The sequence below is a fragment of the Rhinolophus sinicus genome, linkage group LG05 (assembly GCF_036562045.2).
Source record: "Rhinolophus sinicus isolate RSC01 linkage group LG05, ASM3656204v1, whole genome shotgun sequence".
Lineage (NCBI taxonomy): Eukaryota > Metazoa > Chordata > Mammalia > Chiroptera > Rhinolophidae > Rhinolophus > Rhinolophus sinicus.
The window spans coordinates 147072204-147144292 of record NC_133755.1 but is presented as its reverse complement, the minus strand read 5'-3'; the positions used below and the strand labels follow the sequence as shown (position 1 = coordinate 147144292).

Below are 72089 nucleotides of genomic sequence, written 5' to 3'. Positions count from 1 at the left end.
GGATAAAAGATCTAAACATAAGACAATAAACTTCACAGAAGAAAACATAGGTACTGAACTTATGGACCTTGAGTTCAAAAAGGATTTTATGAATTTGACCTCAAAGGCAAGGGAAGTAAAAACCAAAGTAAATGAATGGGACTATATCGAACTAAAAAGCTTCTACACAGCAAAAGAAACCATCAACAAAATAAAGAGGCAACCAACTGTATGGGAGAAGATTTTTGCAAACAGTGTCTCTGATAAGGAGCTAATATCCAAAACATATAAGGATCTCATACAACTTAACAACAAAAAATAAGCAATCCAATTAAAAAATGGGCACAGGACCTGAATAGGTGTTTCCTCAAAGAGGACATACAGATGGCCAATAGACATATGAGAAGATGCTCAACATCACTAATCATCAAAGATATTCAAATAAAACAATAATGAGATACCACCTCACACCAGTTAGATTGTCTATCATCAACTTTTTTTTTTATTCTTGTATTTTTGGATCTAGGGATTCATCTTTAAAACAGGGAATTAGCATCCTTAAGTTTGAACTATAGTATGGAAAGGAAGAAATGTGGGTTTCTTCCATTATTCAATATGTCCTTGCTGATACAATGTTAAATAATAACACAAATATTAAGAAACTCTAAAAACTTCAATTAGATAGATATTGTCCTTATGTTTTAGTGTTTCATAGATAGTCTAATTAGTGAGCCTACTTGACTAGAAAATGATTTATATTTGTGCCAATTATTTTATCACAATAAAAGTTTCCATTCTATAACCAAGGTCACCATAAGCCTGTTTGGTGCTGAGAGAGGCTGATAAGTGCACAAGGGGCTTTGCTCAGGCATTTCCCATAGTTGTGAAAACATTTTTTGAGTCAATCTAGCTATCTACCTGTATCTAAAATATCTTTATTTTCTCCAAAGTAGAAAATTATGATTACAGATAAAGAAAAATGTACATTTTTTAAAGGTTTTTTGTTTTGTTTTGTTTTGTTTTGTTTTCCCCAAGGCCAAAGAATGCAGAATTTAGTGGGGTTGGGGAAAATTGATAATGCTTGTTATCAAGGGCAGAGGTAAAATAATGCAAAATCAAGGACAATGAAATAGGTAAGAGTAACAGCAGATAGTTTAAAGAAGCAAAAGTAAAGACAGCAAAAAGTTAGAAGTTAAAGAGTTCAAATCAGTTCCCACATGCCTGTTCCTATTCAGTCTTCATCTTTTTTGCTACTAATGGACTCGACTCACAATACACTTAGTGGAAAACAGCTTCTGAGACTTAAATAACATTTTTTCACTTCTAATATATTAAATAAATATAAATTAAATAAAAAAATGAAAACGTATTAATAAATTGCAAATATATTTAGTTGCTCAAAGACTTTGAGGACAGCAAATTTTTAAAAAAAATTTTTCTATTCTCAGTCTTGTCAAGGTGTTAAGTATGTGACAGAATTCTCTAGATATATCCCTGATTCTAAACACACACACACACACACACACACACACACACACACACACACACAAACTATATCCTCATAATGCCTACATACACACACAAATATCCTCATAGTTTTAACAATTAATGCATATCTAATTAAGAAGAATTGAAATAACAAAATTAACACCCGTCAAATGAGATTGTGCAATATTTGTAATTACTTTACACATTATCCTAAAAGATGTTATAATATTTTCTGAATGGGTTTTAGCACTAACATGTCTCTAATATTTTCCAGAAAATAAATCTGTAATTTCTTTAGACTTCACCGAACATAGGTTTTACAGGTTATCAAGGAATACTCAATTTCAGCAGAGTATTTCCCACTAAGTGGCAGCGTGTAATGTCACTAATCTAACAGTCTCCAGTTTGAAAGTTATACCATTTTCACTTCAGTATGAACCTTTGCATACCTGTTTTAGCAATGAAAACCTTTGACTTAGTTAGAATGTATCTGGTCTTGTATTGTCACACCTGTAATATAAATGATAAACTAATCAGATAATGTTGAAATTCAGAAATACTGCATGATAAAGCACAATATTTTTAATGTATTTACAGCATTTGAAGTAGATAATCTACTAATGGAAAGAGGATAAATATAAATATATACTATGAAGATCATAAATACGCATTTATATAATAAATATGAATATTTCTTTGTAAAGTAAAACGGAGATATAGCTCTAAAATTCAGTTCTTTGAGAGTGTTTTTCTAATTCTTAATGCTGAGAAAGGTTAACTGCAACATTACATTTTATCTAAAATTTTCATGGTGCTCATCAGAAATCTTTGATAGCACACCTGTTATTTGAGCCCATCAGTGGATTTTGCTTCTTTTTCTGTGTTTGTGCCTCAAACTGTAAACATTAGGGCTGGCCATCTGAAAGCATGTTTTCTTCTCCGAACACAGTGGTCTCACATCGATGACCACAGCAGCTGCCCACTGATATGATCACCACTGAGCTATTTTCTCCAGTTCACTGTGTCCAATTAACTGCACAGCAAGCATGTCAATTTTCCTACTGGGGTAACCTCAAACACCACTCTTTTTTTTTTTTTTTTTAATTATATAAAATTTGGAACCCAGTTTCCTTAAAGTATTTTGCATTATCTTTGACAAAATAACTAAGTGCTTTCCTGGGTATATGTACATCCACATGTCACCTTGTTTTTTAAAAAAAATAAAATAATCTATACCCAGAAAAAATATTAACTTCTAACTTCTAACTTTAGAAATAATGGAATTATCATCAAAACCACATCTGTTAATGTTTAGGTTCTGCTCACTACCTAGTAATATTTCACCTCCTTAAGATACGTATTTGTGATGTGTTTTTTGACCTACATTATTAATTTATTCTACGGTTGCCATTTTGTTGCAAGATATAGATAAGCTAAGAAAACATTTTTACCATTTGCAATGGCATTTGATTGAGTCATTCAAAAAATATGTATTGGTTTGTGTCTATTCCCTTTGAAAGACTACTTTTGTTTGTATGGTAGGCCTCATTCTGCTTATCACCAGGTTGATGGATCTGCTTGAGAAGGGTCATGCTCATTTGCCATTCTCTGCTTTGACCTTAAAGAGGTAATATTTGAGACTTAAAGAAATACGTGAATCTTCAGATTTAGGAAAACAATTCTTTGCAATAGGGTTATAAATAATTAAATAGATCTATCTCTACTGTAGTTTGTGGTCCCATCATAAGTAAACATCTTATAATCAAATATCAAGAAAATACAAGTTCGTTACAATAGGAAAAAATTAGACTGAAGGCTAAATTCAAAGTAATAATAAATATAACAGTAATTATAGTAATATAATCATAACAACAACAGCAATAAGAATAAGAATAATTGATAACAGCAAGAATATTAGAGTCCAGAAGACAACCGGGTTAATATATTAAAAGTACTGTGGAAAAAAAACTATTAGTCTAGAATTATATAAGTCACCAAATTATTATTCAAAAATGGGGATGAAGTTAAGGTATTTAAACAAGTAAAAGAGTGGACAAATTAATAATCACAACCTACTAATAAGAGAACGAATAGAGAATGTGATTTAAGGGAGGAGGAAGCACTCAGGAAGAAAAGTGGGGTATAAAAGGGAATGTTCATGGTTACTTTTAATTGTGTGATAGACAATGCATGCAGAAGATTGTGGGAAGAAGTAACTTGGAGCTCAGGATGACGTCTTCCTTTAGAGAGGATTTACACTTGATTCTTCCAAAAGGCTGAGGTGCACCATCAAACCAAGGTTAATGCAGTCCAACTTCTGAGAATAAAGTCTTTTATATCCAGGAGCATCTGGTACCTCCTCTGTTGTGACCATGGCATCCCTCAGAGTGAGCTACGAAGTACTAGAGTAAGGCCTCTGTGCTTACTGCCTGCTTTTACCTCACATTCAACTCCTGCCTGCTTTGGTTCAATCACTAGAGTCCTTTTGTGGTTGTTTTGCTTTAATTTTTATCCAGAATTTATAGTTTTGTTTTCGTTATTGTTTTTTTTTAGGGTAATATTCAGGGGATGCCCACTTGGGTTAGATCCAGTGCAAACCTATATCCTCCACCCTTTCCAGAGGATCAATCAGTTTGACACCTGTTAGCTGTTTAGAAAATTTCCTTATATTTCAGTGATGTCTCAGGGAAGGAATTACATCATTCACAGTTGGCTTTCCACTATCTTGCCAGTAGTCCTACTGCCCTCCAAATCACTTAATCCTGTTAAGCACATCCTTACCCCACACACATCATGAAAGTATACACTAGAGCCTCAGGCTCATGGCTCTTTTCAAGGAGAGAAGCTCCGCGGGCCAAATTTGTTCTAAAGTTTCAGCTCTCACAGGCCACTATATTATCCTGACCCCCTTGGAAATGAGAAAATTAAATATTCTCCATCTGGATACAGATAATTCTCTAGGAATTAGAGATGTGAAACTTATTTAAGCAATTTACTTCCTGGATTCAATTTGGAAAATCTATCAATCCTCATGGGTATAACAAATTCTGGCCCCCTACCTTCCTCGGTGTCTCAGTTTTTCAGAGACCTGTCTTGGACATAACTGCCTCTGCTCGTATTTTCCCCTCTTCACAGTATCCTCCTATACAGAGAAGCATCGTTTGCTTCTGTGGTATAATCTGATTTCTTATTTTAATCAGTCAGTGATATCTACAGTTGACTTAAATATCCCATACTTCTCAGGGAAAATATTACTATATTAAACACTTTCCTTCCCTTTAAAATGTGAGATGTACCCAATGCTATTTCCCTGACAATGATTAATAACAACTTTGTAGCATTTAGTTTGAAATATCCAGCCTGGGGGAGATTATTCTGAAATATTTAACTATCCAGTGCATAAATTTTATTTTCCAGCTCCTGTTCATGAAGTTTGTTTCTTTTTTTTTCCCATGTCACAACTCGCAACTCTTTTTCAGCTTGTTTATCTCTTTCCCTGTTCTTCTCTATACCATCTGCTTTTACTGTAGATCAGCTCAATTTTGTTTCTCCTCAACTTCTAATGAATCAAAATCTTTTCTGGGAGGAGGAAAGTGGGGATATAGCTTCATTTGTAATTAACATGAATAAGATAATTCCTACCTAGAGGCATGAAAATTTATAACAAGTGGGATTTTTTTTTTTAATAGAGAAAACAACTAAAGGCCCCTGTATTCACTTGGTATGTGATTGTTTATTTAAGTTAGGAATAGCTCATGACATTTTATTACTAACATACTGTGCTCATGTCTTAAACTCTGTTGTCAAAATAAATGCTAGTATCAGTAACAGAGGCCTTTTCATCAGTATACTGAAGTTTGCTCTCACTGATACCTGGATTTTTGCAGTCTGTGCTTTTGTAAAATCATTTTTAAAGATATTGGGATCACATTATGATAATCACTTCAGCATTGCACTTTTCAATTGAATATGGAATGCCTGCTTGTTCTCCCATAATGGTTAGTCTTAACAGCAAAACAATACAGTTTAATGAATTTTAGTCCCAATTCACTGAAACACCAAATTATAATCAACTAGAATAATATAGAATTTTGAAAATAAAAAAGTTTTTAAACAACTGAGGAAATGTTCAGATATGATTACTGAATGAATGCTATGACAAGAAAGTCGGCATTTATCTCAGACTACAGATCTCCCAATTATTTATTTATTTTTAACATTAGTGGCTGCCTTCTTTGGATTATCAAACAGAATACTCAAGCATAATTAGAACACAATAAAAAAGACTTAAAGGTATCTAATTGAATAAAGGTTGAAAATGAGCAGATGATATTAATAATACCTACCAGGAAAACTTTCTATCATCATTATCACTTATCTGAGTTGTCTGCTCATTCCCGACTAAATAATATTAGCTGAGTGTCCAATAAGAAAATGAGAAATATAATCACATAATGTTTAAATCACATGAACCAAATAGAGCTTTGGCTTCTGAGTTATGAGTCCTACTATCATTGATCATTTCTCATACACCATTATGAGCTCTTAGAACTATGCCGTTAGGTGATTCCAGTTATGGAGTTCTCCAGTTAGAGAATATTTAAGCTATAATAAACTATGCTTTGTACTATTTTTATATAAATAGACAAAAAAGTAAATTATAAAGTGATACTAGTGTCTCATGACTCTTAACTCCTCTATGAAGTCATGAGATCTTCCTTAAATACTAATATTGTCTGTGATATGTTATTGCCCCTCTTTTCCCTCTTTTGTAATAATCTTTTTACCAAATTTCATCCAGAAAAAAAGGTTTCAGTGACTGCCAGTGTATCTATCTTGCATGAACCCTCTCCTGAGTTCACTTCTGATCACCCTAGGCTTTTTCAACTCCATGGCCTGTGGCTGTTTCAAAATTACGAAGTCAACTTGACCTCATTTTACCCTCCTCCTTATACAACTTAAACCAGCTCTTGTTCCTTCCAGTCATCCTATTTTAGTGAACGTCAACAACATTCACTCAGTCACTCAATAATCAATCTGAAAGTTATCGTGATTCCTTTTCTCTCATATCCAATTAGTAAATAATTCTGTCACTTTTATCTCTGAAATATCTTTAAATTGTCTGTCCTTTTTCCTATATCCACGACCGTTGCCTTTGTCCAGTGTTTTGTCCTCTTACTATCTGCATTACTACAATCAAAAGGAAACTGTAATGGTGCCAGTTCATTCATTTACATACCAAATATTCTTTGAGCACCCATGTTATTTCAGATTCTGAACAAAGTCTGGGAATAAGATAAGGAAATCAACCCTGTACTCACTGGCAGTACTAGAGTTTTCTATCTGAAAAAAATAACTAGGATTTACTGTCCATGCATTATAAGTCAGACGCATTAAACTTAGTACCACTAATCATCACAATGGTTTTATAACATAGGCATGATTATCAATCCCTTTTTAAGGGGAGATTTAAAAACGTTCTCTGTTTCAGAGATAACATTCAAACATTTATCTGTCTTCAATGATTTTTGCTTTTCCACTACATCACTCAAGCTCAAATTGCAATGCTTTCCTATGCCATTGTACAGTTGAATAAACCGTTCAGGCAGCCTGGGATACTTTCGTCACATTGGCCACCTGGTGAACTCTGATTTGTCCTTCAAAGGTCAGCCTATGTGTTATATGCTCTAATTAGCCTTTCCTGATTATACCAGGAAAATTTGCACACATTCTTCTAAGTGTGACCTGACAACTCGAGTTTATAGGTAGAAAAAAAAAAAAAAAAGGATATCATAATGCATTATAATTATGTTCTTTTTTTTTCTCATTCTCAATGTGAACTCTGGGAGGGCAGAGGTATTTTCTCACTGCCTAATATAGAGTAGATCGTAATAAATTATTTTAACAGAGTATGAGCCAAGAAAGCTGTTTTAAAATGTGCATGATCTGCTTCTGGCGACTCAGTTGTGTCTTTCTGATCTAATTTTCTACCTCTTTTCCCTTAGCTCATTCAACCTAGCCACACTGGCTTCCTCGCTCTTTTTCAAACATACCAGATTCACTCCCACCTCATTCTTGGCCACCACACTTGGTTTTCTCACTGCCTACAATATCATTTCCTCTTTGGTTTGCCTCATTTTCTTTATCACTCATTCAAATATGTTCACAGGTCACTTTATCAGAAAAAAAAAAACTTCCCTGAAGACCCAATACATATATTAAAGCACACTCATACTGTCCCTACCATCCTTATCTGGCTGTACTTTTATTCCTACAATTCCTTGTCATATGATATGGGGCATATTTATTTTTTTACTTATTCTCTACCTTTCTAAGTAGAATGTAAACCCCATGAGGTGGGGCATTGCCTCTTTGGTGCACTGCTTATTTGCAAAGACTAGAATAGAGTCTAGCATGTAGTAGGTGCTCAGTACTATTTGTTCAATAAATATTGCTTAAGCATGTGTAATATTCAGTGAATATACATCATATCACACAAGGTTTCTATGGGGGACTCCACTGCCTTCATCTGCTGACACTATAGTGCCCCCTTATGTTTATCTAGTTTTCATAGGTATCCCAGTATTTGCTCTCCCTGATTCATCCAGCTATAAATAACAAGACTCCTCCTGAGGTATGCACTCAGCTGTGAGGTCCAGGAAAACTGTACTACAGGACCAAATGTTTTCATGGGCTATCAGAGCCAAGTTTTACTCAAAAGACTGACTCAGTGTGAATTTCAGAGGAGGTGAAACATTAATAAAGGTCATTAAGGAAACAGCTAAAGGAGAATAACTCACACATCTCTCTCATATTAACCAGACGTCACACCAGTTATAGCACTAACTTTTGAGAAAGGAGATGTAGGGGGAGACTTTTGGGTCTCTGGCCCTTGCTGATCTTCCCATAAAATATTGGCCTCAGGTTATGATTCCAGAGCTCTTTAAAAAGTGCAAACATTCTGGGATCCAAAGCAGTGCTTTTTAAAATATATGTGTATTACTTGGGTTTTTGTTGCCTTTAAAAAAAAATCTTTATAACCCTAAATCTTATAGCATTTATAATTTACAATCCACAGCTAGTATACTCATATATACCTATTGTGCTTTTTGTTACATTTTGGCATGTGTCATATTTAGTTCACTAGAGTATAAACTCCAGGTGGGAAAAACACCTGTGCTTTAAACTTCCTTGCCAGGTGCCCTGCACTCCGGTAAATGCAGGGACACTGTATCTCATACGCCTGCTCCCAGTGAGTTCCTAATTCTACTTTTGGAATAAGGAGTGGGCGAAAGAGTTTATGAATACAACCTTGGGTTTCCAATATATTTTAGTTCAGGAAAAGCCCATACATTACTGTTTTTAAAGGAAATATTTATAGCAAAATATTTGTTAATTCGGTGACCATACTTGACAATTATATGTAATTCTCACTTAACTATATATCCTTCAATCTTTTCTCAGTTAGTTGTAAGCAAGTTTTGATGTTCCATTGTTTGTTTAAAATTATTTTTTGAGTTATATAATTATTCAGAGTGGACATAACTGGAAGTCACTTTGTCACTGTCACAGAATAGTTAGCCTCTTCACTGAAATTCCAGGGGAAAAACCTTATTCTGGACTAGTCCCAAATAAATACCCTGTGGCACAAAATTACCTCTTTTTTGAACTGTGTCTCAGCTCCGCTCTTTTTTCAGGTGCAGACCTCTGATAATTGAAGGGAATGATCATTAACACATCACTTCGCCTCTTGGACGACATTCTTCATTGATTACTGCAACACAAACTGGTCATTAAAAATAGATTCTCATAGTCCTCTTTCAATTGGATTTGTTGGAACAACTAAAGAGATGGATTGTCATGTGGCAATACCATTTCATTCGTCCTTGTATTGTAAGCACTAGGTAGATGAGATCCTTTCTTTAGTTCTACAACCTTGGGTGAGATAAAGAGAGGATGACGGAGCTTCCTTGTAATAAAAAATGTGACACACACATCGTGTATAATGGATACAGCACTGAAAGCAAAGATGAATAGCCCACATCTATAGCTCTATCTCAAATGTATCTCATGGTACAATGCAGTACCCTGATGGACAGACTTCACTTTAGGAGAGAGAAGTGGCAGAGAAGGCAGGGAAAGCACAGGCTTATTGTCTGTGATAACTTCCCCTGGAGTGAAGTAGCAATCATGTGAGGTGGCTTTCCTCTAAAACACAGCCCCTTCTCTTTGCAGCCAAAGCTGGAGAGCTCTAATCATGCTGGGTTGAAAACATTCACACTGGCTGCTTTTTGCATGTTTTTGAAAGTGCTATTCAGTTTACTCCACACCACTGAATTGCCTCAACTTGTTTTATAAAGAAAATGTGGTGGTTAGAGGCTAAAAATGAATGAGTACAAAAAAAAAAATTTGAGTAATACTAACTTGTCCTTTCTGATTTTAAAAGATCTTTTTACTTGGTATTAAAAAAATTGCCTAGGAAATCTATTTTGTTTGTTGAGGGTGGGCGCAGTTTTTAAATGTTTCAAACAACTGTTTTCATCTTCTTTGTTTAAAAAAAGAAAAAAAGCTAAATCATGGAGTCCTGACAGCACAGAAGCAAACCAGGTGGAAGTTATCATCACCCCTTGCCTCTTTCCTCTTGTACCTGCACACTTGGGTACACTAGGGGAATGTTAAAGACTTGAAATAAAGGACTAAATTGCAAATAACATATGCACACGGACCTCTCTAATTTCTTTTTCACAACTACTCAGTTCCCTATGACGGATCTGGAAATTGACATTACATGAAACTAGTTTTTGCGACATTTAGGCAGAAGTAAGGAGATGGAACTATGCCCTGTATTTTGCGGGCTTGCTGACCATTATTTGTAGAACATATTCTGTACCATAATTGCCATTTTCTATCCACAATGAATATAGTATTTTAAATATATGGAAAAATAGTATAACAAAAGATAAACCAATAACAACAAAATGTCCTGTAAACAGTAGTGATGTATCAAGAATGAGGCCATGATGCTGTCCACCACAAGTGCAAACAGTAAAGAAATTGATTGTAAAGAATTTAAAAACAATAATGACTCAACTCAGTATTTTTTATTAACATTCACCAACAGTTCTAAACAATATCAATGATAAAACCCTCATCCTTCCAAAGTTTTCTGTCTTTGATGGTGGTCTAAGTTCCAAACACTTGCCCACACCCAGAACGACTGTTTACACTGTCCCACCCTTCTTCTGAGAGAACCCTTGTAAACCACTAAATAAAGGGCTGAATTGTTAAGGTTACCCCTGCTTTTTAACTTTCAAACTCTGAGTTATCAAGGTAAGAGCTCTTCAGATTTTAATGTGTGTACAAATCATTTGTTGTTAATATGCAATTTCTGCTTTAGTTGGATTGGGATAAGAACGAGATCCTACATTTTTAACAAGCTTCCAGATGATGTCACTGGTCCATCGGCCACAGTTTGAGTAGCTGGAGTCTAGAAAACATTCACTAGGAGCATCAGTGGAGCAGCCATTTAAAACTTTCAAAAGCAATGATAGAAAACATAGGTACCAATATTCTAACAGTTCTTTAACTTTTTAAGTGAAAATGTATGTCATTTTATTCCTAGTTCTTCCAAACCAGCATGCTAATCTAATATTTAATATTTTGCATTGGGTTGTATTGATATATGATACTTTTTTCCATCTTTATTGAGATATATTTGACAAATGATATCAATGTTTAACGTTAAGGTGTACAACATGATGATTTGATATACATTTATTGTGAAATGATTACCACGTTAAAGTTAGTTAATACATCCACCATCTAACATAGTTACCTTTTTTTTTTTTTTTTGATAAGAACATTTAGGATCTACTCTCTTAGCAAATCCCAAGTATACAATACAGGTTTGTTAACTATAGTTGCCAAGCTGTACATTACATTTCAGAACTCATTCATCTTATTAATGAGAGTACGTATCCTTTGACAAATGTCTCCCCATTTTCCCTACTTCCCCAACCCATGTTAACCACTGATCTATGCTTCAATTTCTATGAGTTCGACTTTTTTTGATTTCACACATAGGTTCTTAAGTTGTTTCCAGGCCATGGCTAGAACATGGGAATGCAGATATTTCTTTGAGACCCTGGTTTCTTTTCTTTCAGATATATAACTACAAGTGGATTGCTGGATCATGTAGCAATTCTGTTTATAGTTTTGAGGCACCTCCATACTTTTTTTCATAGTGGCTGCATCAGTCTACCTTCCCACCAGCAGCACTCAACGGTTCCCTTTCTCCATGGTCACCAACACTTGTTTTCTCTTGGTAATAACCATTCTAGAGGATGTGAGGTCATAGCTTGTTGTGGTTTTGATTTTCATTTCCCTGATGGTTAGTGACTTTTACCACCTTTTTATGTACTTGCTGGCCATTTGTTCACCTTTTTTGGAAAAATGTCTACTCAGTTCTTCCACCCACTTTTTAATAGGATTATTATTATTATTGTTATTATTATTATTGTTATTTTGCCATTGAGTTGTGTGAGTTTCTTACATATTTTGGATATTAACCACTTCTCAGATATATTGTTTGCAAATATTTTTCCCATTCTGTAGGTTGCCTTTTTATTTTGTTGACGATTTCTTTTGCTTTTCAGAGCTTTTTATGTTTTTGTAGCCCCGCTTGTTGATTTTTGCATTTGTTGTTTATGCCTTTGGTGTCATATCCAAAAAAATCATTTCCAAGACTAATGACAAGGAGCTTTTTCTCGTATTTTCTTCTAGGAGTTTTAAAGGTTTCAGGTTCTATATTTAAGTTTTTAATCCATTTCAAATTATTTTTTTGTTAGTGGTATAATAGGGGTTCAATTTCATTGTTTTACATGACGGTGTGCAGTTTTCCCAATACAGCTTATTGAAGAGACCATCATTTATTCACAGAGTAATCTTGGTTACCTTGTGAAATATTAGTTGACCATATATGCATGGGTTTATTTCTGGGCTCTCTATTCAGTTATATTAGTTTATGTGCCAGTTTTTATGCCAGTGCATTAGTGTTTTAATTACCATAACTGTGTACTATAGTTTGAAATCAGGAAGTGTGATGCTTTGTTCATCTTTCTCAGGATTGTGTTAGCTGTCTGGAATCTTTTGTGTCTCCATGTGGGTTTTAGGATTGCTTTTTTTCTATTTCTGAAAAAAAAAAAAAGAGAAAGAAAAAGAAAAAAGGAAAAAAAGCTATTTGGAGTTTGATAAGGATTGTATTGAATCTATAGATTGCTTTGGGTAGAATGGACATTTTAACAATATTAATTCTTCCAATCCGTGAATTTGGGCTATCTTTCCATTACTTGTGTCTTCAATTCTTTTCATCACTGTCTTAAGTTTTTCAGTGTAGACATCTTTCACTCCCTTGGATAAATTTGTAATTTATTCCTAGGTATTTTATTGGTTTTAGCATTATTGTAAATCAGATAATTTTATTTATTTCATTTTTGAATAGTTCATTGTTAGCGTATAGAAACAAAACTGATTTTTGTGTGTTGATTTTGTGTCTTACTGGCTCGGCTCTGCAGATAGGCAGAGCCCTTGGATGAGATCTCTGCTGGCACCTCTAACAGTAAGAATGCAGTCTACCAAGATTGTCCACCACATTGCCCCTTCTCTTGGCTGGCACAGTACCCCACCTAGAGGGACTCTGATTCTACAGTTTCTCCAGTGGGAAGAAAACAATCCACAGTGGATATCCAGCTTCCCCAGTGTCCCAGTCTCACCTCATGGGGATCACAAAAGGGATAAGCAGAAGAAACCACCAGAGATCAGCGAGAGATGGAGAAGGGGAGGAGCTAAGGTAATGATCATGTGGCCTTCAGTGAACGATACTCTAGGATTAGGTACCTGCCAGTGTGAAGGCCCTGAGGTAGGCACATATCTGATGTGTTCAAAAACAAAGTGGCCTCTGTACCTAGAGCAGAGTGAACAAATAAAGAAAGAATATGATAGTGTGAAGCCAGATCTTATATGATCTTTTCACATATATGACATTAACTGAAAAAATGGAGAGCCATTGGAGGGATTTTAACTAAATAGTGACATGATCAAATACACATTTGAGCAGGATTACTCTGGCTGCTCTTCAGGACGGACTGTTGTAGATGCAGGAGGTCACTACTGCAATGATTTAGACAAGGATGACCTCTTAGGAAGATTCTAATATTGTTGTTCTGAGAACACTTTCTTTGTGTATTAATTTTTCCAACAGCAAAGATAATATTTGCAAGCTCTACACTATTTTTTTTTTCTGTCAGCCCATGTAATAGATGTAATTGAATGACAGATTTTCACATGTCTCACCTCTACTGATGAGAGAAAAAAAAAAAATCGAACTTAGGAATGTTTCTAAAATGAAGGAAACTGTATATTGGTGCTATTAAAAGAGTGACACTATATTAAACACGCAACTTTTAGCAAGGAACAATTGGAACAAATAATGAATGTTTCTATAACACATTAATTAAGAAAGTACTGTGAGTATTCTTCTGTAAGATTTAAAAATCTATTTATATAACAGGAAATATGCAAAAGTAAAATTTGAAGCCAGGGTTATAATCTTTAACTATGTTATAATATGGAAGCCATGTCTCCTTGCAGCCTACAGAGAAAAACAACACTTTAACTACCTATACTTTTTCATGAAGATATAGTAATAGGAAAATAAAACAGATGCAAATTTACTTTGGGAATTTAATAAGAAGAATTTAAATGTAAATTATTGATATAATTAATTGCAAATATATGTGATTGAATTAATTTAAGTTACCATTCATTTTTCTATTCAGTCATTTTTTTTCAGTATTCTTGAGGATCTGATATACGCTATCCATTGCATTGTGTATTTAGAATAAAAATGAATTAATAATAATTTATCTAAGAACTAGCTGGTAAAAATAGATAGCAAACAGATATTCATAACACAGCAATAATGGAAATAGTAATATTAAGTCTTGGATGCTGGTAATGTTACCTAATCAAAGTAGAGCATCAGGGAAGACTTCTTTGACTTGAAAAAGAATTAGAGTCTCAGAAGTAAAAAAAAGCAAGGAGAGTTTTAACAGGGCATTCTAGGCTGAGCAAGTGGCATGTATAAAGGCGTACAAGTATGTGGAGGTAGGGTAGAGCACTAAAGTGTAGGATGAAAGAGCATTTTCCTGAGCATAAAGCTGGAGACATAGGCAAAGGCAGTTTTAATGGTCTTATGTGTCATCTTGAGAGTTTTGGGATTCCCACTGAAAATAATCAAGAAACATTGGTGATGTGGGTATGGATTGGGTGGTGTGTGAGATTACCTGAGGGGAGACCAAGAAGCTCTGTAAGAAATTATAAAAAAATAATAATGGTAGCTTGAACTAAAGCATTACCATGCGGATAATGAGTAATACTGAATTTGAGAGGCGGTAAAATTGACAGGACTCGAGGACTGCATGTGGAAAGTAAAGGAGAGGAAGCATAGCATATTTTTCTGCAAATAGCAGAAAATACAGCTAACAGTTTCTAAAAAAAAATTGTTGTTTGTTTTGTTTTGTTTTTCTCATATAATATGCCCAGAGGTAAGGATTGCAGAAGCTCAACCATGCCACTGGAGATCCAATTTTCTCTAGCCTTCCCCTTCACAATCCCTGATGTGTTTCCTTTTTGCTCTCATTTGGGGGCTCATATTTATGTGCCTATGGTATTCTAGGCCTCACATCCGCCTTTCAGGAAGCAAGAAGAGAGAAGGGGAAAGAGGTACCTTAGAAATCCTTTTGTATCTCATTGGCCAGAAATGTGTCGCATAATCAATCAATATTGAAAGGGAGACTAGAAAATCAAGAGTTTTTAAAGCTTGTATAGTCTTTAGAAGAGAGGCAACAAAGAAGCAAGAGAATTGGATAGGTGATGGGATTTCTCAACATATGGTTTGTCCCAGAGACATACAGAAAGGTGGATAGTTACTGAAATGGAAGCCTTGAACAAGTGTGAAGGGATGTGTGAAGCATAGGCAGATTGATTAGTCTTAACGTAATGTGGAATATGTCACTCATTGATGTAGAAAATGGTAGCAATGGGTGCAGATGCAGTCTTAAACAATTAAAGAAACCTAAAACACAATACAATCTCTAACCACTTTGCGTATCTACTATTAGTGCTGTTAATGGCTAGAAAAAGGAATTCACTGCAATGATCATCCCTAGTTTCATGCTTGTCTTTATCACTTCCTCTATACTTATAGTAAAGGACTGCTATTATCATAATACATTAAGATAATGCAATTTTTCTTTATCTCATTACACATGTATAGTAATTCTTCTAATATATAGCATTTGATTTCCATAAAATCAACTGTATGCAAAGTGTTGCATAAAGTACATAAAATGGATTTAGAGATGTGGGAAATTTTTGCATTATGTAAGAAAGGTGAAATCACAAACTAGTACAAGCTGAATGCAATGTGAATCATGTCCCCATGTGATATATAACATGGTGGCTTTGAGCACAACACACAAAGTGGCTCCTCAGAGGAAAACACCCTTCTTCTAATTTCAAAAATATCTATGTTTCTTGTTGGTTCAGGTCCTGTCATTTTGGTATGAATTGTGTCATTGCTTCTTTTATTACATGATAATTAGAACTCTAAAGGAAAGAATTGAAATCTAGACAACATGGTAATGCTAATACAATGTTTGTGGATAGATGGGTTATTCTAAAAATTTAGCTTAGACCAATTTTTGTTCTATAAAAGTGTGTAGTGATGTTGCCAGTGCTTTTAACATGTTTAGGGGAGGCATATTTCTGAAGCACACATCTCTGAAATTGTCTTTTGGTTAGTTTCACATGTTTGGTCAGTTTCACAAATGTTGCAGCTTTTCCAGCATCAAGAAATGTTTATATTTAGGAAAGGGATTCTATACTGAGCCACAAAGAAACTAAAAATTTCAAAAACCCTAAAATGAACAAGACGGTAGTCTCTACATAATGGATTAAAAAAAAATGTAAATGAAAATTAACCTTACATAAATACATATCTTCAAAGAAGAAAGAAAAATGTACAATTAGAGGCTGAAGGCATAATAAGGGGCAATTATATGAAAAAAATGTATAAGACAAAGGTAATAGAATCATTTTTATTCTATTTTATTTAGTGTTATTGTGTTAATATTCCTGACCTGCCATATCAGATCAGTGGATATCACCCAGTCTGCTTTTAAATACTTACCTTTATCTTTTTAAATCATAAACTTTACTTGGTTATAGTTAGAAGCTGTTAATAAAGTTCATGAGCAATCCTCTTTACTCTTTTACGTCATTTATTTATTTAACAATTTTTTTTCGATCTGTTTGGATTGGGATTTCTGGAAAACAGACTTTGAGATGGAGATTTCTGTGTAAAAAGTGTTTGAGCAATCATCCCAGGTTCAGTACCTGTTGAGGAATGAAGGAAGTAAGATAGCATAGAGAGGAATTTGGCTGGAATGCAGTTGCAGCAATGGCCTCAGCTGATCCTATGCAGAGCTCTGGACTGTGATAGCCTTTCAACGTTGTCCTGAATTGAGGTAAAGCAGTAGGACCATTATATCATCAACTGAACAGGTCACTGGTCTGAGATGCGCGGGGGAAGGAGCCATTTCCTTGGGCAAAATGGCTCTCTTCAGCTGGCAGTGAGTCTTGGAGAGGAAATAGCTGAGCTGCATTGCCAGCACTCCCAGCAGCTGGGGGGTGAGGACTTAGTCTGGGGTGGGGTTCTAGGGTCTGAGAGCTACACTGCAGCGTTCATCACAAGTATTACATTTGTGCCAGAACAGTTTTATGTACTTGGAATAATCAGTGGACAAAATTGACATAGATACCTGCCTTTATGGAGATTGAACTCTTATACACTTTTCATTTCCAATATAAATTGCCCCCAATTCAGTGCAATTTGCCTTGGATTTTTTTTTTTTTTTTTTATATTAACACCATAGCTTGCTTGCTTAATTAATTTGTTATATTTGTAGGGTATACCTTTTCTGTGTTTCCATTTTTACATTCTGGATTATTTGTTTGAAGACAGTTTTTAAAAAAGAAATATGAGATAGAATTTGATTGCATAAAAAGAATGTTCTATAACATTTATGAAATTTATATTTAAGCTTACATTTCTTTTATTATCAGACCGACAAAATGCATTAAGTAATTTATGATACGTTCCTTGCCCTTGTCTTTTCTCTCCATCTTGCCGTCTTTGATAAATTAATATCTATTGATAAACCTAGATTATTTTTGCACATTGTTAGGAACAGATATCTGATTTCAAGTAATTTTGCTTTAATACCATTTAGTAACCATATTTACAATTATTTAAATAGTGCTACATATTTCATAGTTCTATGAGCACCTCCTGTGTGCCAGCCATTGTGTCCCTACTGAGGAAAGGCCACTCAGCAAAAAGGACGCAATACTTACCTCCATGGAATTTTCAGTCTAATTGATTTTATTGCATATTTCTGATCTTATTATATATTCAGTTTTATCTTTCTGATTTTCTAATTTTGACTTGCTCTTGGAACAGATGAATATTTTCCTGAGTAATTTTCTTTAAATTTCAAAAATTCTTATACTTTTGGGAATCCTTCCTTGCTTTATATGCCAATAACATAACCAGCACATCATAACATTTTTGAATTACCATACGTTTCTTTACAATGCTCTCCAAACTTTCTTTTAGTACTTAGAGTTACAGAGGAAATGTCTCAGATTAACTTGGATTTGGCTTCTTCGTGAGTAAACTATATTGCTTCCTGCTAGAACACTTGCAAAATGTTCTTTTATACTTGAAATGATCCTTAAATATATTGTAGCCAACACACTGTTGACTAAGGAGAGGGTAGAGTGTACATCTATGGTTAACACTAAGGGGGCCATAAAAAAATCTTCCTTCGTTAATTTAACTTGCTTAGCCAAAAATGTGTTTTCCTCATTGGACAGATGTTTGTATCAAAATTAGAACAACTGTCCACACAGAATGGAATGTTTTGGACAGTCAGTTCTTTTTTTTTTTTTTTTTTTTTAATTTTTATTTATTTATTTATTTTTTTAATTAGTTTCAGGTGCACAAGACAAAGCAAAACTTAGACGTTTATCATTTGTATCCCTCACACTGTGTGAACTCCCCTCCCCCCATCCACTATCCCTCTGTACGTTCCCAAAACCTCTTAAGTAATTGTGTTGAATTAATGGCATTTATACTTTGTAAATAAGTAAATAACAACCTCATCAAATAAAACACTCTAAAAACCAAATTATTATGGAAACATTTGCACATGCATTAACTTAATAATTTGATCCATGAGACAACTTATCATTAATCATGTACTAGAATCAGAACATTTGGAGGCAGGATTTGCAATTACACTGATTGTTTGGAAGATCTCTTTAATTTAGAGTAGTTGGAAAACAAATTTGATTGATTGCATTTTTGCCCCCAGACCAATCTAATCATTCTTGAAATTCTGTTCTTTCTTCAAAATATCTTGTTTTTCTCAATCTGCTTCCTATTCTTCATTTCCCTTGTAACAGCTCGCAGTCAGGATCTGATTACCGTATACCCAGACATTTGTCATAACTTTTACCCTTCTTCCTGACTCTCACTTATCTCCACTTGCACACTGCCAACAGATTAACTTTACTAGAAACATTTGTATTATATCCTGTCGTACTCAAAAGCCTACAATAACTTTCTCTTCCATTAATATAAATTCAAGTTTTTCTATCCTGATAGAATTTCTTTCTCTCTTTTGTTGATCTGATGCTGATAGACTAGTAAATCTCTTTCCAATAGAAGTAGTCCAGATTTTTCAAAACATTATTAATGTAATTAATCCAATTCTTCCCTTCTCCACTTTCTGCCTCCTGCAGTAATTCCTTCACTTTTTCTCAATGGGTGTTAAGCATTATTAGCTGGTTTAATTCCCTACTCATTGAAATATCTCCTTACTTGCTCGCTCTTCTCAGTTTCCTATTTGAGTGAGCTGACATTTCACCTCTTGCATCAAACTTTTCCTACGATTTATATGTGATTTACTTCCTTACCTACCTTCCCAAAATGCTTTCTTGCCAACAGACATAACTTGAGTATCACTTACCGAATACTATATTAAATTATAATTACTTTTATAACTTTATTTTCACTCAAGCAGAGTAAGTTCCTTGTAGACAAGGACTATTGGTAATATTAGTTATATTTTCCAGTATTGAACATTGGACTTTATATACAATAATTTTCTCAATAAATATGTTTTATGGCATTATGCATTAATGTGATTCTCAAGTATATTTTATAAATATATAATTATTAGGAAAAGCAGTAGTTAAACTATTCTAAGGAAAGAGTGTAAATAGCATTGCACATTAAAGAGTAATATATTTTGAACAATTTTCCAATTATTGCTTCTGCATTTGTTGGCATAATTAATGTCAGCTGCTAAAAAACAAACAAACAAACAAACAAACAACCTCCTAAATTTTAGAGGTATTTAACAATATCATTTTATTTCTTTCATGCATTACATTTCAATGCAGTTATTCATAATCTGGGTTACAACTGGAATAGGGAGGGCTTTGCACCATGTAGTATTTCAGTGATTCGGAGTGGTGGATATTGCCATTTTCAGCACAAGATTTCTTACTTTTCCTTGGGAGTTGACTTGTAGTTGGTGGAAAAAGAAAAAGAATGGGGAAACAAAACCTGAAGGAAATTTTTATGGGTCAAGTCTAGAAGTGATGTGTAGAAATTCTGCTCACGTACAAACGCCAGGCTCAGTCACATGTCTATACCTAATTGCAGTGGGTCTGGGAAATATAGTCCCTTCCTGGGCATTCACTTCCAGAAGAAAAATGCACTTAAGTAATTGAATCTGCAGTTTTGACAGATAAATATTTTCTCTGGTATAGCATCCATCCAGAATTTATATTAAAATAATACATATTTAAATATCTGGGAATAATGAACTATTCCAATATTAGGATTTTTTTTAACAAGTCAGAGAAGCAAATACATTAACCTTGTATTAAGGTAAATGCATTCTTCTGTTTTTTTGTTTTTGCAAAGCAAAACAAAATAAAAACAACAACAACAAAAAAACGGAGAGTACTGTTTTTTTCTTTAGCAGTTTCTCAAGTTACTACCTTATTATAGACCTTTGAATTATGAGAAAGGATTTAAAATCTTTTATATGGCAAGAAGTATGCAATTAAGAGTATATTTAACCCGTTCACAAGTTTAAAATAGAATGGAGCTGTTTTGTGAACTTTACTAAAATAGATTTAGTTTCAAGTGTATTTGGTTATTAAAAGATATATATAAAATGCATAAACTGCCACCTGTGTTTAGCCCAGCTCTCTAGGAATCAGACCCAATGCTCTGCAAATAGCCAACTCCTCTCTATACTCAGTGGGTTCTCATTCCTTAGCTCCTCAGGAAATTACTTTCCTCTTCTAAATGGCTTCGTAATCTCTGCTAAACATAAAATTGTACATGAGTTCTTTAGCAAAGGAAGTTAAAGTACAAATGGAACTAACTCCTAAGACATACTCAATTTGCTTTTATAAAGGTGACTTGATATACTTGGCAAAAAAAGTGAGATAAACTTTACTTTTTTAGGCTTGTGACTAATCAAAGCTCACTAAGTGCATAGCTTCGTGCTACAACAAAGGAAGCATGCTGTTTAACATGCAACACTGTCTTCAACAATTAGAAATAGCTGATGACCTGTAAAGTCTTGGTATTTACAAATGACAATAAACATAAGTGTACCTTATTTGAACCTTCCAAATAACTGAGATGCTCAGATCTTAGATTGACACTTTTTGGGAAGAAGTCTAAATTAAATTGAAGAGGATTAGATGAGGTAGGTTTGACTGGAGTTTGTAGTCAGAAGAATAATGAATAATATTTAAGATCTTGAAACAATGCATATTAAATGCTGACCTGTAACATGCTGAGAGCTCTAAAAGATTTATTATTGAGTTAAAGGCTGAATAAAGCAATTTTACTTCAAATCTTTATATATAAAAAAAATCTGTTTATATTTACAACTCTATAGGGTCAGGTACATTGTTTAAATCCTGGCTTTATAAATTATAGGCTGTGTGTGTTTAAACAATTTACCTAAATTTTCTGTGCCTCAGTTTCCTAATCTAGAAAATAGGAATGAAATTTGTATTACATATAGATTAACTATGCAAATGAAATGAATTCAAATACATAGAGTACTTAGACCTGTTTCATAATATGTATGCTATAAATGTTAACTGACACTGGTTCTATGGTAAATTTTCCATAATTTAGAACATACTTCATTCAAATTTCCTGGACAGGGAACTAACAGCCCTCCTTTTTGACTGGAATTTGTGTTCCCTTCTCTTTAATTTACAGGTGTTGACTCCCAACAGTGATGTCAATAATTTGGCACACACCCAATTGCATCCCTGCCTCCATCACTACTCCCAAGTCTGTTTCCTTTAAAAATATAATCAGAAATAAAATATTCTAGCTTAAGTCTGAAATGGTATTTTGAAAGGATATTTAAAAAGGATAGTTAATGGAGTAATCTTTTGCCATGTGTACTGATCGAGTACAGAGTCAGCCTTGTTGAGAGCGAAGACTGCTGTGGTTATTCAGGGAGAATAGACAAGGAAAGCAAGAGAAGAAATTCCCTGAAATTTTAAGGAGGATTAATGTACTGGTTCCTATCTAATATGTGAAGTTAGGATGCATATTTTTCCTCATTTTTTCTCCACGTAATATGACTTGAAGAATAGGTTCCTGCAATATGCAAAATAAGAGCTCTAACTATGTTACATCATCCAATAAGGGTAGAAACGTGGGTTAAATAAAGGTATAAATGTTTTTGTATGAGCATTTAGTAATCTAACATATTTTACAAATCTCAAAAAAAAAAAAAAAAAGAATTAGCTTTGCTGCTTATCCCAAACATAATTGTCCATGGAATTGTATTTTCCCCTTTAAAGAGTATCTCCAAAGGGATAATGGTCCTTGGCATGACTTTGGTTACCATTGCTATATAAAGAATGTATGTGTGAAATTTCTCTTTGACATAATTGAGAGAGCTATGTTAACAGTACTAGATAGACCAAGTCTTAGAATGTCTGCCATGCCTTCTGGGAAGATCTAACTCCAACCCATCCTTTGATGCCTAAGCAATAATGTGTTGTGCCTCAAGATTCCAGCAAAAGGGCTGTCAAATCATAGATGGTTTAGTGTTGCAGTGATACACTGTCTAGCAGGCTCTAAGAAATAAGTGTTTTTAAATGGCATCCACTCTTTCTGGAATTTGAATTAGAAAGAACAGACTTAATTATTGTAAACTAGGAGAGTCAAAGCTGAAGATACCTTGGGAACGAGTTCAGTCATTGGATTACTACATGTTGAAGTCTGCAACTACTGGCTTTTCTCCTTAGTCCTTCCCCCTTGGATTTGCCTACCCTTCCTCAGTGGTAAGTTTCTAGCAGCCATGTTTTACTGGTAAGCCCTGCTCTGTGGCCATATTTACAATTGGTCACTTTCTCCTGAAATAGAATTAGAATTAAGAGAAAGGCAGGTTCTTCATATTATTACATTGTAAATGTGGGCTTAAGAATTTTGGATGGACGTGTTTCATCATATAGAAAAGGGAACAGAGAAAATTGTTCTATAGAGAAGGACATTTTTAAAAAAATATGCAATGAGAAACACAGATGAATGTTCAAAGCAAAATACTCCTAGTTCACTTCTTGAAAACTACCTGCAAATCTGCCCTTAGGGGTTTTACCAGGGTATACCTTTAATATCCCGCACCCCCTTAAAATTAAGCTGTCTTTAGTTGGCTTTTCTTATACGCATTCAGAAATCCTAATATAAAAATCACAATTTGCAGGAAGCATAGGCTTTAAATAAGAAAAACTAGGAGATAAACACCAGAAAGAAATAGAAAGTTATCAGCATTATAATGGAGAGCTTGCACCCAGAAGCAGAAATGCTACGATAAATCCTATGGAACCAAAGAGAAACAATGACTGATCCTGAGCACTGCTTCGTTTTATCCTATTTTTAATCATAATTCCAGTCCACAGATTTTCTTAAAATGCTTTTCTTGAGCCAATTTCAGGAGGAAACTCTTTTACCTAATGCAAATAGATTAAAAAGTTATCGACTACAGGATATTTAAACAGAAGGAAAGCTTTCTCAAGTGCATTAATGCTCTTACATTTGCCTGAGTGGATCAATCAAATTGGATATATAAACCACAATAGCATGCATGCCTAATTAGCAATCTTGAAGTGAATATTATACTCACACATTTTCCAGGAAAAGCGTATCACAATACGTGAAGACATTTGTATAAGAAGAAACATCTCCAGATTAAGATAAAAGAAACATAAAACGTGTTATTTCAAATTTTGTTCATGAGGGTTTCATTTTATGTACATATGTGCTTCCTAGTTAATGTGTGAATAATACTATTAACTTCCTTCTGATATTAGAAAAGGATACAGAACAGAATTTTTCATAGGAATCTGAATTCCTCTAACAAGAATCTATATTAATGAATAAGTAAAAAGTAGAAATTTTGAATTAGTGTATCTTTTCCTTCCACAGAAGTTTAGCATTTTAAAATGTTAGTTATCAGAAAAGAATAATGTTTGTGTCTGAGGGCACAGACAATTGTATTAAAACACAGAGCTAATTAGATTTCTAATTGCTGCGGTATCTATTTCTTTTCCTCTCTCTAAGTCTATTTCCCCCTCCATTATCAGTTTAAAGTTTGCCAAGGAGGAAACAATTAGAACTTTTTGAAATAATGGATACACATTTAGGCTGGACTTGTCTGGGTTCAAGGTTTTATTCCAAATGTTTAAAATTGTTTTATTGAAGCATAACACACACACACACACACACACACACACACACACACAATTGTTGGTATACAACTTGTTGTTTTTTGCAAATTGAGCATACATGTAATGACAACCTAGATCATAAGTAGAATATTAACTCCTCTAACCCTCTAACCCTCCTACTGACCTCTTTTAGACACAATTTGCCCCACTCCCCACAGTTAAACACAATTTGCCACACTCCCTGTGTAAACATCGTAGGTTAGTTTTGTCCGGTTTGTTGTTATATAAATGCAGCCATATAGTACATACTTCTTAGTGTCTGGCTTATTTCCCTCAATAATATGTTTGTCCCGGTCATCCACGTTCTTGTATGTAGTTGGAGCTTGTTCATTCTCATTACAAGTACACATGATGCAACTATTGTCCATCATGTGAATATTCTATAATTTATCCATCTACTCCTGATGACCATCTCTTTTACTCAGGTTTTAAATCTATGTGCCTGTGAATACATTTTCATTATTTTCACATAAGCTAGAATCTTATGTTTCAGCTCTAGATAGATCTTTTCAAACATTTTGAGTAGCTAAACAATTCAGTACCACCTTGTAGGATGCCAATCAGATCTGGTGCTGATATATATATATCAATGCATGTAGTTCAGGACCAACTCACCAACCACTTCACTATGGCTGCCTTTTTTCAAACTCTTTCTTAAACAACAACAACAAACAAACAAACAATCATCTGGAATTAAAGGTTTGATCTGAAAACTGTTGATTTTGCATTTGAAAATTGCTGGGTAATGTTTCTTTATCCAGAGATTTTGACTTTCTTCCTCTTTCAAAAACAGTTTTCTCTTGCTTTCTGGGATTGAACATTTCATCCAACTTGAGTGTGTGTCTCTTGGAATGATTCCTTAGCAATGAGATAGTCTCCTCATTACTCCCTGTATCTTCACAGGCTGCACTCCTACTCCAGTGCTCACTTCTGGCCAGTGAATACTGGGCACTTTAAGTTGCTACCACCTCTGCACTGGAATTTGTGAGAAGAAAATTTGGTTAAGGCCCCTTACCCTACTACCCTGTTTCTCCAGGCAACTCCAACAACAAATGAAGTTTTTCTACCAGCAACAGGTAGGTCAATTTCAGAGAGAAATCCCGAAGTCCACAGGAAACATAATTTGAAGAAGAAAGGCTAGATACAAAGGAGTTAGGGAAGTAGGGTCTAATTCCGACTACTTGGGATTGAAACCACAGTCAACCTTGGGTAAGTAATTTTACTGCAGTGTGCCTCAGATTCCCCCGACTGCAATTCCAGTTTAACAGGAAAATGCAACTGAAGGTTAATCCTTCATCAAGAGAGGTTTCTTCCCTACTATTGAGACATGCCAATCCTCAGTTTCCTGTCTTCTTCCTTGTTGAAACCTCCTTGCTTCATAAGTTCTTTTCCTGAAAATGTTTACCCTATAGAAAAACAACACAACTTTCAACTAAATACAACCTTACCTGTAAGGAAGGGCTCACTTGCTGGATCCATTCGAGCACCCTGATATCTTGTGCATTTGTGATTCATCCAGTCGGAAAGACTGTTTTTTTAGAAACCACCTGGAGAGCCAGTGATGAGTAATGCCAGGGAGGGCCGTATGGTATCCAGGTGCCTGAGATTGAGTCTTGGGTCAATGATCGAGTGATAGATATCTTGTTGAACTCCATTGTTGGAAGTACCATTAGTATGTACTTTACTTGAATTGATTTTGTAAATGGTTGCTCTTCTATTAAATTAAGCATGTGCAGTTCACAAACAAGCATTACTTTTGGCATAGTTGTATATTTTAAATCCAGTTAGAAAAGGGAATATTTCCTTTTTCAAAAAAGTGATCCATACTTTCCATTGAGGTAAGCAATCCTAATTCATTGGAAAAAATACTGTATTGTCTGTTTGGCTTAAGGTACAGGTATCTATCATAATAATGAAAGTACCAAGTATGCCTCCTTTTGTTTCTCCAGATGGAGTATTAGACTTTATTTTTAAAGTTCTGCAGTCTTCTTTGGTTGCCAATTCTTCTTATTGCATTTTAAACCATATTAATAATCTCACATTTTCTAATATTTCAGATATCAGTGACTTAAATATACATGAAATTTAGAAGGTGTTGATTATATCATGTAACTTTTTTTATTTTAATCTACTCTGGCCATGAACAATGTTGGTCCTCAATACCCAGTGGCTGATTGACCAATTCATTAATTTTTTTTTCACTAACTAGTGAAACCCTGCATCAAAATACACAAATTTCTCTTACTTGCATGATTTTTAAAAATAGAAGAGGATCAATAATAAAGCTACTTTTTAAATTATATAAAGTGATAAGTATGCAACTTAAATCTTTTTATTCTAGTATTAATCTCACTTGTTGGTATTAGATGGAAACATACACAAATAAGTTATCTCCTTTCATGCATTCAGTAATCTCCCCTCTGGATCAGGAAATAGAAATATTTTTACAGAGCAAATATTTCCTAAGCAACAAACACTTATTTTTAAAACATCTACTCTGAGCTATTCACTGCGGTGGTTGCAGAAGTATAGAAAGATTAAAAGGCTATATTCCTGACGTCAACGACATGGGATATAGCTTGAGGAGAAATAACCAGTTTAATTAATTAAGTGAATCTACATGATGTCAGTCTGGTCAATAAGAACATCTGTATTTGTTAGAAGAGCAGGGAAATCTCACAGCATAGGTGGACCTTTAATTGAAAATTGAGGGATGAAGCATGATTTGGCAGGTGAACTGGTGGAGAGTACATTCCAGGCAGAGATAAAATAATATAGGAAGGTACAGGGGCATGAGAAAACATGGTATCTCAAGGGACGACATGAAATTCATTAGCACTAGTCAATGTTATTCAAGATGTGATCCCATGATGCTTGTTATACAGCTTCCTGGGTTTATAGAATGAAAGAGTAATTTCTGGTGAGAGTGTGAAAGTGAAATTTGGCTTCATTGTTAGTCTATATTATCCACTGTAATATTTGGAAAGTACACTATTTGAGGTTATAAGTACATTACCTGTATAAAATTGATTGAAAAATACTAGAGTCTTATTTGCCCAGTCAACTTTGTGCTTATGCACTATCAGATTTGTGGTAGGAAAAGGGATTATTGGGAGTGTACAGGCACCCCAATCTGGGAAAAAAATAAAATGAGCTTGGTTCCAGACCTGTGAGTTAAGTAGTTTGTGAAGGTAATTGTCAGGACCCAGTTCAATCTGCTGGTGATAACCAAATGGCCAGAGAACATTCCCCGGAGAACATTCTTCATTGCAGGGGCTGGCGGTGAGGCCATAATATCATGAATATGTGAGCACCTAATATACTTACCCCATTACAATGGGCTATATTTTGTGCAGCAAATCTAATGCCAAGACCCATAGTTCAGATGATAGATCCCTAGTATGATAATAGATATATATCCAGTTAACTGTACTATATATCTGCTAGCTTCCAAACTATATCTCAATTCCTTGGACACCAATGAGATAATGTCTTCTTTAAGTGTCTTTTAAAACCTTCCACTATTTTAGGTTGACTATGTGATTTTTGGTTACTTGCCATTTAAAGTATCCAACACAATCAATATAGTCAAGTTTCATTGATGAAAAGTGCGATGATGTTTCTGCAACTGGGTCTTGCCTCGATGTAGGGTGGCAGAGTAGAATAAGAATAGTTATGGCACCATATTCATTTAAGAAATAAAAAGTCTAAGGTTTTATGGAGTTATGTGAATTATCCACAAAATTTGGAATATGCAATAGTAGGACAAGAGCATAAACCCATTTCCTAGTTCCCTCAGTCATTGTATTATATCAGCCGTCCTCTTTCAAGTTTCTGTTATTTGTGTTGTTATTGTTGTTATTATTATTATTATTATTGCATTTATGGAGACTTGTCATGTTTCAGGATCAGTACTTTACTGCTTTGCATACTTTACTTCAATGGTAACAACAAAATCTTGAGGAAAAATGGTTATTGGATTTTTACTTTTTTAGATTCTATACCACATGCTTGTTGAAAGTAAGTTAAAATATTTACAGTTTTAGCTTTCTGTTCAAAATCAATTCTTTCTCATTACTTTCCATGTTTTTCCCCAACTAATAAGGATGCTTTAGAAAAATTTTTCAAAGATTGTGATAATTTGCTCATATATGACAGGATATTTTGGCAAATATACTTTTACCTCATTAGACATTCTTTTGAGTCACATTAGGCATCATGAGTACAAAACTGCATCAATGATATGACTTTAATACCCCCTTTCTTGAAGGTAATGACAGTAGTAATCCATCACTTACTCTCACTTGCCACCCTTAGCAACTTAATTTCCTATTCTAACTTGGACTGGTTTAATTTCTTTCTTCATTGATCTTTTGTTCTTAAAGAAAATGGATTTAACTTCACTGTGAGACAGATTTTATACATTTCAATTGTTGTTTATTAACTATTTTACAATTTTAACCTTTTTCCATTCTGAACTCAAAATAAGCTCTTATACTTTTGTCTTTTTATTTACATAGAACTCTTTATTTTATTTAATTTTACTTCTCCACTTTTATAGTTAAGCCAGTATCCAGTATATATATACACAAATATGATAACACACATGCAGATTATGCTATAGTTTTCTCATGCATCTTAAGTCTTATTGAAAGAAACAGCTTTTTCCTTTTACATTGAAACACCTTTTTATTCTTTTCTGTGTATATGCTCAATTTATCAACACTTGATTTTGTCTTCCAAGTTGACCTTTCTAAAGTTACAAGATTTGTGTTGGTGCTAACTAGTTTACAGTTTTGATTTCTAGATTACTGTATGTCAAATTCAATCATAATGCTGTCAGCTGATTGAATGACTCAACTCCATTTATCTACTTCACTGATTTTTCCTTCATTTTAGTTTAAGTTATACCCTGTACGGGATTTGACAGACTAATTCTAGAAGTAAGATTTCCCTAAACCATTATTTTTGTGTCTGTTTCAAGATGTTCCTCAAATGGTTTTAAATTATCATTCAGATAATTTTTATTACTTATAATTTTTGTTTTATATTTTTTCTTGCTTTAATTGTATAAAAATTGTTGGGAGAAAAATAGAAATTATTTGGTAAATCTGTTAATATATTTTAAATCCTCATCTGACACATTGGTGTTTAGGAAAGTGATTTTGGAAGTTGTTGAAGAGAAATTTGTGGATTTTTCTATGAAATTGCATTTGCTTTTATGTAACAAATATTAAGGAAACAGAGTCATACATTTATTGTATTACATATATATTTTAAATGGTATTATCCAATGGTATCTACTACTAAATTATGAAGAAATTTTTCCAAAAGAATCACAGCAGGTAGCATAATTTCTCCCTCATTAAATCATCATTAGAATTTTGAGAAAATAGAGGAAAATACCTGAATTAATGGCTCTTTAGAATGTGAGTGTGTGTGTGTGTGTGTGTGTGTGTGTGGTGTGTGAAGAAGTGGGTATGCAGCAAGCTTTGGTGTTCTATTGCTTCTGTGTTAGTTACCTTGTCCCGAACAGGTAGACTACTACACCTTGCTCAGAGGATGTGTAACTTAAGGAATGTTAGTACAGTCATTGTTTATAACCTTAGGCTTTGAACTTAAGGAAAGCTCAAAATGGCAATGTAGAAGTAGATTCTGGTCCATTGGCAGACACTAGAAGCACCAGAGAGAAGGTAGAGTAGAACTAAATTCTATTTGTTATAGGTGCAGAATTAAGCAAGGTAGAAATTCCCAATTTATTTTGCTTTCCACGGGTAACTCAATAAGAAGTGGTAGGTGGGAGATCCCTGAATTGGATCAAGGAAACTCAACATTGCACTAGAAAAGTGAAATATTACCCAGGAACTAGCATTACCAAAAGAGAGAGAGAAAGAGTACATGCGTGTTTATGTGTGTGTGATCATATGCTGAGTTAGAGTCTAACACACTGACAAACCTGAAAGGAGGCTTATAATTCTCAGTACCCAGGCATGTAAGCATGATCAGATGCTCAGTGTGTTCAGATGCTCAGTCAATCGTATGCTCCTGTTCAGAGGAATATAGACAAAAATAAAAGGTAAGAGGTTTTTGCCATATCAGTGGCAATAGAAGTGAGAGTCCAGCAGCCTAGCAGCTTATGTTTGACGGTGAAGGTGCCCGTGGTGGTGGTGGCCGCATTATAACTGCACTGATCCTGCGTTACGATCTGTTGTATTCTAAACTGCCCAGAACTCCTAGCCATTTTCTTCAGCCCTTTTGTTGGTTCTGTGAACTACCCAGTGCCTTGTAATAAATCCCTTTCTACTTGGATAGCCAGAGTTGATTATGGTTGCCTTCCAATCAAAAAGTTCTGACTAGTAATCCTATTACTCTTCTCCTTACACATGTGAATATAATAACTTCTGAATGCTCCTCTCTTCTCTCTCATGGGGTGGCTTGGCTATCTTATTTCAATCCCTGTCTTGCTGTTTTAATTGCCTGTGCCAGATGCTCTAATTATACAGCATATCTGTTTTGTTCTGTGTGTGTGTGTGTGTGTGTGTGTGTGTGTCTGTGTGTGTCTGTGTGTGTCTGCGTATTTGGAATGTACACTATTTGGGGTTATACATACATTATCTGCATACATTTGATTGAAAAATACTTGAGTCTTATATGCCCAGCCAACTTTGTGCTTATTCTTTATCAGATTTGTGGTAGGAAAACGGATTATTGGTAGTGTACAGGCACCCCAATCTGGGAAAAAAATAAAATGAGCTTGGTTCCAGATCTGTGAGTTAAGTAGTTTGTGATGGTAATTGTCAGGACCCAGTTCAATCTGCTGGTGATAACCAAATGGCCAGAGAACATTCCCCGGAGAACATTCTTCATTGCAGGGACTGGCGGTGAGGCCATAATATCATGAATATGTGAGCACCCAATATACTTACCCCATTATGATGGGCTATATTTTGTGCAGCAAATCTAATGCCAAGACCCATAGTTCAGATGATAGATCCCTAGTATGATAATAGATATATATCCAGTTAACTGTACTATATATCTGCTAGCTTCCAAACTATATCTCAATTCCTTGGACACCAATGAGATAATGTCTTCTTTAAGTGTCTTTTAAAACCTTCCACTATTTTAGGTTGACTATGTGATTTTTGGTTACTTGCCATTTAAAGTATCCAACACAATCAATATAGTCAAGTTTCATTGACAAAAAGTGGGATGATGTTTCTGCAACTGGGTCTTGCCTCGATGTTGGGTGGCAGAGTAGAATAAGAATAGCTATGCCACCATACTCATTTAAGAAATACAAAATCTAAGGTGTTACGGAGTTATGTGAATTTTCTACAAACTTTGGAATATGCAATAATAGGGCAAGAGCATAAACTCATTTCCTAGTTCCCTCAGTCTAAGGAATATATGTATATATGTATATGTATATAAGGAATATATGTATATATATATATATATATATATATATATATATATATATATATATACACATTCATCATATGTCTAAGGGGTGGCCAGTAAGATATGAATAGAGTGATGTGTACAACATTTTGTTTCTCCCCATAATATGGAAGGACTGCCTTCACTCCATCTCATCCTTTTTCCCACTTGTATGCTTGTATGGTAATGAGTGATCTTGAAAATATGTGCGTGCCTAGCATACTAGGGATAACAAGGCAGCAAGTGCAGCTAGCCTAGGCCCTGTTGACTTAGCAGAACAAAGTTCCTGTACATACTCAACTTTTTAATCTCTTTGAGTTAGAAGGATACATAATAAGTGATACACCGCCTCACCAATATTTACTTCACCACCACTCAGCTCTGATACAGACTTTTGACCCTCCTCTCTGGGTTAAATGCCATTTCTGGGCATTAGTATATATTTTTTGTGTGTTTTTGTTTAATACTACATTTTAGACAATAAGGCTCTAAATGGAAGAGGTGTACAATTTGTACGGTTTCAAGAATGGCACAGGAGCTAAAAAGTTATGACAAATATACATGTATGTCTGACATTATTTACTCCCACCAATATCAACTATATATTTTGACATATCCTAAGTATTTAAGCTCCTAGGATGAGCAGCATGGTAATTATAATGAGAGAAATCTAAATCTCTGTGCAAGTAGAGGATGTGGACCAATGATGATTCAAATAGAATCCTAACTAGCTAAGAATTACCAATACTGTCTTCTTAGGACCATTAATAGATACTTCCCCCAGATGACATATGTTCTGTCCTAAGCTTTTGATCAGATTATTAACCAGAACCATCTCCAGACTGAAGAGGTTTAGTGCTTGATTATAAAACCCAATCATTATTACAATAATCTGGTGCTGGTGATTTTTTTAATATTATGTACATACACTTCAGTGGTGTGGCTATGTGCATGCAGATGGAGGAGATGGTATACAAAAATATTTGCATTCTAGAAATGAAAAATCACTTTTTAATAAGAGGCAATCTTATTTAATCTAGGTAAGAAGATTTCCTGACTACTTAAAGATTGTTATCTAATGAACATTTAAAAATAAAAAGCTCTGACAGTTTTAAAAAAAAATCCATATTTATTTTGGTGACAGTCTCTAATGAAATTTGAATGTGGCAGAGAGTTTAATTTTTTAGGATAATGGTTAGCATGGATAAGTCATAATAAGTTTAACAATTCAGGGCTCAAAGCTATTAAATAATTGCAACTGGATTGCCAATTGACTTTACTCAAATCTAAAAGGGACCTTTAATGTACCTAATATTTTGCTGAAACATAATTCAGTCTCAATGACTTTGAAAGGGACATTAATAGTTTTCTGAAAATATAACCTTGGAAATTAAATCCATTATATATTTCCAAGATTATGGATGAAACTACTCTGTCAAATAAGTCATTACATTAGCATAATGAGGTATGAGGGGAGATAATAAGTGAGAAACAGCACATAAAATGTACTTTGTACCACAATTTGCTTACATTTAACCAAAATGACCTTTAAAAGCAGAGCTGAAGGGTCAGGTTTATCATCACTTTTCCAGCCTTCAAGTAATATATTTCTATTTAGCAGGACAATTTGCTGAAAATTGCTGTAGTAAGAATTACGCTTGGTCCAGCTCACTACGTGCAAAACATAGGGTTTGAGAGGGAGCGACTTCCCAGAACAGCAGTTAGCCAGCCAGCACTTCCCTGAAGCAAAACACCTGAAGTGTACACGGCTATCACTTCCCTCAAAAAAAAAGTGAGCCAATCAAAAAGCAGACAAGTCATTAAAAACATATTCTGGAGCAACTGTTTGTCGACAAAGAAAATAAAAAAGCATTAAAATGCTAAAGAAGTTGCATGGTATGACTATGTCACACTGAGGCTGGCAAGTGTCCACTTGCATGGTCATCCAGCTTTGGATGTGATTTTTAAGTGTTTGCCCAAAAAAAGAATGTATGCAAAATCACATGAAAAAGTATTTGATGGAAAGTAATGGATTAAAACTTTCAGGTGTATTTCTTCCTTTCTTGCATTCAAAGAGAGTATTTTCCCTAACTGCCTGAATATCCTTTGACTTGAGAAATTTTCTTCAGCTCAAAGATAGCAGAGTATCTGAACCACAGCAGGCACAAGTAAATATTTGTTGAGAGAATATTAAATGTGTGAGTACTGCTTAACTTGAAATGCAGGCATCCATGTTCAAACATGGCATTGGTTAAACAAATGATTGACAGGGTTCTCTTGGACAATGATTTAAGATTCTTTTTAACGTTTCTTCATTTGACAAAAATGGTGTTAGGAGTGTCTTCTTCTCTTTGGTAGCTCTGATGTGATATGCTTGTCAAAACATCGTTTTATTTTTTATTTTTTTGGTGGTGTCAGTGACTTTTAAAGGAGGACAAAATTGAAACTGATTCAGCACACCATAATGGTGTTGATGATAGGGATAAAAGAGGTCCAGTGAAGCTGTTCCCCTTCACCTTTACTGGGAGACTTTTTCAGCTAAGAGCTAGTCACTATGGGAAACAATGTTATCGAAGTCCACTGAGAGCTCATAGTCAGGGACGTAGGACCCACATTGTTCATAGACTGTGCCTGTATGTGGTGGGGTATTCACTTTTTTATTTAATTTGTTCTGGAATTCAGCATTCATCCTGAGGAGGTAGATTAAAGGAGCTAAATGCAAACTTTAAAAATACAGTACAAACTGGGTAACATACAAGTACCTCGGATCTAATTGTAAATATAATTTAAAGGAGTTGTCACTAGACACCACTCTTTTCACTAGGTAGTTTAAGTCAGCAGGTTGAGTGGCTTCAAATAAATAAGATGTAATAAAATCAAAGTGATGATTCCATAAACTATAAAACATTGCTGTTTATATTCTACAATAAACAATAATGATAAAATGAAATAATACAAAGAGTAAGATTTTAAATTATATGAAAACTTAATCTGCCTTCTGTCTCTTAAGTGGTGGTGCTTAACTGTGGCATCACACCCCTTTGTGGGTTTGATCAAATAATGCTGCAATGATTAAGTTATTGAACTGTATAAACAGTTTTTTGTTTTGTTTTGTTTTGTTTTGTTTTGTTTTGTTTTTTTAGTTTAGAATACTTTTAAGGTGATGCATATAATAATCCCTCTTGTTCTCATGCACATTTTTATGAATTTTCTTTGCTGGATAAAGAAGAGCTAGAGAACAAGAGAATGATATAAACTGATCCTTTTTACTTCTTCAACATCTTGTAATCTGGTGAATTCATAGGACTGTTTTATTCATGTGTGTAAATATTTGATATATGTATTATAATAGAAAAAAGGTTTAAGGACTTTCTGATGCTTTACATACCTGTTGTCTCTATGCTATTATGTTCACTCAAGAAGTGGACTATGCCAAGTTCAATTTGGAACTCACTGACGAGTCAGGTTAAGGTTTATTAGTTTCTTTATCTTTGTGTTTTATTACTCCTGCTATTACTACCTTTCTTTTTGAACACTGCTAGCCTTTTGTTTTGATGAATCTGTTATGAGCCTGAATCATAGCACTCATTGCATTTTATCATAACACTCATTGCATTTTAATGACTATTTTGTTAATTACTATTACACAAAATACAAATGTTAAAAATTAACCTGATGCTTTTAAAAATATTATTTGCTCTATTCTAGAGTCTGTCCTAGTGTTTTCAACCACTTTTTAAAGCAGTGTAATGATCATATGGTGTAAATAAAATTATACTAGAATTTGGTTTGAAAGATCTGAGACTCAGATTTATCTGAGGTCACAAAAAACTAACAGACTTGGTATTGAAATTCATTTCTTTGTGTATTATGGAGGTCAAGCTTTTTCAACAACTGCAATTCCAGGACTAAAACATCTTTTGAACTTTTCTGATTACTTCTTTAAAACTATGAAACCAAAAGTATGAATCTTGAGCATTTTCTGTTCATTAAGAGTAAGCAAAAGCAGGCAGAAAGTTGGGGGTTACCATAGTGTCACGTGTCCCTTCTTTTCTAATATACCAGTAAGATCTCATGTGATCTCCTGCATTATCTGGCAGACCCAAAATGTGTTATTAATAATAGAGATTCATTTTATTTTTTTTTTAAGCCTGGTAGAATGTGCCACATTTTTGACTGACTTTAACTGATAATTATTAACCACCTAAAAATGTTTAGTTATTTTTTCTCAATAAATATATTAAACTGAACATTATTCAATCTTGTATTATAGAACACTTCAAAATAAAAGATTCCTTTCCTAACTCATTTTCACCTGCAATCAAGTATTTTACCTAACAATATAGAATTGTACTAAGAAATAAAGTAGGTCCACACTCTTCAAAAAAATCTATGAGCAGAACTAAAATTATATATCTACTAACTCCTTCATTGATATTAAGCTGATCCAACATTATACCTCTATTGGTTCTTTGAGGATATTATGTCCTTGAAATAAAAAAAATAAAAAAAATCATAAAAATATCAATGGAAATCTTAAAATAATTTTATAGTATTTTCTTTTTATTACCCTAAAGATACAGATTTAGTAAGGGTTTACTTATTGGCATAAAAGAGCAGTGGTGGAAAAAAGCAGTTTAGAAAGTCCTCAAAATAAATCTGAGCAAATTCTGAACAAACTGTAGCTAACCTATTTAAAAATATTTTACTTTTAGAAATCTGGAGACATTTTAATAAAATATAAAAAGCTGAGTGCTTACATTTTAAGAATTTCTTGACTTTATTTCCATAATTTGTCAAATTAAGTCAACAAATTTAAATTTTTCTTTATATATGGATATGTCGAAATATGAATTATCCAATTTTTACGTAAATGGTAGACAATAAATATGATCACCTAAATCTCTAAGGTCAAATTCATTGATTTAAGTTCTCTTATGAAAGAAGGATTTTTTTAGATTAATCTTACAATTTCTTTTTTATTTTATATGTTTTTATTACAAGTAGAGAAAATTCAGAACAGATATATTCAGAAAAGAAACAGTATTATGACATCCAGACTAATTGCCTGAAAGTTCTACTACTGCATTCAGTATTCTTCAACTTTAAACAAACAAACAAACAAACAAATAAATAAATAAATAAAATAAAACAAAACAAAACCAGAGCTCATTAAAAAAAAAGTGAAAATCTCTTGCTTCTTATATGTAGATCCTCCATAAGAGGAATTATAGTAGAAAATTATCTAATGTTTTCCTTGTCTTAGTAAACAAAGTTTATTTTAACAAACACCATATATTTAAAACTTTACAAAATGAGATTAAAAATTATAAATTAAAATTTGTCATTTAATTATCTTTTTATTTGCTTATAACAATATAACAAAAAAGCAGGGGAAATAACAGGAAAATAGTCAATAATTTGGAAATTAAACAGCGCACTTCTACATAACCCATATGGTTAAAGAGAAAAATCTCAAGGGAAATAAAACATTTTGAACAAAACAAAAATGAAAATGCAACTATCAAAATTTGTGCAAAACAACTAAAACAATGCATAAAGGGAAATGTATAGTATTGACTGCTTACATTATAAGAGAAGATTTCAAATCAATAATCTAAGCTTCTACTTAGATTAAAGGAGAAAAAGAAGAAAAACATAAATTCAAATTAAACAGAGGAGAGGAAATAATACAGAGATCAATAAAATTTAAAACAGACTTATTCCTATATTAATGAAAAAGCAATGAAACCAAAAGCTGCTGTTTTGAAAATATCAATATAATTGATAAACCTATAGCAAGATTAACAAAGAAAAAAATGAAGACACAAATCACCAATATCAGCAATGACAGGAGTGCCACAATAGATTGTGAATATATTTAAAGGGTTATAGGGACTATGTATGACTCTGGGCATATGCGTTTGGCAACTCAGATGAACTGGGTCTATTTCTTGTCAAGTATAATTGAATAAAACTCACCCAAAATAAAACAAAAGTTCTATAACTATTAGAGAAAAGTAATTTGTAAAATATTCCTAAAACTAAATCACCAATCAGATGGTTTAACCAGCAAAATCAACCAACTACTTAAAGAAGACACCGTTTCTACACAGCATCATTATTTACTAGGGGAATATGAATTAAAACCATGATGAAATATATTACATATCCACTAGAATAGATAAAATAAAAACTACTGACCATACCAAATACTGGAGAGGATGTTGAGCAGATTTATCACCAATTACGGGTAAGAATGCAAACTGGTACAGCCACTATGGAAAACAGGTTTGCAGTTGCTTAAACATATGTTTGCAATATGACTCAATCATACCACTCATATTTATACTAGAGGAATAACAACTTATGATCACCGAAAAAACAAAACAAAACTATGCGTATGTGTCTATAGCTGCTCTATCCATAATTACAGCAAATCGGAAACATGTCTACCTGTCTTTTAATGGGTAAATGAATAAACAAAAGGTGTAAATCTCTACAAAGGAATACAATTCAGCAATTAAGAACTATCACCACAACAAAACTCAACAAACTATCAATACATGCAGCAAGTTGAATCTGAAAGACATTACACAGATTGGAAAAAGTCAGTCTCCGATGTTTACACAATCAATGATTTTGATTTCATTTGATTTGATTTTCATTACAGTCTTAAATAGATACAACTATAGTGATGGAGAGTATTTCAGTGGGGTAAGGAGGAGTGTGTGTTTGACTATAAATGCATAATACAAGGTAGTAGGGGGAGGTTATGGTACCACTTGGCATCCTGATTTTGGAATTATACTAAAATAAGTGTTACTTTCACTATATGAAATTAAAAATATAAAATTAAAATAAAAGCAGTGCCTGCAAGTTTCTACAAACTAGAAACAATTTTTTGAAGAAAAAAACCAGTTATTTTAGAGCTACTATAGATTTTTCAGGACTTAAGTAACAAATAAAAGAGGTGAATTTTCTGTTGTTCCACATAAACAGGCACATATTCTACATGAGATCATTATTGAAATTATTGCAGACAAATCTCAAATTATTCAAAGATAATACTAATATTTGATCATTCCTAGAGAAAGAAGATTCTGGATTGCTGCCTTTTTTGGTGTCTTTCGTCCCCATATCCTGCCTTATAAGCCTGAAGCTATGATTTATAGTTGTATTATCAATAGATTTCACAATTTGATTCTATTAATTTGTAGCCTGGTACTGATTCCTCCTTATCAAAGCCATGAAGCATATTCAATGATTTTCTTTTTTTTTTTGAAGGGATGCATGCTTAATAAGCGTCATTTAAAGAGCTGATTGGGACATGTCAAAATAGCAAAATGTGAGTTTTGTTCCTGTGGTAGGGTTTATTTTATGTTGTATTATATTGATTACTCAATTGTACTAATGTGGAACATTTCATTTGTCTAAGTCTTGATTCTTATCTTAATTTTAATTAATTTGAGAACAGGAATTATGCATTACATTTCTATTTCCAACAACACAATTAGATACACTGTATATAGCAATAAATTTATTAAAACTAAATAAAGGTGAGATGCCCTTTCTGAAACATCTGAGGGGAATTCAATGTGTTTCTTATGTTGAGATCACTATAATGTGGGAATTTTCTACATAGGGATCCATGCAGTTGTTTCCCATTTTTATTGCTATAACACTTAAGGACAAAAGAAAATTAAACTATCAATTGAATTATGCATTTTTATGTGTATCATAGCAAGGGATTATAAAGTAAATACGAGTTCCGGTCTAGTTCTTTGATGTGAGACCAATTTCTGTTATCCCAATATCTCTAAGAAATAAGAATATGTAATTAATGTGCCAAGGCTAAAATCAAAATGACAGTCTCTGTTTATAATTATCAGAGGACATCTTAGTATCAGTGATGTAAACAGGAAATAAAATAATGTAATTATTAACATAATTATTTCATTTAATTAGAGAGAACAACTTAAATGTTTAATGTCTTTTCCCATAAAATGATTTTTTTTCTTCAAACTATTCTCAATTTGACAGACTTCTGTTTCCAGACTTCTATTTGAAAAGTGTCAAAGATGCTGGGAAAAAAAGGTAAGAGTATTGAAATACAGTGTTCAGTTTCAAAGATGATAGTATGTAAAACGTGGGTACTGGTTTTGCTCCACTTTCTCACAGATAAATTTTCTATTCTTTTCCACCCTCTGTGAGGTCAGAAATCTTAATCTTTAAGGGCACTCTTCACGCTTGTTTCCCATTTGGGTTAGTAAATGGAAGGTGCCATTAGGAGATAATAGGGAGAAAGGAAAGAACATTTGGTCCTTATTCTCTCCCCAACCTGTTCACTAGCCATGGTCTGGCAGTGCTTGTGTTCCTTGCTTGTAGTCAGAACTCCTATCATGAAGCCTCTCTTCCAGGGCTACAGCTTTTACCCAGTTCTAGTCATATCACTGTGTGCCCTTATCCCTACAAACCTAAAGATGTTCATGGTTCCCCCACTATTCTTAGTCATTGAGTACTTCATTGTATCTAACCATTTTCTTATTCTTGGCCATATCATGGTAAATTGTTCTTTCTTTATGTTCTTTGAGTGTGCTGTTTCCTGTTGATTCTAGACTACCTTCACTCTGTTTAATGATTTCTTCCTCTATACTTCAAAACTACAGTATTTTAAATAAAATATTTTAATATAAGAACATGTGGTATTGAATTATGAATATACCTCTATTCTATTAGTTGGTATTTCAAACCTATTTTATGGGGAAATTATTGCAGCAAATCTTGAAATAAAGATAACTTCTAAGGAGCAAGAAGTGGCTTTCTATGAATTGCCAGCATTTCTTTTACACTAGGGTAAAACTGACCTTTCATCAAACCTTTCTCTAATAGATGACATTATGAAGAAAGGCATCTTCAGCCTCAAAGGGCACTGTTTGGTCTGTTCTTCATTCTAAGAGTACAGAGTCCAAGATGAAAGTAAACCTGGCACTTTTAGCTGAGTCACTTGGGGGAAGATGTCATTTAATCTATTGGGCAATAATGGGAAAAAGTCCAAAAGTCATTTCCATGAGAAAATGGCATGAAGGCACAAGACGCTCCTCCCTTTTTTGTATGACTTAGGCAGACATATTTGTTTGGGGGACTTTAAAAAGAAACTTAGCAATAGATATATGACCACATCAAAAGACAGGAGTTCAGATTGCTTGCTTTTCCATGAAACTTAATTGACAAAAGTACTAGGTTTATTTTACTGCAATTTGTTGGAGCCCAAAAGACAATAAACCTTCCTTTCTATCTTTCCAGTTTTGTGTGTTCTGCTAATGAGCTTCAAAGACTACCACTACCCTCAGGGTAATAACATAAATGTTTAATTTAATTATTAATTAAGTTGCTTAGTCTGCATAAAGCATACAATATTTCTGAGAACATGACCTTAACGTGATTTTTCAATGTGTTTTCTTATCTAAGTGGCACCCATTTACTAAAGAAAATAAAAACATGCTATTGATACTCAGCTCCTCAGTAAAAGTCAAGTGTGAAGTTGCAGAGAAATTAACATATAATATATAACACATAACACAAGTTTATTTTCTTAATATGTACATACAAATAATCAAGGTGGGTTTTTCAAATTATTCTCTTAGCACTATATTATTTATTTATGAGCACATTCAGGTATATTGCTAAAATGTAAGCAAGAATTTAAATAATTATCAACAAAGTCTTTTTAACGGGCAAAGTTTGTCTGCTATACGTATATATAACCAAGCTAATTAAATTCGTAAGTATGAGACTGGAATAGTAATACTGATGGTTGAATTCTTTGCTGTTGTGATTAAAAGGTTCGCTCAGAGACTAACCTTCAGATATTAAACTGGGGACAGGCTTTCAAAGAAATGGTAGTGATAAGGCTTTGAGAGAGAGACAACAGTAGAATAAAAGTTCAACATGCACCCAAAGGATTCTGCAGTGCATGATGACTGGAGACCTAAAAGCTAATAAAAGATAAACTTTCTACAAAAGTACTGTCAAAAAGGAAAAATAAAAAAAATAAAAAATAAAGGTGACTAAGAAAAGACAGCCTTAAGCAAGAAACCTTGGGCAAGTCTCTTTTTAGAGCAATACAGAGAAAAGATTTGAATGAAGATATCTTCAACCATCATACAATTTTCTGCCTTTGAAAATGCATTTATTAGAACTGAACTTTACAGAGTTTATATCTAGTTTTTGGCAAACTGAAGAATGAAAGATCATTAATAGAGCTATCTTAATCCTTCAGTCTTTTGTGAAGGAGGGAATAATGAGAACAATTGTCCATACTGTACTTGGGAAACAAGTTTTTATGAAGCCACAGAGAATGACAAGAGGGTGGGTCAGCTGAGGGTTGGGATACTGCAGGACAAGCCAAGCCTGAGACTAGGAAGGAACAGGATGCTGGCCTGTCTCATCTGTATACACCTGATAGGAACAATCAAAGTCTAGCTCGGTGTTCAGGAGACTTGTATGGGATTGGAGAACATTTCTCTGATCACAAGTCTTGGAAGTATCAGTTCCATAGGAGGTCCTCCGCTATTAGATTGAAGGAACAGACAAGACGTCAGGAAAATTTGCATTAATGTTGAGTGAGTGAGACTGCTCTGTGCTCTCAGATTAGGGAAAATCAATATTTAGAAATGGCAGGGAGCTAGGCCAGCCTCATGGGAATATGACCTGTACAGTCACACAAGGTCCCATGCTCAGAAGGTTCCTATGCTTGTTAATGTTCTCCTTTGCTATTTTGAAATGTGTAATGCTTTTTCAACAAGAGGCCCCTGCATTTTCATTTTGCACTTGGCTCAGCAAATTATGAGTCAGGTCTTGTGAGGGAGGGGTTATGTGGTTTTGTTAGTTTGTCATACCCTAAGCATCACCAACTGTTTAGGAGGTCATTCCTTCCTCCTCTCATAAACAAGCTGCTTTGAACCCCAGAAAATTGGAAGACTGTGGTCCAAAACACCTACTCATGTCTCTCTCCTCCATACTTTACTCAGAGCTCCAGCATCTACTTAGTGCCACATTGACCAGAATATATCAGAAGATATAATCTTTAGGCACTTAAATTAAACTTTAGGACCTAAGCCGTTAGTCTTTTCTTTATCACATTGCAGTGAGAGTGTGACAAGAATCTGATAAATCACAACACCCTCAGTGGCAAATCACATTCCTTTTAAAGCTAAATGAGAGAAGAGGCAGTCAATAAGAAATTATTGATCCCCATGGGGTGTTCAGTAGTGTAGTAAGTGCTATCTCTACCTGTTTATTCTTCTTTTTACTGTGGCCGCTCTCCCATTAATGTTTTATAGTTCCATAAAGATCTCAATAGGCAATGAGGCAGTATAGCACATGGGTTAAGAAGATAACTCGAAGCTAGATGATGTTAGCACAATTCCTTGAGCCAGCACTTCCTAACTCTGTAACTTTGGGAAAAAACTCTTCCCTGTGCCTGAGTTTCCCCAGCTATCTAAGAGAGTAAATATCATTACTTACTTCATAAGGGTGTTGTGAGAATTGAATGTGTATTCATACATTAACTGCATTTAAAAAGTCTAGTTAAGTTTTATCTGCTCTTATTATTCTCTCTGTTGTGGAGATTTCAAATCGGAGCTTTGTATGCTCTTGATGTCAAGAACATGTGAAAATATGTCTACCCGTAAAAAGTCAGCCTCCAATGATAAGAATTAGAGTCAGGAAACATCACAATTCTTAGCAGCTTATTACAATATTAAACACAACCATATATCTTAAATTTATTAGTAGCTTTAGGCCCAGAAATTGAAGAGTTATGGTTTGACCATAAAATTAATTCATAGGCCTCTGCAAGAGGAAAAAAAAAAAAGAAAAAAAGAAGCGTCTCTTTTACAACTCTGTGGCCTGTAATTGACTGTAATTATCAGCTTGCACAGGACTGTATTGGTAGGAGGGTCAAAGATTACAGAGAACTTTCACATTGCTCAGTAGCTAATGGGACACAGCTGCAAGGGAAGTAAAACCATTTAATTAAACTTTAGTCTCTTTTGTTCGTTTCTTTAAGGAACATAGTTATAATTTTCATGTCACCAATGAACTAGAGAAGACATCTTCATATGCTATAGGAAGAACAGGTCTTTTGTATGATGAAATCTTATTGATCTTGGACACTCTGATCTCTACCATCTTCTTACTGATTAAAATCCAACCTTAGCTGTTACTTAATTGGGAGCTGCATTACAATTTAAGGGGACTATGCAAAAGATAAAGAAGGAAAGGAAAATCTTAATATTCCAACAGATATTCCCTTTCCTTCACTATTTATCATGCAAATTGTACCTAATTTTCACTTTTCTGTGATTTACAGAATAAAGGGCAGAAGGACTCTATATATGTCTAAGGAAGTTACTAAGTGTTGTCTTAGTCTTATTTTTCTTAACTTATACCGTGGAAAAATTTTTTTCAGAAAATAGTATGAAATTTCCTCACATTCGTTATTAATTAAAACAACTGTGCTCAACCAAGAAAATTATACAATTCACCAGTAACCTTTCCAGGTATATCTTATCCTCGTAATCAAATTTGACATTACAGAGCAAATCAGTGAATATCTAAACTGTGTTATTTCCCACAGAGTGAGCTATCTGAAACAAATATTCTCTGTCATGAATTACAGTTTTTATTAAATGTTCACTTTATAACCATTTTTCTGATTTTAACAGTAAAACATATTCATTGTAATAAATTTAGTAGTTCTCTGTCTCAACAAAGAAAAAGATAAAATAATTTGTAATTTTCCTACCCAGAGAAAACCATTTTTATTGTTGAACAAATTTTTTTACATACACACAAATATATACAAACCTATGCACACTCACACACAGGGTTTATAGTGGATGTGTGAAATGTATATACTTAAAAAGGATTATGATTTCACTGTGTATCCTGCTTTGATAATTGTAGATTATACTAATTATGATATATTACATGAAAAATGTATAGAAGAGAACTATCTCTGTGAAGCTATGCAAGCAGGAATAGAAGTCACATAATTTTTCATTCTTGGAATTAAACATCATGAATTACTAGCTCAGCCTCGATAGGGCCTTAGTCAGTGTAAAGATCTATACTTTACAGGTCTAGGGCTTCAGGCAGGCTGAATCCTCTGAAGAACAAGAGGACATTTTGGTAAAATTTAAGTGGCTTTGTGACATCCTTTACCTGATACTGTAACCTGTTCTCTATTTTTGCTTCACAACTCAGCCCTAGTCTCCATTTCTTAGGAACACAGGAGCAGTATTTTCTCTCTTACTTTCCTAAAGTCCTAATGGCCACCCCTGGTTTCCAACTGACTTGCTTTTTCAATGTTGTGCGCATTTACCTCTACCTTTTTTATATAAAAATTTACATGGTTCTTTCTTAAGCTGTCCATGGGTACATAACCACTTTAAAAATATGCATCTATTAGATGGTCAAATGCCATGGAGTTTGCAGAAATAAAATAGGAGGCACAGTCCTCTTCTCAATAAGCATGGATAACCACAATAGAAGAAAAGATGTGATCAGAGTAACAAAGAAAGACAAATATATTTCTATGAGAATCACATGCCTGAGGTTAACTCGGTTTGGTGAATATGGTGGGAGGAAGTTTCCATGAAATATACACTATTTCACTGAGTTTCATATGGACTTGCCCTCTTTACATTCAATCATACAATTGTGTTTTCTACCTACTGAAATCAGGCTTTAGGTTACTCTACTTTACTCTTAATAAAAACTGTTTAATAAGGTTACTGATGACCTTCAGATTGCTAAATCCTACAGTTATTAGTCATTCCTCATCTTGTTTATCTTTCAGCAACTTTTGCCTTAGATCAATATTTTATTCTTCTTCGTTTACATACTCATTTTCTTGGTGCTCTCATCCAGTCTAAGGCTATGAATATCATTTATGTAGTCGCATCTCCGAAATTCATACCTCTAGTCTGTATTTTTACACTGAATTACAGATGTGCATTTTAATTTTCTCTTCTATTTTTATCTAGAAGTCTATTAGGCAGCTCAAATGTAACTTACTCAAAATTGAGTTCTTTCTTCATGCCTGTTCTATTCCCTGTTTTCTCATCATAGTTAAAGGAAATTCCATGCTCCCAGCTCTGAGGCCAAAATCCTCAGTTTTCACTTTTCATAAATGTGAGTAAAGATACTAGTCATATTCACTACGACTGGAAACTTATCGGTTTTAGCTTCACCACCTATGTAGAACCTGATTAGCTCTCAATGACTCTGCTATCCATGTCGCCGTTCTCTCACTTGGATTGGTGCAATAGCCTCCTAACTTCTCTACCTTCTGCTCTTGCCCTTACAGATCAATGATCAGGGCAATGGCCAGAATAACCTTGTTAGAACTGGAATCAGATGATGTCACTCTTCTGCTCAGAACCCTCTAAGGCTTTCCATCTCATTTGGAGGGAATGCAAAGTCTTCACAGTGTCCTTCAAGGCCCTGCATTCTCCCCTATGCTCATTCCATCTCAAATCATGAACACAGGAGGCGGGTGCCCACTTCAGAGCCTCTCCAGTTTGCAGTAGTTCTCCCTGGCATGTTCTTCTCCCAAATAAACATATGGCCCACTCTCTCACAATCTCAAATTTGTATTCAAATGCCATTTACTCCAAGATTTCCCCCTTACCACTATAATTAAAATTGCAGACTTTCACTTTCTTTTTTCTTTCCTGGTGTTATTTTCCTTGATAGTAATTAAGATTATCTATGCTATAGTAAATGAAAATTATGTGAACAAACTTTTGTATATAAAAGAAGAAAATGTATATTTTCGAATATAAATTATAATTCCAAAACTATAGCTGACTTGAGTCTAGTATTACTACATAGATGAAGATGGTGGGACATGGGAGGTAGTTGAATATAAATTTAAAAAGGGGAATTAAATTTAAGGGAAGCCAAAAGGATTTGATTTAATTTAGTAGTCAGTAGGGCAGAACTATTGTTGGAGGACAGATAGAAAGCAGGAAACTTCCACTAACGTGCTACTTTAGGAAAATCTCTATTAATATATCAATAGCTATAAAATGATGTAATGTCATCCTTCTAGAAGTGATTTACAGAAAATCTTGGAAATGGACTAGTGGCAATATTTGAGCTATTTTTATGAGCGAGTGTGAGAGAGATAGTTTGAGAAAGCAGCTTTCTGACATTCCTCAAGTCATGTCCCAGATGAAGAAATGACAGAATTCCGATAGTGACAGACAGGAAGCATGGCATTCATCTCAGAGTATAGCTCAGCCCCCACCATCCCTTGCAGTTCATCTCTGCACTTAGTCCCGTACATGTGAGTATTCACACACGTTGAGTTGATCAGGCTCTACTTCCAGAGGAATGGAAAGCCCACCATAAATTCTGTAAGCACACTGCACCACCCATCCTTGGTGTGGTTTGCTCTGCAGGTGTCAGCGGAACCAATTTTCATTAGCTATCTTTTTTTTTTTTTTCCTTCATGTTTATATAGAATGGCAATTTGCTCTTTTTACCAACTTGCCTGTGTTATTCTGTTAAATTGTAGCAATAACTTCTGCAACTCATCTCTGAATAACTGGTATATATACACCTATATTTCGCTAAAGTAAAATTGAGGGAATGGAGTAGGTGGTGAGGGGATTGGGGCTTTTATAATTAGCATCCCGCCATGAGGCTTGGAATTTGCGTTACTCACACAGCCAAGCAGCAGGTCTTAAAGATCATAATGCAAACAATGATAGAATGTTGGAATTAGAGGTATTTCCAAGATCGTCTTCTTCAGCACTTCATTTGAGACGCAGAGATAAGGAATGATGTTCAAGGTCAGTGATGATTAGGGTTCTTAAAAGGTAGAACTGAAAAACAATTGTTTATTTCCATGCAAACTTCATTTTTGCTGACCCTAACCTATCTGCTCTGAAGATCAATAAAGCTGTTTCTGGAAAGATTGGACATATTTCTGTAGTATCAGGATATATAATGGATATTTAAGGCGGTAGAATATTTGGATTTAAAGGACTAGTCTATTGTATCAATCTGCTGTTGGAATAACAAACCATCCCAAATCTCAGTGGCTTGCCACAACAATTTATTTTATTTTTTATTTTTATTTTTTAAATTTTTATTGGGGATTATTGGGGAACAGTGTGCTTCTCCAGGACCCATCAGCTCCAAGTTGTTGTCCTTCAATCAGTTGTGGAGGGCACAGCTCAGCTCCAAGTCCATTCGCCGTTTTCAATCTTTAGTCGCAAGGGGCGCAGCACACCATCCCATGTGGGAATTGAACCAGTGACCTTGTTGAGAGCTCCCGCTCTAATCAACTGAGCCATCTGGCCACGCCAAACCATTTATTTTTATTACATTACATCTGTGGGTCAATTGGAGCAAATCTGCTTCAGCCTGGAGGGCCCAGTTGGACTTTTTGTGAGATATACTGCTCTATTCCATGCATCACTTCAATCTCTTTGGACCAGAAGTTATGATGTACATAGTGTTCCTATGGTAATATTCCTTATTTCATTCAAAATTTTCTTCATTTCTCCAATTATGCAATTTAAGTTAATTTTATATCTAAAATAAAAGGATCTATACTGTAATTTTGGAAAATGCATGCTTATCATGTTGTCTACTAAAAGACTAGTGACTAGGTATAAATTTTAGGAAATCTACAAAAATTTTTATATTATGTTGAAAGAATATTTTAATTTTCTACTAAATGTGTCTTTTGTTCAAAATTAACAAGGAAGAGTACCTATTCTGTAGGCCCTTGTTTCTTCCAATTTGATTACTTTATTTACCTTTTTTTCTCTGGAAGAAACCTACCTTTAGCTTTGTCTACCCTCATCTCTCATCTAGTTTTCTCAGAAAACCACTTACTAAATGGGTTATTGCATAGAATTAATCAGGACTTAATTGTATTAATGCTTCACAATGAAAAACAAAAACTCTATTCCATAGCTGCAGTTTGCATACCAAGACCCAGCTTTGCAGTAATCACCCACGCTTTTGCCTGTAAATCATGAATGGCTCAATCTTAACACAAATCCATCCAAACAACTAGAAAAGCAAACATTCCACTGAAAATGGATTAAATTGTCACCTGTGGAACCAATGGACAATGTATCTATTATTCCTATCATCATCCCTTGCAACGTGTGTAACCATACATGAACTTCATTTTTTTTAGCATGCATTTTGCTTTAACCCAATTCAGCTTTGTTTATCTTGATAGAACGATAACTCTGTGCTTACTCTGTAGGTCCTCTCCTTTTAATCATTGAGCCCTTAGGACATTGGGTTCTGTTCAACCCCAAATTCTCTTAAGAATGAAACTTCAGGTCTATCAGCTATGACTAGGATATAATAACTAAACCTCAAACAGTGAGTAAGGGTTTACTTAATACAACAAAGCTAACACCTTGGCCTCAGTTACATTTCAGCTCCAGCCTCATGAGAGCAGAACAGCACCATGGATGACATTCCCTGGAAACTGGACCGAACAAAGCTATGACGGACATCAGGACCTGAAACCATGATCCATTGCTCCCTGTCTTTCCCTCAACCTATCAGTAGAGCCCCCAGCCCCAGCTCCCATAGCAACCATGGTAACAATCATTCCCTTATGTAACACGGCTGCTAGAGGCCATGGGGTAGCCAGTTGTTTGAACATGAGTTTACCTGTGTCTCTGGACTTGGCACCTTAAATAAACCTTTACTTTATTTGCTGAAAACTCCTGCCCATGTTTTCTTTTAGCTTGGATGTGTTGCAAGCAAGCGGATGCTTTGAGTCTAAGGTAACACTTGTAATGTAAATTCACCTCACTCTGAATGTAGGAGTAATTTTCTATATGAACCGTGGAGCATAATAAAAAGGACTTTGAGGCTGATACTGTCATTGCTCTGCAGATATACCCTTGAATTCCTAAATCATTTGATGCATACTGCACAATAGGGCTTTCATTTTAAAAGCCAACATCAGTATTTTTTTCATCAGCCTGCTAGAAACCACTTTACCTTTGCCCATAGAGAGCCAAATTTGCCTGGAAATTTACATATTCCTTTTAATTAAAAGGGGCAACTTTTAACCAATACCTATGGGACACAGGCATATAAATTATTCATACCTTTTCCCTCTGAGCAGACAATCTGGAGATGGGATCCATACTGTTTCCACAGCTCTTCTCTCAAATTGAGCCAGTTAATTTTAACTGGACTTTGCTTGATACTGAGGCTTTGCTAGACCCCTGCCCCACCTGGTCCTACTTCCTATTCCTCTGTGAGAAACATCCATCGTCAGGCATACTTTGCATTTTTTTCTGTCATGTATTAGTCTGGTCCTCTAGCTCTTTCAGTCGATAATTCCTTTATTCCTTTAACAAGGCCTATCTTTCCCAACTGGTCATGCTGCAACTTGACCTAGTTATAAGTTTAGTAGCCAGGAGATGTGGATTTCAGATCATGACAAAGGAAATTAGTTTTCAAGGCATCCACCACAACTGAATTTTCTGCAGGGTCCTAAAACTTACCCTATCTTTGCTATGTTTTAGCAAGTAATTCTAGCAGACCAAGAGATCCATTGTACTTTAGGGAATCTACTCAGGTGTCCTTATTCTAAGTCTCAGAGTCCTCCTCTCCCTGGCTGTGACTCTAGCATAGGAGACTTTCTGAGGCTCTGACTTTAGGCCTTTTTGTAGTTCTGTTACTCTAACCACCAAGCCTACGCTTAAGATTATTGATCTGGTTATAATAATTAACTATAATGAGGATGACTCTTCAAAGCTTAGCAAAAGTAATGGTTCATATTAAGGGAAACAGTTTTACCAGAAATGTCCTGGCAGAACGTTATGGAAGGGCTATCATGATGGGGTTTAGGTGTGGGTATTCTAGATGGACCAATTAGAAAAGACCCAATAACCTCAACTGCCTCCCCTGGTTGTCTTTTTTCTCTAATAAGGCTCAGAAGACACTACCTTCTCTAAGGTTATAGGAGAGAGGTATATATGTATATAAGGTTCTTTACATTGGTATTGTAAAGAAGCTCAGCATGAGCTGTTCTCTATAGATTAGGGATAATGATAAACATTGCATTTATGAAACTGGGCTCTTCAGTGATAACGAGTATAATAAGATTCCAGAATAGGAAACACTAAGGTGACAGCATTAAACTTTTAGAGAACAGTAACACTGAATTACTGAAATACAAACACAGGTCACTTAAGTAGTTCCAAGAAACAGAGCCCATACGTTAAAAGACAATATGAATGTACATTAGAAAGGGCCCTATAACAATGGCTAGTGTATACGGGGGGGATTCCTCCAATCTTCCCCTATGTGTTCTATGGCCATTTACCACATTGCTGTATTAGATTTGGTATCTTTGCTATAAACAGATCAGCAGGACCTTTGGCACTTGGTATGTAAATTGTTTTTCAAATGAGTGTTCTCTTTAATATTCATTAGAAAAAAGAATTAGAAGTAGTTTGAATTCATGTGGAATAGATAAGTCTACATTTTATAGACTTTGCTTGATATTACACTCTTATTTGACCTCATTCTTTTTCCAATTCTCAATTCCCCTCTTTCCTACAGTTATTTTTTTTTTTCTTAAGAACACATTCTAATATATCACTTTTATTTGAATATTCATCTCAAAATCTGTTTCTGAGGAGCCCACCTTAAGACATGTTTCACTCTATTTGGGTCTTTTTACAAATTAACATAAATCAACTTTGACAGAAGTTGGGTAATAATGAATAAGTGAAAAATGAGAAAGAACAAACTTTCCCCCATATATCATTAGATATTTCTGCTCACACAAAATGTATTAATTTTGGTCTTTTTAACAAAATATTTATGCTTTGTTTCTTCTTCTGCCATAGAAAATATCTCTAAATGCAGTCCGTAAGAACCAAGAAGATATCTCCTAGTGTATCGTATCTTGGAGATGAAGGAGGTTTTCGTCTCCTACATGTATGCAAGCAAACATAGAAACAAACAAAAAATTTTAATTGTCTGTGAGTTCTTTCAGGAAGCAACAAAATCCCCTAATTTAAAAGAGAGGTCGTCAGTGCTTAATGAGTGAACTGATAGTGCATCCCTTGGGCACAGCAGAGCTCATGGAGTTTCATTTGTCAATGCAGATAATAGTTCTCTGAGGACTGATAATTCTAAAGTCAAAAACAAAGGACAAAATGCAGAAGGATAAATGGCAGTGGCATCCCTGTGGCCCACAGCCATCACTACTTTATTTGGGTAGGACCTCACCAGTCCATTAGAAGTCAGGCCAGTGTGCCTAGAAACAGTTAGAATGCCTCCAGCAGAATCATGAGCAAAGGGTAATGGCCAAGACCCCCGTAAATGGAAATAAGGCCATGTTCCCGCCTCATCATTTCCTTCTTCTGCATTGCCTTCATACACTCCCAAAGATACCCACATTTTCTGCCCTTTGACCTAGCAAAAAATGATTCCAAAGGAACATAAAGGGCTATGTAAATGAGCTTGCTAAGAAAAATTATTTATTGTCTTACTTAGAGGCCTTTATAAAAAGATAATTATACTGGGCTCTTTATATAAAAATATTGTTTAGTTCAGAATTGTCTTCCAACCTCCTTCAAAATACTAATATTCTGTATATTTTAACTTGGATTAACTGACATCATTTAGCTGGGTGGCTGGTGAGTATTAAAATAAGGTAAAAGTTGTACTGCTTTCTGGAAGTTTCAGGAACAAAATGAGGTTGCAGTCATTTTTTATGAACTAACCCAAGTTGTAAAGATTGGGCATTATCACATTGTGCTTGAAGGTACTCTTGGTGTTTTGTAATGACTTTGCTCTAATCCAAAGAATATTTTTCAAAAGAGGAGGCATACTTCTTTCTTTCTTTCCCTTTTGCTTTTTATTAGCTACTTATGAACCTACAGATCCAGTGTACACAGACCTTTATGTCCTTGTTCGTAGAATTTGTGGCTATGTTTCTACTGAATCAGACCTCAAGCTTGTATAAAAGGGCTCACTCACTCCTTCTGTGATTTTATGGTTCTCTTTAGTTCAAAAGAAAAATGTGAAGATTTACCCGGGACAGCAATGACAGTAGTAAATCCACATTAAAGCCGGTTCACCCTTTTTCTGGTAAAGAATCATTTTTTCATAGAAAAGAAAATCTCAGTGTATTTCCAGCTCTGATGCACAGATGAATTTAGGTCACACTTTATAATTATTTGTGTTCAGAAATATGAAATACTAGTAATTGGGGATATGGTTTTCTTTGACAGTAGTAATTCTAGCTCCCTGGGAACTATTGGCTACTATTTAATTCCACTGTAAAACTTAGGAAGGAGAAGTTTTGTGCTTTTCTCTGTTTCAGAGGTAATGGTCAGCAGAGAAAAAGTAAAAATAAACAAACAAAATCCCTTTATTGGTTGCTGATACCACTTCAGTTACTGCCTTTATCTGACTAAATGTTCATTGTATTGGAACACAAGAAACAAAGCAACTTTTCATACTTAATGAAGAGATGTTAAAATAATTTGATTTTGTATCATGCGATATTTACATGAAGCCTTAGTCTAGTTTTTGCTTATGGTGAGGAATACACCTCTGTATGCATTACCTTATCCTTATAACTTTGGATGGACAGTAGTTACATCCATACATCAGCAGTGTTTGTGGAAGCATGCTAATCAGCCATGAAGCACACAGAGACAAAGCAGTGATCCACTCAGCAGACCTCTCCCCAAAGCAGTGCTGGCTTTGGTATGGAGCAGAGCATTTGCCTCCAGCACAAAATGAGTAAAAATATCCAAGCAAAAACTCATCTTTGTTTTCCTTGCAGATTGCACAATTTATCTCCAATAACACACACATTCACCGTCACCAAAGCTCAGTGGGATAATTATGAGTATTTACTGAATAGACCATGCAGAGCCATATGCTGTTGGTGGAAAAAATGTGAAAGAGATACTGAAAACTGGCACAAATAATAAGACTGCAGAGTCAGCCACTTACAGTTGAACAGCATTAGAAAATCATAGCTGCAACGAGAGTGGCCCAGGGCTGTATATAGTGTTCGGATTTCCGTGAGGCAGAACTTGTTTGATAGGAGAAGACAGGAACTCCAAAACGTCTGTTAAAAGTTGTAGAATTTTTTAAAAAGTTATTAAAGTGAAGTGTTAATATAAGTTATGGCACTTTATATATATATCACTGTATCTCCTTTAATCTGCAATACTGAAAAATTTAAAAGAAAGCAGGAGTCTGAGGATGCAGTGAATGAATCTTACTCAATTGAATTAATGTTAAGCGCTGACATGCCACTGCAAGGTAATATAGTAAAAAAAAACAATAACCTATTAAATGTCATTGAATTTTGTGTTTACAAAACACTTTTCTACATAGGTTCTCATTTGATTCTTTCAATAGTTGTTAGATCCATTTTGTGCATGATAAGGTAGAATCAAAGTGTTTACATGATAGGTCCAAGGTTACAAATATGTAACTGGCAAAACTTGGGCAGGATCCTAACTTACACCCAGATTTGGCAAATGCATGGCAGCTGAGATGTAAAACGAAATGAAGACTGTCAGAATCACAGACCTGTATTCAGTGCAAATCAAAACTCTTTGAAGAGCCAAGCAAAAAGGAGATGATTGAGGACACTATACTAAACGCAAGAGAGAAAACACAAATCGCCAAGACAAAATATTGGGATTAGTGGCCCAGAGGATCAGATATAACGGAGAGGAACATTCATAGCCTGAAGCAATACTATTGTTATGATTTTTATTTTCCATGTTAATTCATTAAAAAATTGCAATGCTTAATTGTCTTTGATTTTTCTTAATTTTAAACCTATTCCAATTTCTTTCAGAACTTTAAACCAAATTATTTGAAATAAATCAGTTTAAGAAACTCTTAGTTTCTGAGACACTTATGCTATCTTTTTTCATCACTATCCCTCCTACTTCATTGCACTTTTCACCATCTGACTTATTTATGATTATCTATTATTTTTCTTCAACCATGATATAAACACCATAAATGTAAGAAATTTGTCTTTTTATCTTTTCAATCACTGCTGTAGTCTTGGCACATAGAGGTATTTTTGATATGAAGTAGGAATGCATTAAATATTTCTATAATTTATTAGTGAGTACATAAATGGTTGAATTACGATTTCCTCTATCTCTTTTACTATCCTGTGTCATGCAGGGTGTCATGCGGGGTCTCTGGTCCGGCTCCCCACATGAGAATGCAGGATATGGGGAGGCCAAAAAGGAACACCCACGGAGCCATAGATAGGGGAGTCATACGACTATATTCTCGCTGGTGGCTGGGTTGGAGGCACAGGAAGCAGGAGCCACACGATCTGCAACCTGCTTGGGGAGTGGGACCAGAGATCCTGCACGACACCCTGCGTGACAAATGGTGCAGCGAGCAGGGTACAGTGCCGGCCAGAATGCCCAGAGGGGTAAAGGAGCAGTTTATCTGTATGAAAACTCAGCTTCAGGAGGCCTGTGAGGAGCGGTGCCTGGAACAGGAGGCACAGTCTTCCTGGGAGACTCCAGCCTCCAGATGGCACACCATCCTCTTTGCCACAGAAGGTGTCACCCTCCTTTTGGTAATCTGCTGCTGCTATGGGCTCCGAGGGTTGCAGACATCTTGCACTGAGGCCTCCACCCAATCAGATGCCTGGCATGGCAAGCAGGATTCCGGCCAGGTAGAAATGGCGTCTGACTCTGAATAGAAGGACATGTGGCCCCCACACAGTGTGTGGTGTCTGGTAGCCACTGTTCTCAGAAGATGGACCCCCGAGGAGGGGTGGAAGGACATGGACGGCTCTCTGGCCAGCGTGGAGAGGGCCCTTCAGGTTCTAGCTGAACGGTTGCCGGAGGAGGCGAAGGGTAAAGTCGGGCGTGTGGGATGGATGTTCCTCACTGCATTGTGTCAAAACATGGAGGACACACTTAATGAAATAGCTCAGGTGCAGGACCAGCAGCCCAGGGGGCACGTGCTGGGAGCTCCGGGGAAGGAGCTAGAAGCTTGGGATTGCTGGTTGGAGGAGGTTCTCACAGCAGTGCATCAACTCAGAGGAAGCGCTTGCTGGAATAGCCCAGGTGCAGGACCAGGTGTCCCGGTGGAGACTCTGAGACAGAGGCCAATGACACAAGTGGAGACAATGTAGCTCCCAACTCCCATGCCTGGCCCATCAAGAAGTAAAAGGTAAAGCATGAGCAACATTTGAGCCCCGGGGGCATTGCTACCAGTAACCCAGCTGTGACTGAGCTCACAACCTACACCTCTTACACTCCCACTGAGTTGCAGGAGCTGGGGAGGCGGTACCGACAGCACCTGGGAAAGCCAGTCTCCGCTCGGCTATTACGTTTATGGGATGAGGGGGCAGACAGCATTCTCTGCTCCCCAGGCAAAATGGAAAAGCTAGCCTCCATGAGGGTGCATCCGTCCCTGCAACAAAGGTTACAGAATTGCCATAGATTGGCCCAAGACTAGGGCAACCACACTCTGATGGAGTGACTGACTGCTGTGGTATGCATAGTATGGGGACAGGCTGGCGAGCTGATGGACACTGTGAGTAAATGGCAATTGTATACTGAACTTACTCAAATCATCCATGAAATGGGTATGAGACATGATATGTTCAACCCTAATATGCGGTGGCCGTATGGCGAGCATTTTACAACCAGCATGAGAGATCTGGTTTTGGATACTGCCCCTGCAAGTGCTTTTGGATCCTTGGTTGCCATTCTTATGCCCTATGTGGGGCGGTGGATCCATGAAGTTACCATTGCCATGGCCACCCTGGGGGATATTGAAAGCCAGTGGTAAGGGAAGTTAAGACAGGAGGTCCGAGAAGTCGACAGCTGGAAGCCCAAATCAAAAGTAAGGGGGCGAGGTCACGGGCCACGGAGAGTAACACGCACGCAGATGTGGCGTGATCTCGGGGCAGCAGGGTTGACTGGGGAGAAATAGATCGATATCCCAATGCACTCTTGTTGGAACTTTGGAAACAATTGTGTCCGGAACAGCAATTGCAGTAAAACCCAAAGAGGAAGTCTGGGAAAGTGCAACCTGTGTCCCTCCAGCAGTTCATGCGGCTGCTTGAGGCTGACTCTTTCAGCTCAATTGGGGGGGGAGGGGTGGCGGGGCAAGGTACCCAGTCAGAGGGGACAAGTGGGGACCGGAGGCCCCATGTGGAACTGTCCATACATTGGTCCCCTTCTAAAGTGTAGAGCTTTTTTTCCCTCATTGACAATGGCACAGACTGCAGTCTTGTTTATGGGAACCCAGAACTGTTTCCCGGATCAGCAATCTGCATTGATGGCTACGGGGGAAAGACTGTGATGGTTAAAGCTGTTTCCTTACCACTGGGTATAGGAAGGCTTCCCCCGACCCCCGTACCTACAAGGTGTATGCCTGCCCCATTCCAGAATATATTCTAGGGGTGATGTTGGTTGGAGAGTTCCATCTCCAGATCCGGGTGGTGAAAGTGGTGACATGTGGGCATGCTCACCACCCTCCTCAAGTGTTGCTGCAGCCCCAGCGCGTGGTTACCGTGTGACAGTACAGCCTGCCAAAAGGACAGGAGGAGACTAGCCGTACAATTTTGGAATTGGAGAAGGCACATATTGTGAGGCCAACGCATAGTCCCTTTAACTCCCCAGTATGGCCTGTCAGGAAGCCAGATGGGACCTGGCAAAAAGCTGTAGCATATGGAAGTCTCAATGCCGGGATGATTTTGTGGGAAACCTATATTCTCTCGCTATGGCCTATTATGGGGTCCCCTGTTCTGTTACATGTTGAAACTACGCAAGGGACCCCAAGCCCTGCTATAAAGGTCTGGAACCACAAACCAGGAAAGGTGCCAGTGGCAGTGACCCTCCTTTCCCAGGACAAAAAGCTAGCATGTATCCTCCCAATGGAAGGAATTTGCCATTGTTGGTTCCTAAGACTACTATTTATTTCTGCCCATTGTTGCCTATAGACTAATATGGCACAGGGCCCCTTGCGGAAGACGCTTGTCACATAGATTGTGAGGCAAGACCCTGTAGGGGTGGAGTATGGGGACAGAGTCCTAGAGAGCAGTTTCCAGGCTCTTGGCCTCACGTGGAAAGGTGCTGGCTCAGGTAGTAGATGGCCATCAGCTGTGACTAGTTGGCCATCAGCTGCTACCGATTAGCTACTAGCCACTGATATAACTTCCGTGGCTAAAGTAGCAAGCACGATTGCAGTTAGCACAGCGGATTGCAGTTAGCAAGTGGGGTCAGTTGGCACAGAAGCGGATGGCAGATTGCAGATCGTGTGGCTCCTGCTTCCTGTGTCTCCAACCCAGCAGTCAGTGAGAATATAGCGGTATGACTCCCCTATCTCTGGTTCCGTTGGTGTTGTTTTTCGGCCTCGCCATATCCTGTGTTCTTATGTGGGGAGTGGGACCAGAGATCCCCATGACACCAAGCATGACACCGTTTCCCCGAAAATAAGACCTAGATGAACAAATAGCTTTAATGTGTCTTCCGGCTAGGTCTTGTTTTCGGGGAAACGCGGTAGCTCCCTCTTTTCCTTCTTCAGCTCCTTTACTATGAAGATTCTATAACACTTAATTGTTTGGACTTTACTCCAGGATTTTCTTTCTCCTTTTTCTTTGCCAGGGTGAATTCATGATTAAATCTACTGCATTTCATTTGCAATACTTTTCCATTCTCACTGCCTACTTTTAATCAATGTGCATACCCCATAACAGCAAATTCCTTATTTTTTCCCAACTTAATCTCTCTAATTATTCAATGCAGGCTGCAATTTATTTCCACATACCTATCCCTAGAATGCCATATTAATCAACCCACTTCATTTTTTTAGGAATGGCTATTGGCTCCTGATTCTTATCAGATGGATTACAGTTGAGAAAAGAGAACATGACATGCCCCATTTCCCTGCCAAGACACAATCCTTAAAACATTAGTTACTCTTTGATTTATCAACATAGGGTATATCATTTTATCAGAATTAGAGAGGTACCAGGGGGCAGATTCAGCACAAATGGATCCTATTCTCCTTTACACTTAAGACTCACACAGAAATGTACAACTTTTGGTGACATTATTCATCTAATGTAGGTCATATCAGAATTGGAAATTTCAGTTATGCTGTGAACACATTAAGCTTACATCATTCAAGGGTTATTTTAATTTTTTGAATGAAAGTAAGTACCAGCAAGATCAAATAATGGATTTTCCCAGATTTACTGAATAATATATCATCCTTCAGCTTTCGTGCATTGTGGAAATTATATCTTCCTTTAGTTCAGTCCTCAACTCTGCTATAACACCCTCGAATTGTAATGGTTCTTATACTATATTTTATCTCAATAAATGTCTATTCCTTTGAAACTTGGTTAGTCATAAGGTATCCTAGATCCTGGGGGAAATAGGACATCATGGCCTATAAGTTCACAAACCTGTAAGTGAGTTTGGTTCTACCCCTTAAAGCTGTATAGCTTCAGGCAAAACTTACCACTCTATAAAATGGGGACAATAATGACATCCATTTTATAACACAGTTAAATTCTTTTTAATTGAGAATTATTCATGGAGATCAGTAGTAATGACTTCTCTAACACCTTTTGTATTATAGATCTTTCTGCCATCATGTGATTTTTTTTCTATTGAATATCAACAATTTCAGTATATACCATCATCAAAGATCACTTTCTGACCATGATGGAGCAACTTAAAAAATAAAATCACTATATAAACATGTTTGAACATAGACAAAAACAAGAACATGATTCATACTACAAAGATAATCAATCATATTTTTCACTTGGCTTATAGGACAGACTTCTCTCATGAAATGCTTTTTTAAGCCTCACTCTATTCCTTCCACCTCCAAGATTAAAAAATAATAATAAAAATAAGCAAATATATATATATATATATATATATATATATATATGAAAAAAAAAGAAAAAACAGAAACCATAGAAGTTCTCTCTTTCTAACACTACCCAAACCACAGGAAAACATTTTTCACTGAACCCTCTTCCAAAACACCTAATACAAACCTGATCCCTACAAGACCCTTCTTAAAAAAAAAATAAAAAAATAAAAAAATTCTTGTTTACATGCCCCAGGTTCATGTGGTACGCAGCCATCCTCATTGTAAGAAGTCATAAACCTAACTCTATTTGACTATAGTTGTGGTTCTGATGGCCTTTATCTGGTGGACAGCGGATAGACTTTGGAAAATTAATGAGTTTTTTTTTTTGCCCTGTGTGTTCCTGTAATATAGAAAAACTGTTTTCCACCTGAGTAGGGAACACCCAGTTCTTCCTTTCTCTCTCCTGTGTGTCTCCTTTACTACTCACACAGAACACTTCATTTCTGGCACTTCTGGTCTCCAAATGTAGAGCTTTCCCCCCACACAAAGTAATTCTCTGTGACACCAACTGGGTGCCCTACAATGTACCTTAATTCTGACACTATCTACCTGAAGATAGTTACATATCCCACAGGCTAAAGGCAGTCCCACAAGACTGTTCCCCAACCCTCTCCTCTCTTCCCCACTTCATGTTAGTCCAGTCAGAAGCCCAGGTTATCACCTGTTTTTCTGATCAACTGGCTATAAGTTGGAGGTTCCGATGACCCCCTTCTTGGGTTTAATTTGCTAGAGTGGCTGCAGAACATAGTGAAACAGTTACTTGTGTTTACCAGTTTATTAAAGGATATGATAAAGGATATAAATGAACAGCCAGATAAAGAGAAAAATAGGGCATGGGCTGGCAGGGTCATGAGCAGAGGAGATTCTATCCCTATGGAGTTGCAGGCATATCACCCTCTCGGTGTGGATGTGTTCACCAACCTGGGAGAACCTGGAAGCTCTCCAAACCCCACACTATTGAGATTTTATGGAAGCTTCCTCATGTAGGTACCATCATTAACTCTGTGTCCAGCTCCTCTCCCCTTTGGAGGATGGGTGGTTGAGGCTGAAAATTCCAAACTTTTTGTTTCCCCCCTTCTTCCGTCTCCACTCCCTTCCCTACCCCCACCCCCTCCCCACTCTGGTTCAAGCCGTTGTTTCTCAGTCTAGTTGTGTAGGACACAGCTCCTGGCCCATGCTGGTATTATGAGCCTTGCACTCCACCACCCCTCCCAACCCCCACCACCTACCCCACCCCACCCTCTCACCCCATGTGGGAATCGAACCAGAGCCATCAGTGTTAGGAGCACAGAGCTCCAACCACCGGAGACACCAGGCTGGCCCCTGAACATTCCAAGTTTCTAATCACACCTTTGTCTTTCTGGTTACCAGCTCCCATCCAGGAGCCACCCAGGAACCTACCCAGGGTCTCCACAATAGAACAAAAGATGCTCCTGATGATCTTAGCATTTAAGAATCTATCAGGGTTTTAGGAGCCTTGTGTCAGGTATATATGGTCAAAGACAAATATTAGAATAAGAGGTACTTTTACTGCTCTTATCACTTAGGAAATTACAATGGCTCTGTGTGTGTGTGTGTGTGTATAATATAATTCTATTATTTCACAAGTCATATAAATAAACTCTGACTGAACACTAATTTTAACCTGTCAAAAGTTAAGGAAAAAAAAAAGTAGAAACAATGAATCACTGAGGTAGTAATTAATAAAATTTATTGTGCACATACCAAAAAGGCAGTTTGCAAGCCAGCAGCACTCAAACCAAAACATGGAATGAGTCTAAGAGGTATATTGTTACAAAGCAGCTTATATAGCAAGGAGGCAGTGACTGTTCATTCTTCATAGTGATTGGTTATAATATTAGCATTATCTTAAGTGAAAGGGAATTGGTTATTGGTTACCACATGTTAATTTGGGAGACCAATTGAACTTTCACTTACAATTTTCAGAGGCAAAAACAAGAAGTGATCCAAGTTGAGTTGGTTTTGCTTATCTTGCAAAATAAACTAGATTAAGCTTTGCTTGTATGACTAAATTGGTTTTGTCTGCTAAGAGAATTTTCAGTTCTAGTCTCTGTGTTTGATTTTAACAAACCCAACCTTTCTATATTGCAAATTCTCAAGTACAGAATTCTGTGAGGGGAAATTTAGCACAAATATTTTAAAACAGTGTTATTCTAAGTAAAACAAATTAACACACTGCACTAGAACAGGCTCTTCTTTGATGCAGAGTCACACAAGGACAATTGACTCAATAAGAGGGCAAAATTTTCTCAGCTATACATAGTCCTTGTCACATTTAAAACCTTCAAATTGATTCAATTTCTACGTTATATGTGAAAGGCTACCCATACCCTTGAATTTTCAATTCTCTGTAGAGATACTTGATAGGACTTAGAGCTTAGGGAGAGCCCAGCAATTGGGTTAATTGTCCTTGAATCAAATATGTCAGGTGAATGGTCCCAAATTGCACTAAATACAATTCCCCCACAAAACCTTCCTCAAAAACTCAGTGTCATAAATGCCTTTGTCCTCTGGCTTCTAAGAAGTACTGAGCTCACCATTCTCTCATATGGTTTCCTGATCTCTTAAAACCTAACCATATGAGTCATGGTTGTCATGCCAAACCCATTTCTGATACCTAACCTGACGCACATCAGATAGTTATAGATTAATAAGCAGAGGCAATAGTCACATTCCTTGATTTTGAGTACTTCATCCGATTAGCCTGAAATAGAACATCTTATCAGAAGTGTGGTAGCTATACAAGACAAGAACATATTCATGGTATCTTAAAATAGCTTTCTTGGTCCCTAGAATCTCTGACAAGATCACACAGCTGAAAACTAATTCTAATATGTCACTGCTGTTTTATAGCCAGATGTTACATCAACATCTTGAAATGAAAGTGGATAGTGAAAATATCTTCCACTATCCACCTTCCATTTGAGGGAATGTATGAAAACATTGGGCTTACATCATCATTAGAAGGAAAAACAAGGAAGATGCAGTGCACAGGTGACCTTAAAAAATAAATTTCCATTATACTAGTAAGCCATTTGCCTGAAGATCCTTATTATGTATAAGAATCACATATATTTTGACACTATTCTTTCTCCCATTTAAAACTAAACAAGTGCTGGACATACAGCAATAACTTACTGATTGACTAGTTGAGTAACCACATTCTTTTTCTTATGAATATTAGATATATCTGAATGGGCAATTAAACTAAGGATTTTAGGAAAACCTAAATAAATAATAATATAAAAATTAACTTATATATTTAGCTTCTTTTTTCAATAACATGGAAATGCATTTTTTATGTATGTTGACATATTAGCTATTCTCGCTCCCTTAAAAAAACAACAACTTTCAGTTAAAAAAATCACTCAAATTAAAATATATATATATATACTCATATTTTTTATTAACTTACTTAATGGATAGTAGCATGTTGACATAGCAGGAAAATAAGGAAAATCCTTAAAAGACCAAAAAAATGACAAGAAAGTACCAATGCATATCATTAAATGAAGTTTGAAGTTCACAATTGCCTTTTGTCCATGTGATCCTGGTGTCTCGGAGCAGAAATCTTCAAACTGCAGTTTATGCTTCCAGATTACATACACCAAAGCTTTCCCGGGGATGTGGGCACAAACAGCAGATTTAAGCAAATCAGTTTCCACATAAACTTCCATCTGTATGTTTTTCTAAAATTCATCTGCTTGGGAATGGTCTGTTGTCAAAGTTCCCGGCCATTTCTAACTTTCCCTCCTGCCCTTTCTTATATAATTCTCCCACTTTCCAAAAATAAAATAAAATTTAAAAAAGTCAAAAATTTAACCCACCAGAATTAGACAGATTGCATTACATTTTTTCAATGATGTAAACAAAACTTCTAAGGAGACTTAAAAACATAAGAAGGAAAGGAAAAGCAAAAAGGAAAGAAACAAAGGATAAGATCTAAAAAAAATAAAAAATAAAAAGATCCAAAACAAATACCTAAAACAAAACAAATACCTAGAAATATCCAAAATAAACTTGTTGTACCAGTCTTTATAATCAAAGAACTGCCTCAGCTCCTACTTTTGCATGATTTCAAATAAGAGAAAATAAAAATATTTCCATTTTTTCCTGAGATATCAAAATTATATCTTTGATTCAAAAAATGTGTATCAGAGATAAGTATTTTAAACATGTATTGAGACTGATACTTATAAGAGGAATTTTCATTACATTTAAATTTGGCAATAGATTATTGGACACTGAAAAATTCTTATGCTTTTTTTTTAAATTAGGGTGAAAGTTTGCTCACTATCTCTAGTCAATTAAAGTCTCACTTACTTCCGCATTCATGTACTTATTTGTTTTATATTGATCTAGTTGGAATATGTTGAGGATTCCACTGTAGATAATGTATGTAACAGCAAGTGTTAATTCATGTTTTGTAAGCCCTGAATTTATTGGTGGCCCATATACTCTTGCCATTTGTTACTTTCCACTGGACGTTGCTTTATTCTAGCAATACATCATACTCATCTATAAGTACATGAATTAATTTTAAGAGACCTATCCATCTCATTAAGTATTAAATTTCCAGTAAAATTGTATTTGTTATGTCTTAATCAATTGTGTACTATTAATAATTTTATAGTAATTTAATACAAAGGAACTTCTTTAACATTTACAGCTTTATAGGAATTGAAAAATCAATTTCAATTTATAAATATAATTTACTTGAAGAGAAATATAATAGAAAGAGCCACAAAAAATGCATGTATAAAATATAACATAATAGGATGAATTTCTGTGTAGAAAATGCCATGTAACTATGAATTGGTGAAAGAAGGCTCAGGGTTGAGGCACCGGGTTGACTGAAAATGTATCAAGGTATTCACACAGAATTGCTTGAATCATGAGCTAAGTGGGATTTTTTCTCTTAAAAGGAGAGGTTATGTCAGAAATGAGTTTCCAAAGTGATGTCATAGGAATGGCAGCAGCGAGGTGGTCTTCTTGAGTTCTCCTCTGGAACTTACCACAAATTCAACATCTATAACCCATCAAAGGACTCTGCTCATCACACAGAATAGCTAAGAGACTCTTACAAGGATAATTTGAAGGTGGGCAAACTGGGCGAGCAGGGGAAGTGGGAAGGGTGGAGTGGAGATGTGGCCCACATCCGTGGGTGCACAGATGCAGGGGGTCCCAGAACAAAACAGAGACCACAAGAACCAGGCGGACTCTTTCCCTGCATGCCACAGCTGATCTCTCCTGCCGAGAGAGCAGCATATCCAGCATTTGAAGCAGTAAACTCAGCTGGGCCGTAGGCAGGACAAAGGACATAATTACCTTACCTGGTCCCCTCCCCCCACGATCACAATCATAACCCCACCCTTCCAGAGACTCAAGCTGGCCCCTGAACAGAAGAGTAGTGTCAGATTACAGAGGAGCCATAGGGCTCAGGATCTGGGAAGGCCCAGTTTGCAGCTGTGACCCGGGAAGAGGCTGTGACACTGCTGGGCTGCCAGACAGAGGACTCCTCCATCCCCAGCCCCTGCTTTTTCTGGCCTCCCTAGGGCAGGGCAATTACAACTGTGGAGACACTCCCAGGGGTCAGCAGCAGGTGGCAGAGGCAACTGGGGCTTTCAGCAGCTCAGAAATCTTGCACCCTCCACCCCCCCCCCCGCCCACAGATGAAGCGCCCTAAGACTCAGGAGACCTGGGCACAGGACTTGTTGGGTTACTCTCAGTGCACCTATGTGCAGGCAAGAACAGGAACTGCACTGACTTTGTAAAAACTACCATCCAGACCCCATAGCCCCACTCATCTAGAACTGTAGTCCCCAGGTCACTGGGCACCAGGTGACCGGCTCTGCCTGCACAATACGCAGAGGACTCTTTAGTACATCAGAGGATTTGGTACATCAGAGGACAACCTGGAGATTACTTGGTGGGCTTAAGCCAAGACTGGCACTGTTTTGTTTTGTTTTTGTATTTTTGATATTTTTGCCTGTATTGAGTATGAGTTATCGGTTGTTTTTACATGTGAGTGTATTTGGTTTTTTCTTTGTTGTTGTTGTGCTTGGTGACTTGCTTTGTTCTGAAATTGCCCAACACCAGGGCCCAGCCCAAGAGGCACAAGATTCAACACACCCAGAGGCCAACTCCAGACCAAACCAGAATATTACCAGGTTTGGCCTACAAGGGATACACCCAGAGGGAATTCTCTGCAGGCACAAGAGCCCATAGGGGCTAAACCTCATTTGAGCAATCAACCTTCACACAGAAGATCATCCACTGTGGGCAGAGTCATGTCTCACTAGTCAACCTAGGAGTCAAACCCACCTACTGACAAGCCAAAAGCAATTAAATTTCAACTTTAACAGGACAATATACACAACACAAGGGTCACCTTTGGAGCATATGCAGAGGAGAATAGGGAAGTAGTGCAAGTCAAATATAAAGGACACATACTACATAAGATCACCCAGCAAAAACTAAGAACCCTAGAGGATCTGCCTAATACATCGAAACAAACACAGAGAGTCAGCCAGAATGGGGAAACAAAAAACATGTCCCAAATAAAAGAACAAGAGAAACCTCCAGAATTGGAACAAAATAAAATAGAGGTAACCAACCTATCAGACACAGAGTTCAGAACAGCAATGATAAGAATGTTTAAGGAGCTTAGTGACATCATAAAGAAGGATAGAGAAATCATGATGATCAACCAGTTAGAACTAAATACAATAAATGAAAAAAAGAACATACTTGAAAGAATTACCAGCAGGTTAGATGAAGCAGAGTATCGAATCAGTGACTTAGAAGACAAGTTAGCAGATATCACACAAACGGAACAAAAAAAGCAAAAAGAATAAAAAACAATGAAAATGGTTTAAGAGACCTCTGGGATAATATCAAGCATAACAACATTCGCATCATAGGAATACCAGAAGGTGAAGAGAGGGAACAAGGGAACAAGAACATATTTGAAGTAATAATGACCGAAAACTTCCATAACCTGGTGAGGAAACAGACTTACAAGCCCAGGAAGTGCAGAGAGTTCCAACCAGGATAAACCCAAACAGATCCACAACAAGACACATTATAGTTAAAATGGCAAAGGTTAAAGACAAAGAGAAACCTAAAAGCAGCAAGAGAAGGACAGCAGGTTACATACAAGGAAACTCCTATAAGGCTATCAAATGACTTTTCTACAGAAACTTTGCAGGCCAGGATGGAGTGGCAGGAGATACTCAAAGTGATGAAAAACAAAGGCCTACAGCCTAGATTGCTTTATCCAGCAAGGAGAGATAAAGAGCTTCCCAGAAAAGAATAAGCTAAAGGAGTTTATTACCACCAGGCCAGAATTGCAGGAAACATTAAAAGGGCTTCTGTAAACAGAAGAAAGATGAAAACAATCTAACTACAAATTAAAAAATGGCAATATCTATGTTCCTATCAATAATCACTTTAAATGTAAATGGATTAAATGTTCCAATCAAAAGTCATAGGGTGGCTGAGTGGATAAGAAGGCAAGACCCTTGCATGCTGTATACAAGAGACTCCCTCAGATCAAAAACACACACAGGCTGAAAATGAAGGGTTGGAGTAAGATATTTTATGCAAATGGAAATGAGAAAAAAGCTGGACTTGCAATACTTATATCTGACAAAATAGACTTCAAAATGAAGAAAATATTAAAAGACAAAGATGGGCACTATAATAATAAAGGGGTCGACCTGACAAGAGGACATAACCCTAGTAAATATCTATGCAGCCAACATAGGAGCATCTAAATATATAAAACAGATATTGACTGACATAAAGACAGAGATCAACAGTAACACTATCATGGTAGGGGACTTCAACACACCTCTGACAACAAGGGACAGGTTTTCCAGACAGAAAATCAATATGGAAACAGCGGCCTTAAATGACACATTTTAACCAGTTGGATTTAATCGATATTTTCAGTGCATTTCACCCCAAAACTGCAGAATACACATTCTTCTCAAGCGCACATGGAACATTTTCCAAGATAGACCATGAAATTAGAAATCAACTACAGGAAAAAAAACTGGAAGACACACAAACACATGGAGACTGAATAACATGTTACTAAATAAATAATGAATGGGTCGACCATGAGATCAAGGAAGGAATCACAAGATATCTCGAGACAAATGAAAATGAAAACACAACGACCCAAAATCTATGGGATGCAATGAAAGCAGTCCTAAGAGGGAAATTCATGGCAATACAGGCCTAAAGAAACAAGAAAAATCATTAATCAACAGTTTATCTTCACACTTAAGGGATCTGGAAAAAGAACAGCAAAATAAGCCCAAAGGGAATACAAGGAAGGAGATAACAAAGATCAAAGCGGAAATAAATGAAATAGAGACCAGAAAAACAATACAAAAGATCAATGAATCCAAGAGTTGGTTCTTATAGAAGATAAACAAAATTGACAAACCTTTAGCCAGACTCATCAAAAAAGAGAGAGAGAGAGAGGACCCGAATTAATAAAATGAGAAATGAAAGAGGAGAAGTGACAACAGACACTGCAGAAATACAAAAAAAAAATTAAGAAATTACTATGAGCAACTAGACGCCAACAAATTAGACAACATGGAAGAAATGGACAATTTTCTAGAAGTGTAAAACCTTCCAAGGCTACCTCAAGAAGAAATGGAAAATCTTAATAGACTGATTACCACCAGGGAAATCGAATCAGTAATCAACAAGCTCCCAACAAACAAAAGCCCTGGACTAGCTGGCTATACAAGTGAATTTTACAAAACATTCAAAAAAGAATTATTACCTATTCTCTTCAAATTATTCCAAAAAATCCAGAAGGAGGGAAAGCTCCCAAACACTTTTTACGAGGCCACTATCACCCTGATCCCCAAATTAGACAAAGGCATTACAAAAAAAAAACTACAGGCTGATATCCCTAATGAACATAGATGCAAAAATCCTCAACAAAATATTAGCGAACAGAATTCAGCAATACATTAAAAGATCATACACCATGATCAAGTGGGATTCATTCCTGGTATGCAAGGTGGTTCAACATCCAAATCAATTAATGTGATACACCACATTAACAAAATGAAAAATAAAAATCATGGACAGACACATGATCATATCAATAGACCCAGAAAAAGCTTTTGACAAAACCCAGCAACTATTTGTGATAAAAACTCTTAAGAAAGTGGGAATATAGGGACCATATCACAACATAATAAAGGCCATATATGATAAACCCACAGCTAACATCATACTCAATGGGCAAAAACTAAAACCATTCCTCTTAAGATCAGGAACAAGGCAAGGTTTCCCACTTTCTCCACTTCTATTCAACATCGTTCTAGAAGTTCTAGCCACAGGAATCAGACAAGAAAAATAAATAAAAGCATCAAAATCGGTAAGGAGGAAGTAGAATTGTCCTTATATGCAGATGACATGATATTCTATATAGAGAACACTAAAGACTCCACCAAGAAACTATTAGAACTGATAAATGAATTTGGTAAAGTAGCAGGATACAAAATTAATATTCAGAAATCAGTTGCATTTGTATATACCAACAATAATATATCAGAAGGAGAAATTAAGAAAACAATCCCATTTACAATTGCTTCAAAGCTATAAAATACCTGGGAATAAATTTAACACGTTGCGTACGGATCACGAGAATCTTCACGAGGGATTTAAACCCTGCCGCACGCAACGTGTTAACCAAAGGTGTAAAAGACCTGTACTCAGAAAATTATAAGACACTGAAGAAAGAAATGAAAGAAGATACAAATAGATGGAAACACATACCATGCCCATGAATAGGAAGAATTAATGTGGTTAAAATGTCCATACTGCCTAAGGCAATATATGGATTCAACGCAATTCCTATCAAACTACCAAGGACATTTTTTCACAGAAATAGAACATATGATCCTAAAATTTATATGGAACCATAAAAGACCCCGGATAGCCTCCACAATCTTGAGAAATAAGAGCAAAGTAGGAGGTATAATGATGTCTGACATCAAATTATACTACAAGGCTACAGTAATCAAAGTAGCATGGTACTGGCATAAAAACAGACACATAGATCAATGGAACAGAATAGAGAGCCCAGAAAAAAATCCATGCCTATATGGTCATTTAATCTACAACAATGGAAGCAAGAATTTATGGTGGGGTAAAGACAGTCTATTCAATAAATGGTGCTGGGAAACCTGGACAGACACAGGTGAACAAATGAAGCTGGATCAGCTCCTTACACCATATGCAAGAATAAATTCAAAATGTATTAAAGACTTAAATGTAAGATCTGAGACCATAAAACTCCTAGAAGAAAATATAGGAAGACAGTTTACAGACATTACATGGAGTAAGATTTTTACTGATATATACCCTCGGGCAAGGGAAGTAAGAGAAAAAATAAACGTGGGATTACATCAAACTAACAAATTTTTTCACAGCAATGGAAATCATCAATAAAACAAAAAGGGATCCTACTGAATGGGAGAAGACATTCGCCGATGATATAGCCGATAAGGGGTTAATATCCCAAATTTATAAAAAACTCACTTGTAGGAGACTGACTCAGAGAAACTATGCTATCCGGCAGCACATAACCTAATTCCTGGAACCGTCAGTTTGCCCTTAGAAGGTCACGTCTCTGATAAGTAAAGCCCCTTCCTCATTCCGCTCTCTCCTTCCTCATTCACTCCCCGCCCAGTTTACCCTAACCCATATAATCTTGTAGCTACAATAAAAAATTTGAGGCTTGATCAGAACTTTGTCTTGCCTCCATTTCTTCGCGCCTCCTATTTTCTCTTTTCAGGGTGTCTCCTCCCTGTTGAATGCCCGCTGGTCGGGCATTTCTGGCCGTGGGGCCGAAGATCCCAGACCCTTGAAAAACTGTCTGCCTTAAGTCCGGCGTTGCTGAGTCTCCGTGCGATTTTACAGCCTGACTCGTTCCTGATCTCCGCGGATACAAGCCAATCCGTGAGCCTGATCTGATAGAGGTAAGCAGACAGACGAAAATAGATGTTTTGGGATGATTTTAGATTTAATATTACCCCTCGGTCGAATGAATGTGTGAATGAGTGATAGTTCCACGACTTCTCGTCACGGAGCTTGCTTGGGCCCTAATCTGAGGTTCCGGTTCTGTCATACGGCATAACGGCGACTGGACTCCAGTCCACCAGTTCGGCGGTTTATACCGAAGCGCCTTAGCTAAGACAGATTTAGTCCCGCGAGGGTCACGGCCAGATGGGCATCTGATTGTTTCGCTTGTTGATTGAAGGGCGAGAAGGGGACCATGGGTCAGACATTAAGTTCTCATGAACTGTTCATTTCTGGGTTAAAGAGTTCCCTCAAGGTGCGTGGAATTAAGGCTAGAAAAAAGGATCTCCGTGAATTTTTCGAGTTTCTGACAGATATTTGCCCCCTGGTTCCCCCAAGAAGGAACGATTGATATTAGGATTTGGAAGCGCGTTGGCGATGCGTTCCAAGATTTTTATAAAGCCTTTGGGCCTGAAAAGGTCCCCGTTTCTACTTTTACTTACTGGAATCTCATAAATGACGTCCTCAGGGTTCACTCCCATGACCCGGATGTTAGAGAAGTTATAAAAAAGGGGGAGAGCCTCTTAAAGGAATCGTCCCGTCCCCCGTCAGAAAATGACTCCGTGTCTATAGATATTCCTAAGCCCAAGCCCTGTCTCGAGGAAGGCCCTACCCAAAATTCGGCTGAACCCCCTAGTCATCCCTCATTAAGACTTTATCCCTGCCTTAAAAACCTTCCCCAAGATTCAGACACAACCCTCCCTCCCGAGGACCAGGCTACCCTTGAGGATGCGGCCGCTCATTACCATCAGAAGGACCCCTCTGTATCGTCTCCTCCACCCTTCCGGCCACCTCCTTATATCATCCCTCAACACCCTCCATTCCTCGCTCCCATCGTCCACGGTCCCCCTTCTACTATTCCTCACTCCAATCCCCCTACTCAAACAGCCGCTTCCCTAACACAACAGATTGCCTCTCTTCGAGAGGCCCTCCAGGAAAAACGCCAACACATTAGTCTTCTCAAAGAACTCCGTGCCCTTGAGGCTGAACTCGCTGCACTCTCTGGGCTGCCCTTTTCCCCCCGTCTACCCCTAAAACGAGCTCCTAAACAAAAACCTGTCCTCGCCTTTCCG

At 36.1% G+C, this 72089-nt stretch overlaps 1 long non-coding RNA gene across 2 annotated transcripts; it reads left to right on the top strand.

Moving 5' to 3' along the window:
- Positions 1 to 16940: 16940 nt before the first annotated feature.
- On the top strand, positions 16941 to 49670 carry LOC141571704 (uncharacterized). Of its 2 annotated transcripts, none has more exons than XR_012496728.1 (4): positions 16941 to 17054; positions 39169 to 39229; positions 39925 to 39978; positions 49357 to 49670. It is a non-coding gene; the product is annotated as an uncharacterized LOC141571704 (long non-coding RNA). The 2 variants fall into 2 exon arrangements; XR_012496729.1 differs by lacking the exon at positions 16941 to 17054 and adding an exon at positions 25349 to 25514.
- The last annotated feature ends 22419 nt before the right edge of the window (positions 49671 to 72089 follow it).